At 38.3% G+C, this 72089-nt stretch overlaps 1 long non-coding RNA gene across 1 annotated transcript; it reads right to left on the bottom strand.

Moving 5' to 3' along the window:
- Nucleotides 1–29603: 29603 nt before the first annotated feature.
- LOC141584282 (uncharacterized) lies at nt 29604–53564 on the bottom strand. The gene is made up of 3 exons (XR_012517230.1): nt 53375–53564; nt 36256–36301; nt 29604–34697 (listed from the first exon to the last, which is right to left on the bottom strand). It is a non-coding gene; the product is annotated as an uncharacterized LOC141584282 (long non-coding RNA).
- Nucleotides 53565–72089: the final 18525 nt, after the last annotated feature.

The raw sequence follows: 72089 nt of genomic DNA, 5'->3' as shown, positions 1-72089 counted from the left end.
AGGGAGCCCCAATGAGTGGCACACTCACAAATGTGGATAGATTTTATTTGGGCCAGAATTGTTGGAGAGAAAATTGATAATCAGCCCAATGAAGTACTCTTAACTTTGTGGAGACAGTTGTCTCCAAAGCAGCAATTCCAGAAAATGCCCAAGGTAGAGGAGGACATTGCTGCATGACCCAGTCCCAACCAGCCACTCCAGCTCAAAGACTATGTGCTGCAGCCAGGCAGGAGTGTACAGCCTTTTCTCTTTGATTAAGGAACTGGACGAGGTTCCCAGCTTGGGGGAACACCAGACAATTGGAGTTCATATGTGGAATTAATGATCCACTGGTCCCCCACCAATGTATAGTGGGTACTGGACTGGCACTGATAGATACTAGCACAGATTGCAACCTTGTTTATGGGGAACTGGATAAGTTTCTGGGCAAATCTGCTCACACTGACAGTTATGGAGGCTGGTCAGTGAAAGTGAAACATGTATCTCTGCATCTTGGCATAGGCCGTTTGGCTCCCCATTTACATGCTGTGTATTTCTCTCCCTTACCAGAGTACACTCTGGGAGTAGATGTTTTACATGGCTTGGCAGCTGTCCTTTCTATCACAGATTTGATGAACTGCCTGATGATGGAGTTGGGACAGTACCGCTATGTGGTGGACTTGGCTATCGTATATTTTTTTCTAGACAGCCGGGAACAGTTTTACTTTATGGTAGGGCAACGATGGACTTTCACAGTGTTGCCACAGGGCTATACACCTAGCCCCATCATATGTCATGGTCATGTTGATAATAGTATTTTATACTGATTCTCTTGTAGATTTAAGAGCAGCAATACTCCTCTTGCCTGAGACTGGAATGGTGTGGCTGAGACCACCTTTCTAGCAGCCAAGTGAGCTATTCCACAGGCACAAGCCCTACAGGTCATTGATAAGGGGTGCCTGTTTGAGCTGGATATGCATGTGACTACAGATGGCTTTGGTTGGGGCCTGTGGAAGAGCATGGAGTGCTTAAGAATGGCAGTAGGCTTTTGGTCCCAACTATAGAAGGAGCTGAGCCCCAGCATTCCTGGATAGAAAAGCAGTTAGAAGCTGCATATGCCACCCTTCAGGCTCATGAGAGCATGACAGGATGGGCTACAGTCATCATGCAGACAACTTACCCAGTAGTGGGGTGGGTACTTTTATGGGTGACAAACCCCTGGACTGGGACAGCACAAACACCCACTTTAGCAAAGTTAGGTGCTTACTTAGAACAGCGAAGTACAATGAATATAAGCCCCTTAGCAGCAGAGTTGCAAGGAGTCTTGGGACATGTTATACTAATGCAAGATAAGGCCATGGGGCCTGAAGCATTCTTAGACCCCAAGCCTTGACCATGTAAGGAAGGGCACCCCCCATTACTGATGAGACATGGTGTAAAGATGGGTCTAGCCAGAGTGCTGCTACTTCCTGGACTGCTGTCATGGTGCAGCTAGTACTGATACCATATGGTTTGATACTAGGTATGGACAAAGTAACCAGTGGGCTGAACTCAGGGTAGCATGAGTGGTGATCAGCAAGGAGGTTATACCCATGATAATCTACACCGATAGCTGAGCATTTTATCAAAGCTTAACCTTGTAGTTAACTACCTAGAAGTTACAGAAGTGGCTAGTTGGTCACTGGCCCATGTAGGGCCAAGCCATGTGGCAAAACCAACAAGGGGATAAATGACCTTCTCTGACCAGGTATGGGGATGAACAGTAACCTGTTGCTGCCTGCTCCAATGACCCTAAAGGTAGGGAAATAAAAATCTGGCTTGATGTATAAAGCAACATTGGGGTAATGTCACCATGGGGTGATTGCCTGCCATAACCTAGAGTTGTTGCCCCCTGTATTACTGCTGTGGCCTCTGGGTTCAGGGTTCCACCCTATGGGTGCGTCTCCCCACTAGAAAAACTCCCTCAGCCTATGGGGTGGAATGGAAAGCCTATGTGTTGGGGCTGTGTGTCCAGGGCCTGTGTGCCCAGAGCCTATGTTTGAGGCCTATGAGTCAGACTTGTGTGTCCAAGGCCTGTGTCTCTCTCAGCCTAGGGGGTTGAGTGTAAGAAAAATGGATGTGCTACTGTCAAGAATAGGCTGAGGCAGACATCGATCCAGCATGACTCAGTGAGTTTAGAGTGCAGGCACACAACTCCACTCATTACGTAACTACACCACATGAAGTGCATTCGATGATCACCCACGTGAGCTCGTGCTTGGCTCAGAGCCACTATTGTCTGTAAAAGGTGTAAATACCCTGCTAACACTGTACATATGGCTCATGCCTAGGCTCGCTCCCACCCAGAGAGAGAGTAAAGCCATGTTAAAACTGTCTATGATTCCTCCAGTGTTTTTCCAGCTACCCACCACTCGCCCACCATGTCCCCTTGGACCTCAGTTATAACCTGACATTAGCATTTGGATAAGTAAGAAGTGAGAGGACGACCACTCTTATCAATGTGGGTGGGCATCAACCAATCTGCTGAGGGCACCAATAGAACAAAAACCAGGAGAAGGAGCGAATTTGCTCTGTGCTTGAGCTGAAATATCCATCTTCTCCTGCCCTCTGTATCAGCACTCCTGATTCTTACGTTTTGTGGTCTAGACTGCAACTATACCACATGCTTTCCTAGACCACAAGCTTTCCTCCAGCTTACAGAGAACAGACTGTGGGACTTCATAGCCTCCATAATTGCATGAGTTCATTCCTCCTGATAAATCTTTCTTTATATCTGTCTCCCTAGGTATTTAGGTACTGTTTCTCTCCAGAATCCTAATACAAACGGAAAACTCATATGTAACATATGTCTATACCAAATATTGTTCTGAAGTATCTTCACAACAACACATAATGTAGGTTATATTATTATCCCTATTTTAAAGAGAAGGAAAATTAATTCAAAGTAACTTGATCAAGGATATATAGGTAGTAAATGGTCCAGCCAGAAATCTGTGGAAATCAAAGTTAATTATGTATAAAAAGGGAATATGCTGTTATGGGCACCACAATAATCTCCACAGCTCAGTATCTTGCTTTTTTATATTCCATAAGGGAATGTGAGTTATAGAAGAGAATGATATACATATGGAAGTGGAATAGAAAAAAAAATTGAAACATGTCTCCTCATGATAAATAGATGATACACACAGATATTAAACTGAATAACTTCCTCTTTAACATGGTAGGCTGATTTTTTCATTATTAAATTAAACAATGTAGCTAAATGTGAATCTAAGAAGCTACAAAATGAGAAGCCCCACAGCATCACGGGGTGAGCAATCCTAGGGGCCAAGAGATCCAGGTTGTATTCTTATCATTTAGCCATGAAAATGCTATTGTCTTGACCAGCTTCTGTTTTGTACAATAGATATAAAAAATGCCCCCACTTACTTTATGTTTGTAGGTTCTTAGTAAGTGAAATAAAAGATGGATGTACATCTATTTGGAAAAGAATACAATTGTCTAGAAGAATAGTGTCTAAAACTAAGTGGCCGAGTATATGCATAAGGGTTTGCAAAGTTGCCTACATTTATACAAGAGAAAGGGAGGAAAGAGCTCATGGAAGAAATGGTTCAGGACCCCATTTTCCTACATAAAGAACAGAGACCATGGAGATCCAACTGGTTCATGTTAGTGATCTCCATTCATAGATGAACTGTCACCAGTAGAGCATATTACTGAGAGGAGAAAAAATGATCATGGTTACATCCATGAACAAAATGAAACCCCAGACAGGCTTCATCGGAAACACCGAGACATTGGAAGGAAAAGGAAATACCCAAATGCTGGCTGGCTTTTCAAGCTATTTACTAGTCATCTATGTACAAAGACACAGAAATTGTAGTACATGTATACTGAATTGCTATATGCTTCTAGAGTCAAAAGCAAAAAACAGGTATACTTAATCACATTTGAAAGATAAAAATTTTCCATTAGTTTTATTGCCTTTTACATATGTAGATGTCTCTTTTCTTTGGGAGTATAAGTTATTTACAAACCACAAAACACATTTTCTAATTCTTATTCCTATCTATCAAATATACAAAGGAAAACAAAAACCTTGGTAATGCAATGTTCTTATTAATTGCAGAAAAATTTCAAAGTATATTCAATTCAACTTTTTTTGTTGTTTTGTTTTAGACAGTCTCACTCTGTCACCAGGCTGGAGTGCAGTGGCATGATCTTGGCTCACTGCAACCTCTGCCTCCTGTGTTCAAGCAATTCTTGTGCCTCAGCCTCCCAAGTAGTTAGAATTATAGGCACGTGACACCACACCCAGCTAATTTATGTATTTTTAGTAGAGATGGGGTTTCACTATGTTGGCCAGGATGGTCTCGACCTCCTGACCTCGTGATCCACCTACCTTGGCATCCCAAAGTGCTGAGATTATAGTCGTTAGCTACCGTGCCTGGCCGAATTCAACAATTTTTTTAAGTTAAGTGAGTATGACTTGTGTTCAGTGTCCTGAATATTGTAAGAAATATACAAAAAAAAAAGTCTACAGAGAAGTAATCCAAGTAGGGTACCAAAGCAGGTAGGAAGGTAAACATCGCATAAGACAAAGCTTATATACAACAAGAAAGTTGCCATGTCAGATGGCCTCAGGGATGAAGAAGATATTTGATCTGAGTTTTTCAGAAGACTTTTACCAGGTATAGCCTGGAAGCAGACATCCAGGATTAAGGTGCACTATGAGGAAAAGTATAAGAATAGAACAGAACAGAGCTTTTACAGGAAAGAGTGGAGAGCATAAAATGGATGGAGGCAAAAATGGGAACCTACGCAGAGGGACGCAGCTTATAAAAGATATTGAAATGAAACCCAAGCTACCAATTTTAACAAGATGTTTCAGCCAAACCACTGAAGGATTTTGAAAGCAGCCATCCTATAAATGAAGCTATGCTTTAGGAAGATTCATTGTGCATCCCTGTGGGATCAGTTTGAACCAGGAAAGACTGGAGATCATGACCAATCAGAGACAACTGCACTCATGTAGGCAAGAGGTACAGCAAATTAGGACAGAAATGCAGGGATGAGACAGAAAGGAAGACATGACAAATAGTGTAAGAGAAGAACAGAAGAAATTTTATTCTGCAAGTATACAATATTTATAAAGTCCTAATACTGTGAATGATGTTAATTTGGTTTCGTTTTATAATTAACTGACAAATTATGGAAAATCTCTGTTACAAGAGAATAGAAGGGAAACATTGTTCACTTTCACAATATCAAAATATGGCATTGCTAGCAGAGACCAGGAGGCAGAAGGGGAAGAGGTGATGGAAAAGCTGTGAACATTAATGTCCTTATCTCTCAATATGGGGGTCAAGACATACTGTTCATGTTTGATCAAACAAAAAGTAGAGGTCCAACCAGGGTTATTGGGGTTCTAGAGTCAACCAGTGAAGGCATTAAAGCTAGTATCGTAACTAGGTTGGGGGAATCTAGAGAAGGGATGGTGTGAGAATATAAATCCTCATGCGAGGAGGTCAACAGACAACACCTAAAGTTGATAAGTTGAGAAAGAATAGCACAAAGACATTGTTTAGAGCTATAAATGTTATCACTGAAAAGGCCAAAAAGAAAAAAAAAGAAGGAAAGAGGGAAAGGAAGGAAGGAAAGAAACAAACAAACAAACAAAGAAGAAAGAAAGAGAAAGAAAGAAAAAAGGAAACAAAGAGAAAAGAAAGAAAGAGAGAAGAAGAAAGGAGGGGAAGGAAGGGAGGGAGGGAGGCAGGGAAGGAAGGAAAATAGTGAGTATGCCTGCAATGTGGCAAGGGGCTGTTGTATTTTGTCACAAATTCTATAACCATTTGATTTTGAATCATGTGCATACATTGCTTTGATTAAAAATATAAATTAAAGATTTTAAAAATGAACTTGTGAGATTTGACAACTATTTCAACAGAAAGGGAAGAGTCAGAAGATGACTAATTTACAGATCTATTTTACTGAGAGTTTGATGAGTGAAATATTAATGCTTACAAAGGAAATCAGAAGAAGGAAAGATTTAGAGCAAGGTGAGTTAGAGTTTGGTTTCACACATAAATTTAAAAGTTAAAATGAGCCTTAATGCACTCATGGCAGATGCTATACAGGATTGTAGTCAAGCCCTTGGGCTTCATGAAAGAATAGATTCATTGCTCACAGTGAGTTATTTCAATGTTTAAGTGCAAGTATAGTGGAGAAAACATCAACTTGCTTAGTTTGTTTTCCAGACCATCATAACCCAACCTGACATAGGAAAAGGACACTAAATGATCATATAATAGTTCAAACAAGGGGAAACATAGAACGCCCATCTCGTGCCCTTACTTCTGCTGAAGCTCAATGAGTTTAGCCTAAGCTAAGCTAATAGAAAAAAAGAGCAGAGATAGACAACAGGAAGCAGTGTACATTTTAACTAAAAATATGTAAATTACAGTATCACCTTTTAAGCAGCACCAATTATTTTGAGCCATTTTGAAATGATATCAAATACAAATGCAAAAATGATCAAACAATTAAACAGCATCATATCATAACCTTAGTCAATATTTGGATTATTGTAAAATTCTATAAAAAACTATATCTCTGCCGGGCGCAGTGGCTCAAGCCTGTAATACCAGCACTTTGGGAGGCCGAGGTGGGTGGATCACGAGGTCAAGAGATCGAGACCATCCTGGTCAACATGGTGAAACCCCATCTCTACTAAATATACAAAAAATTAGCTGGGCATGGTGGCGCGTGCCTGTAATCCCAGCTATTCAGGAGGCTGAGGCAGAAGAATTGCTTGAACTCAGGAGGCGGAGGTTGCGGTGAGCCGAGATCGCGCCATTGCACTCCAGCCTGGGTAACAAGAGCAAAAACTCCGTCTCAAAACAAAACAAAAACTATATCTCTGATGAGATATGCATTGTCTACGTAACTTTTATTAACCAATTCAAATGGCCAAGAACTAAAGGTGTACATATGCAGCCACAATCAAGCTGACAAAACGTTTTTCCGAACCAATAGAATTTGCTCTGTTGTCCTGGAACTAAAGAAGTGCTTTGCTTTTTGAAGAAAGTATGAGAGATAAATAACGTTATTAAAAGGAGAAAAATCCTTGAAACCAGGTTGATCTTCATAACAAAATCATCTCCTTTCTTAAAACACGTTAGTGGTGAAATAAAGACTCTAACTCCAGTTTCGTTTTGTTTTGTTTTGTTTTTTGATGTTGGATCAGTGACAGCTTTCGAATCCTACCTCTCGTTTTTCCTTTCTCTTGCCCCATATCTGTGCAAGTGGGTAAGAAAACCTGAGCACTCTGGCTGGGTGCAGTGGCTCATGTCCGTAATCCCAGCACTTTGGGAAGCCAAGTCAGGCGGATCACTTGAGGTCAGGAGTTCAAGACAAGCCTGATCAACATGGTAAAACACGGTCTCTACTAAAAACACAAGATTAGCTAGGCAGGGTGGTGCATGCCTGTAATCCCGGCTACTTGGAAGGCTGAGGCAGGAGAATCACTTGAACCTAGGAGGCAGAGGTTACAGTGAGCAGAGATTGTGCCACTGCACTCCAGCCTTGGCAACAAGGAAGGAAGGGAGGGAGGAAGGAAGGAAAAAGGAAGGAAGGAAGGAAGGAAGGAAGGAAGGAAGGAAGGAAGGAAGGAAGGAATGGGAGAAGGAAAAAGAGGGAAGAAGGGAGGGAAGGGGAAGAGAGGGGAAGGGAGGAAAAAGGAGGGGAAGAGAGCCTACCCTCAATAAGCATGATTTTTAGAAAGTCACTCTCCTTTTACTCAAGCCATTTTGGAGTGGCGTGGATGCCTGCCCTACTCTCCCCAGAAAGTCTTATTATGTGCGTAATAATTTTTTATACTCATCTGACGCATGCCTGCCATCATTAGTCTTGACATCCAAATCCTTTGGGAGTGAGAGTTGATCCTGCCCTCCATTGGGAAACACAAAACAATTGGTTCCATTGCTCATAAGATAAATGTAAAATAATAGTAATGGCGAACACATAGGGCTCTCTCTATGTGCCAGCCATTGCCCTAAGGACTTTACATTTAACCAAATTCATTTAAACTGCATGAAGTCCCATGAAGTAGGTACTACTATTATCAACCCCATTATGAAGTTAAAGATACAGAGATTCAAAAAGGTCAAGAAATGTTCCCAATATCACATAGCTTGAAAGAAGCAGGACAGGATTTAGACTCAGTCCTCCTAGCTTTAGAATTAACATTTTCACCCATTTTTCTGGTAATGCTGAAACTCCGATGCACAAACGGCCCATGAAGACCTGAATACTTGGCATTTGCCTACCTTTGCAGATGGATGCTGGTACTCACCCTGCTCCCTCTGCCTCTGGGCCTTTCCTTTGCTGTTTTCTCCCCTCTTTGTCAGGCAGTTCTTATTTTATCTTAAACTCTCAGGGAAGACTTGTCTGACCACATCCCTCCTCCGCCAACTCTCCATTTCCCAACCAGTTCGAATTACTTTATCACAAGCTTCACAGTATACTATGTGCCTCTCACTGATGTTCTTATTAGTATTGTAAGTTTGCCTTTATTTGGGTAATTATTTGACTGTTTCTTTCTCTAGGAAACCAAAAGCTTAGTGACAGAAGGGACCATGTTTATTTTTACTAATTGTTATATTTTATCAATGCCTGGCACTAAAATAGGTCCTCTATAAAGGTTGTATTTGCCGAATAAATAAATAATGCACAGACATTTCCATTTCACCCAGTTATGTACATTGCCCATAACTGGACTGACCCCTTTAGCAGAAATTTATAAGCAAATGGACTTTGTGGACTGATAGAGATTTTGTTTGTTTTTTTCTTTAACTCCGAAATTATAATTCTTATAGTTACTTCGGGGTTTTCTAGAGGGGAAGAAGACATGTGTTTCCTCTCCCTGGGTCCCTTTTACGTCTTTTTTTTTTTTTTTTTTTTTTTTTTTTTTTTCCTGTACCAATTCTTTTTTTTTTTTTTTTTATTGCATTTTAGGTTTTGGGGTACATGTGATGAACATGCAAGATTGTTGCATAGGTACACACATGGCAGTGTGCTTTCTGCCTTCCGTCCCCTCACCTGTATCTGTCATTTCTCCCCATGCTATCTCTTCCCACCTCCCCACCCCCCACCCCTCCCCCATTTCCCCCCAACAGACCCCAGTGTGTAGTGCTCCCCTCCCTGTGTCCATGTGTTCTCATTGTTCAACACCCGCCTATGAGCGAGAATATACGGTGTTTGATTTTCTGCTCTTGTGTCAGTTTGCTGAGAATGATGGTTTCCAGGTTCATCCATGTCCCTATAAAGGACGTGAACTCATCGTTTTTGATGGCTGCATAATATTCCATGGTGTATATGTACCACATTTTCCCTATCCAGTCTATCATCGTTGGGCATTTGGGTTGGTTCCAGGTCTTTGCTATTGTAAACAGTGCTGCAATGAACATTCGTGTGCACGTGTCCTTGTAGTAGAATGATTTATAATCCTTTGGATATATACCCAGTAATGGAATTGCTGGGTCAAATGGGATTTCTATTTTTAGGTCCTTGAGGAATCGCCACACTGTCTTCCACAATGGTTGAATTAATTTACATTCCCACCAACAGTGTAAAAGTGTTCCTATTTCTCCACATCCTCTCCAGCATCTGTTGTTTCCCGATTTTTTAATGATCGCCATTCTAACTGGTGTGAGATGGTATCTCAATGTGGTTTTGATTTGCATTTCTCTGATGACCAGTGATGATGAGCATTTTTTCATATGTTTGTTGGCCTCCTGTATGTCTTCTTTTGTAAAGTATCTGTTCATATCCTTTGCCCATTTTTGAATGGGCTTGTTTGTTTTTTTCTTGTAGATCTGCTTTAGTTCTTTGTAAATTCTGGATATCAGCCCCTTGTCAGATGGGTAGACTGCAAAAATTTTTTCCCATTCTGTTGGTTGCCGATTAACTCTACTGACTGTTTCTTTTGCCGTGCAGAAGCTGTGGAGTTTGATTAGGTCCCATTTGTCTATTTTGGCTTTTGTTGCCATTGCTTTTGGCGTTTTGGTCATGAAGTCCTTGCCTACACCTATGTCCTGAATGGTTTTGCCTAGATTTTCTTCTAAGGTTTTTATGGTATTAGGTCTGATGTTTAAGTCTTTAATCCATCTGGAGTTAATTTTGGTGTGAGGTGTCAGGAATGGGTCCTGTTTCTGCTTTCTGCACATGGCTAGCCAGTTTTCCCAACACCATTTATTAAACAGGGAGTCCTTTCCCCATTGCTTGTTTTTGTCAGGTTTGTCGAAGATCAGATGGTTGTGGGTATGTTGTATTTCCTGTGAGGCCTCTGTTCTGTTCCATTGGTCTATATCTCTGTTTTGGTACCAGTACCATGCTGTTTTGATTACTGTAGCCTTGTAGTATAGTTTGAAGTCCGGTAGTGTGATGCCTCCCGCTTTGTTCTTTTTGCTTAGAATTGACTTGGCTATGCGGGCTCTCTTTTGGTTCCATATGAAGTTTAAGGTGTTTGTTTCCAGTTCTGTGAAGAAGGTCATTGGTAGCTTGATGGGAATAGCGTTGAATCTGTAAATTACTTTGGGCAGTATGGCCATTTTCACGATGTTGATTCTTCCTAACCATGAACATGGAATGTTTCTCCATCTGTTTGTATCCTCTCTTATTTCGTTGAGCAATGGCTTGTAGTTCTCCTTGAAGAGGTCCTTTACGTTCCTTGTTAGTTGTATTCCTAGGTACTTTATTCTCTTTGTAGCAATTGTGAATGGCAGTTCGTTCTTGATTTGGCTCTCTTGAAGTCTATTACTGGTGTATAGGAATGCTTGTGATTTTTGCACGTTGATTTTGTATCCTGAGACTTTGCTGAAGTTGTTTATCAGTTTCAGGAGATTTTGGGCTGAGATGATGGGGTCTTCCAGATATACAATCATGTCATCTGCAAATAGAGACAATTTGATTTCCTCCTTTCCAATTTGGATACCCTTTATTTCTTTTTCTTGCCTGATTGCTCTGGCTAGAACTTCCAGTACTATATTGAATAGGAGTGGTGAGAGAGGGCATCCTTGTCTAGTGCCAGATTTCAAAGGGAATGCTTCCAGTTTTTGCCCATTCAGTATGATATTGGCTGTTGGTTTGTCGTAAATAGCTTTTATTGTTTTGAGATACGTTCCGTCAATACCTAGTTTATTGAGGGTTTTTAGCATAAAGGGTTGTTGAATTTTGTCAAAAGCCTTCTCTGCATCAATCGAGATAATCATGTGGTTTTTGTCTTTGGTTCTGTTTATGTGGTGAATTACGTTTATGGACTTGCGTATGTTGAACCAGCCTTGCATCCCCGGGATGAATCCTACTTGATCATGGTGGATGAGCTTTTTGATATGCTGTTGCAATCGGTTTGCCAGTATTTTATTGAAGATTTTTGCATCTATGTTCATCATGGATATTGGCCTGAAATTTTCTTTTCTTGTTGAGTCTCTGCCGGGTTTTGGTATCAGGATGATGTTTGTCTCGTAAAATGATTTGGGAAGGATTCCCTCTTTTTGGATTGTCTGGAATAGTTTCAGAAGGAATGGTATCAGCTCCTCCTTGTATGTCTGGTAGAATTCAGCTGTGAACCCATCTGGACCTGGGCTTTTTTTGGGTGGTAGGCTCTTTATTGCTGCCTCGACTTCAGACCATGTTATTGGTCTATTCAGGGTTTCGGCTTCTTCCAGGTTTAGGCTTGGGAGGTTGCAGGTGTCCAGGAATTTATCCATTTCTTCCAGGTTTACTAGTTTATGTGCATAGAGTTGTTTGTAATAATCTCTGATGATGGTTTGGATTTCTGTGGAATCTGTGGTGATATCCCCTTTATCGTTTTTTATTGCATCAATTTGGTTATTCTCCCTTTTCTTTTTTATTAATCTGGCTAGTGGTCTGTCTATTTTGTTGATCTTTTCAAAAAACCAGCTCCTGGATTTATTGATTTTTTGAAGAGTTTTTTGTGTCTCTATTTCCTTCAGTTCTGCTCTGATCTTAGTTATTTCCTGTCTTCTGCTAGGTTTTGAGTTTTTTTGATCTTGCTCCTCTAGCTCTTTCAATTTTGATGATAGGGTGTCAATTTTAGATCTCTCCTTTCTTCTCATGTGGGCACTCATTGCTATATATTTTCCTCTAGAGACTGCTTTAAATGTGTCCCAGAGATTCTGGTATGTTGTGTCTTCGTTCTCATTGGTTTCGAAGAACATCTTTATTTCTGCCTTCATTTCATTGTTTATCCAGTCAACATTCAAGAGCAAGTTGTTCAGTTTCCATGAAGCTGTGCGGTTCTGAGTTAGTTTCTGCATTCTGAGTTCTAACTCGATTGCACTGTGGTCTGAGAGACTGTTTGTTATGATTTCTGTTCTTTTGCATTTGCTGAGGAGTGATTTATTGCCAATTATGTGGTCAATTTTAGAGTAGGTGTGATGTGGTGCTGAGAAGAATGTATATTCTGTGGATTTGGGGTGGAGAGTTCTGTAAATGTCTATTAGGTTTGCTCGTTCCAGGTCTGTGTTCAGGTCCTGGATATCCTTGTTGATTTTCTGTCTGGTTGATCTGTCTAATATTGACAATGGGGTGTTAAAGTCTCCCACTATTATTGTGTGGGAGTCTAAGTCTCTTTGTAAGTCATTAAGAACTTGCCTTATGTATCTGGGTGCTCCTGTATTGGGTGCATATATATTTAGGATCGTTAGCTCTTCTTGTTGCAGTGATCCTTTTACCATTATGTAATGTCCTTCTTTGTCTCTTTTGATCTTTGTTGCTTTAAAGTCTATTTTATCAGAGATGAGAATTGCAACTCCTGCCTTTTTTTGCTCTCCATTTGCTTGGTAGATCTTCCTCCATCCCTTTATTTTGAGCCTTTGTGTATCCTTGCATGTAAGATGGGTTTCCTGGATACAGCACACTGATGGGTTTTGGCTTTTTATCCAATTTGCCAGTCTGTGTCTTTTGATTGGGGCATTTAGTCCATTGACATTTAGGGATAGTATTGTTATGTGTGAATTTGATGCTGTCATTTTGATGCTACCTGGCTGTTTTGTTGGTTAGTTGATGCAGATTCTTGATTGTGTTGCTGCTTTTTTACCATTTGGTGTGTTTTTGGAGTGGCTGGTAATGGTTGTTCCTTTATATGTGTAGAGCCTCTTTCAGGAGTTCTTGTAGAGCAGGTTTGGTGGTGATGAAATCTCTGAGTGCTTGCTTGTTCACAAAGGATTTTATTTTTCCTTCACTTATGAAGCTGAGTTTGGCTGGATAGGAGATTCTGGGTTGAAAGTTCTTTTCTTTAAGGATGTTGAATATTGGCCCCCAGTCTCTTCTGGCTTGTAGGGTTTCTGCTGAGAGATCTGCTGTGAGTCTAATGGGCTTCCCTTTGTGGGTAACCCGACCTTTCTCTCTGGCTGCCCTTAGCATTTTCTCTTTCATTTCAACCCTGGTGAATCTGACGATTATGTGCCTTGGGGTTGCTCTTCTTGAGGAATATCTCTGTGGTGTTCTCTGTATTTCCTGGATTTGAATATTGATCTGCCTTGCTAGGTTGGGGAAGTTTTCCTGGATAATATCCTGAAGAGTATTTTCCAGCTTGGATTCATTCTCTTCATCACATTCAGGTACACCTATCAGACGTAGATTAGGTCTTTTCACATAGTCCCACATTTCTTGAAGATTTTGTTCATTCCTTTTTGCGCTTTTTTCTCTGTTCTTGCCTTCTCTTTTTATTTCATTGAGTTGGTCTTCGACCTCTGATATCCTTTCTTCTGCTTGGTCAATTCGGCTGTTGAAGCTTGTGCATGCTTCACGAAGTTCTCGTGTTGCGTTTTTCAGCTCCATCAATTCACTTATTCTCCTCTCTATGCTGTCCATTCTCGTCAGCAGTTCGTCCAATCTTTTTTCAAGGTTCCTATTTTCTTTGCGATGGGTTAGAACATGTTCTTTTAGCTCATTGTAGTTTCTTACTACCCATCTTCTGAAGTCTGATTCTGTCATTTCATCACCCTCCTTCTCCATCCTGTCTGGTTCCCTTGCTGGTGAGGAGTTGTGATCACTTTTAGGAGGAGAGGTGTTCTGGTTTCGGGAGTTTTCATCCTTTTTACGCTGGTTTCTACCCATTTTTGTGGGTTTATCCACCTGTTGTCTGTCTCTGTCCCAGGGAGTTGGAGCTTTATGAGTTTCCGTTGCACTACTGCCTTTTTTGATTTTTTTTTTTTCAGGTCGGACCCGCCCAGCTAGCAGCAGGCCTAGCCTCTGCCTGCCCGCAGGGGCTTTGCTGAGCTGCTGTGGGCTCCGCCCAGCTGCCCTGAGCTCTTCCCTGTAGTCCTTTTTATATGGGCGTAGTTAGAACTGTCTGGGCAATGGTGGCCCCGCCTCTGTTATGGCGGACTCTCTCTGTTGTGGCAGGTTGCCTCGGCAACGGCGGGTTGCCTCGGCAACGGCAGCCTGCCTCCGTAGCGGTGGAGAGTCTCAGTAATGGCGGAAGCCCCTCCCCCACGGAGCCGGACCGTCCCGGTTCAGCTGTGCTTGGTTTGAAGGGCTCAACCCAGAGGGTTTCCAATTACTGTTTTTGTTTTGGTTGTTGTTGGGGGTGGAGGGGTGGGACCAACCGAGCCTGATCACCTGGCTCCCTGACTCAGAGTCTTTTCTTTTAAGTTGAACGACCCCGCGTTCCGGTCGCTTGTTGAAAAGGCGCCGGGATCTCCCGTGCTGCGACTCACGGAGTCGGCTCGAACCGCGGCGCCGGCTCCTGGCGGATTTTTTGCCTAGGAATCTCCTGGCATGACTCGCTATTTCAAATGAATGGGCTATTCTGCCGTCTCAGGGCTCTGCTCGCCAGCTAAGAGGGCTCCCAGACCAGTGGCTTTTGTACGGAGAACCGCAGCAACAGGGAGTGGTCACAGCAGCCGTGCGGGCGGAATCAGCCCCGCGGGGGCCAAAACAGCCGCACGGGCTGGGACTGCGACGCTGGCGACCCCTCTGCCTGGGTATCTCCTGGTCTGTGGGCAATAAGAGTTCGTCTGGAAATGCGGCGTCCACTCACCCTCTGCACTTTCACTGGGAGCTGAAGTCCTGAGCTGTTCTTAGGCGGCCATCTTGAAAGTCCCCCTCTTTTATGAAATGAATACGCACTCCAGTACTGCCTGACTGGGGAAGGCCCACTGGGTGCCACTCCAAGCAAATTGGGGAAGAGATTAGGACCAACCTCTGTACCATCCTCAGTGTACTCACTGCTCCCTCTGTGCCCAGGCAAAGATGGCCCATCAGACCTCATGTATGTGAATAAGTGTATGGTTCTGGTGTGCTGGGATCTCTTTTACTGTTGCCTCAAGCTGCACGAGATTTTCCTAATTTTTCTTCTGGAAAAATCCAGTAGTGGAGAAAGCTCAAATTAGGCACTAAATTTAATTGGGTGCTCACTATCTTTCAAGTGTTTTTCATAATTTTAAAATGGAATATTCACATGTCATCAACGCAGCTAATATTATCTCCATTTTACAGATGAGAAGCTGATGAATCTGAGACTGTGCTTACTAAATGGCAGTGGGTAGGCCAGCATTCAGATTCAGTTCTGAATGGCTCCAAATGTCATGTTCTCTCTGTCTCAGGGAAATGACATCATCCTGCCTTTTAATTCCAAAAGGAAAGAATCTTATTGTATCAGGATACAGGAAATTAGATGCTGAAAGGGAAACCTTAAAAATTTTTAAGGTAACTTTCTGGCCTCACTAAAAAAATTCATTTTTAGATGCTGTGAAGAGATATTTTTATCTATGAAAAGAAAAGCTTTTGCTGTCATATTTAACAAATTTTTGTTAATAATTGCTCAAAGGTAAGATGGATGTCCTTACTGCTAAAAATTCTTTTTGGAGATAAATAGAAAAATAAATAAATAACTAACTCTTAAAATAAGATGACGTTAAAAAGCCTATATTTAACTCCTTATTAACAAGAGGAAACAAACAATTGAGGGAAATGGAAATAAAAGACTATGGGATTCAGCAATAGATTCTAGGAAAGAAAAACTTCCAGAAAATATCAGAGAGAAACAAGTAGTTGAAATGGAAAATTATGAGTTGGATTCCTAAGTTGTGAAAGCAATCCCCAGATTCAGAGGTCTAAGTCACAGAAATTAGAGTGTGTTTCTATAGGCAGGAAGCAGCCAGGTGGATGCACAAAGATTCTGAGTGGAAACTCTAAGAATTAGTCTTTAGTGGACTGGTGAGAGCAGGTCTTTGATGGACTGGTAGCATGTGATAATATCATCAGAACAGGCAGGGAGCAGGAGTTAGCATCACTTCCTGTGTTCTTCCACTACTAAAAAAAAGTACAATTTACTCAAGAGTCACCTGGTAGATGCCTAAATGTTCCCTGAGCAGATCTCACTCAGTCACCTTGCCTTTTCAATAAAAGGAAACTGAAAGAGAGAAGAAAGGCATACTGAGTCCAGCACATCTCGTCATTGTAGCCTTGGAATGATAGATGAAGAGGTGTGTGCTATTTGTTAAAAAACATTCAGTCTGAGTGTAACTCGGGAGACATTTAAGTAGATAATTAATCAGTTCTAGGCCATCCATCCCTCACAAGGTTCAGGGGGCTGTACCCTTTGCAAGGCTTTTATTTCTACTTTAGTAATTTTTATATCTGTTCACCAAAAACAAAGGCAGTATTTATCTTTGCACTTGAGAAAGTTCTGGCACATAATGCATCACTATAAATATTCATTCAATGTAGGCCAAACCAGAAACAAAAGTTTGTGTCCACATAACAAAGTTCATATGAGAGTTGTAAAGAATGAAAAGCAATCCAGGTTTGATTTAGAATGACTAACAGTATCAATTGCATTCTCTAAAAACAAATCTCTAACATATGAAAAATTAGTTGTGTGGGCAACTGACTAAGGAATCAAACTAGCTGATGGGCAAATGAAAAGATTCGTTTTTGAAAAATGGTGTTGTTTTGAATTAAATTTGACACTGAAATTCTAAAGAAATTTGCTTACATTTTGGTTCCATGACTTGGCCTTATAGACACTTCCCCCTTGGGAAAGTCTGTAGAAAGTTGAGTGAATGTAACTTTTCACACACAAATATTATAGTTGCAAGGAAATTCTGGCAGTGAAATTTTGTGCAGTACCAGAATTTAGAGATTTATGCTAGACTTCACAGGAAACATCTTGTTCTTCACATCCACTGCTTCCAGAAGCAGGGATGTCTTAGAATATATAACCATATATTAGTAATGTTCTGCTACGAAGAACACTAGGTGTATGACCCATGGACAAGCAGTGAGATACAAACGGAAGGCTGCAGAGCCCAGATACCTAAATGTCGGCTTCCTTCACTCAGTGGTCTGTGCAGAAATTCCCACGTGGAATCAGCAAAGGAACATATTGGTGTACCTTCAAACAGCTGACATTTTAATGAATGCCTACTAGGGAACAACTGGTGATAATGAAACCTCCTTGTCAGAAACTCTTCAGCTGTTCTTTTCACCTAGCTCTGGCCTTCTCTACTCAATTTAATTGTCTTTCCCAGCTCCCTCCACCAATTTTTGTTTGTTATTTATGTGTTTCCTTGTTGGGGGGAGTGAGGTGAGAAGGGGATGTGGAAACAGCAGAAACACAAAGGAAAAGACCAACTGGAAAATCCACCTTTAAATTACCATAATATTAGATGATAAATGAGTTTATGTAAAAAGATGGCTACTCTAGAAACTGACATTTTTGCATTGTACAATTAGTTTGTGGAGTGTGTGTTCCTGTGGTCCTGGGTACCTTCGAAGTGCAAGGGTAGTATTTTTAGAAATGTCATTTTTACTTCTCTTTCTGTTGTGAATGCATGTGATTTTTGGAATCTGGTACAGATTTGCAGGAAAATTAACTGAACATACATAAGTGAGCCTATTTTGTGCCTAGAAAATCTGCAGAACTAGTCTCGCCATGCACTGAAAAATTCTGCTTGTATGCAGATTTAGAGGATCCCAAAGTAGGTCCTAATAGCTTCCCCTGGGTCTGACTTAACTGCAGTGCAACCACTTCCAAAGTCTTGTCAGCCCCCACATGATTCTTCGTTTCTCTGTACCTAGTCACCTAGTCTCACAGTCATGCACTACTCATTATGACTAACTCAATCTGCATATTTTCATTGGGAATACTTTTTACATGGTAGGAAAGAAATATTAAGGCCCCATTACCAAGGCTTAAACAAAGCCTGTACATCTGACATGTTTCACAAGACATTAAAAAATTTACCTCCAGAGCACAAACAGAATGTGGTTCATATCGTCTTAAAACATCACAGTCACCTGTGTGAGAAGAGTAAGCAATTTTAGCAGCACATCGAGAATGGAGAAGCAAAGATGTCCCTACTCAAAAATACTTTCACGATTAACACAAAGTGGCATCCTTCTTCATAGACCCTAAAAGGGGGCTGTGCAGTCAATGAGGTTTTATCCTTTTGGTGTCTGAGGTGAGATTTGGAAGCAGAACAGAACCAGAGTGTCAGAAGGACCTGAATCAGGAGAAACAGTCACTGCGTTCTGGGTTTTGTGATAAAAGACTATTAACAGACTCCAGGGCCAACAACACAAAACCTTTCCAGATATTCTTTCTTTGTTAAAGTCTTGTAATGAATTCTTCTAAAGGTACAAATTTGTAATTGTTATGTATTTGAAGTTATTTGGTAGGTTGCAGATTTCCATTGAACTTACTGCAGGAAAATTTCTAAAGTAAACTGTTAAAATTCTTTGTTCTTAAATAAAGTGTTCTTTATCTCTCAGGAAGCTGATAATATGATAGGTACAGCCTTAAGGACTAATTATACTAAATAGCAGGGCATAACTCAAAAGAGAGACTACATCTATTATGTAGAATTCCCTGAAGAAACATTAGAAATTTTACATGCATTGATTGCTAGTTAGCATTAGGGAGACATTTATGAGGTGACTTTACCAAAGCCACAACTGTTTGCATTAGCAAGCAGACAACATAAGCTAACTGATAAGAATGCAGTGATATAATGCAATTAATACAGTTTTGTCTGTTAATTAGTGTTTTCCAACTGTCAAAAGAAGATGCCTTTTAGGAGCCAAACTTATTTTACTGATTAAAAATTAGAATCCATCTTGCAAAGCTGTGATGGACCTTCTTTTGATCTAATTAAAGGAAGAGTGTGCATACTCAAAACTTGTGCCTCTGTGACATAAATTAACATATTCATAAATGAGATAGATAGATATTTTGCAATTAACATGGGACAACAAGAACAAAGCCTAATTAGTAAACATGTTTTCTTTATTAACTTGCAGGTCAAGCTCTGTTTTATTATAAACCAATAATGATAGAACAGAGTAATTTCTTTTTCAAAGAAAAAATTATTGGCTCTGAAATTGTGTGGCACTGTATCACAGAAATGTGACTCAATTCTTCATTTCCAGACACCTGTTAGCTCATAACCAGAAGTATACACAACTGCTGTTTTTTATGCTCAACTGGAGAATTTCAGCCCAGAGCAGGTTTATGGGTTTCCTGAAAGAGTCCAATTTTACACTTATAACCCTAAAGGTGTTTTTATACTGCCTGTAGACACCAAAGGAGCTCTTAATCCTCTGGTGGATATGCTTCCCTCAATGATGTGCCTTCACAGTTCTCATTACATGAATTTCTTGGTTATAATTTCAGTCAAAAAGCAGCAGCCTCAGGTTGCCTGCATACCAAGTATAAATGTTTACCTGCCAAACTAGGTTCTTGATTAGGAACATATTATGGTTGCTTTATCTATTTATTTATTTAGTCCAAACAGTTCCTAGAATCCAATATCAACAGTCTCTTTCCTCAACCCATTTGTCCCCACACTTCACCCTTTTCTGTCTTTCTAGGCTTAAAAGGAAGCCATGAAATCCCCAGGAAATCAATACACAGAGGAGAATATGCCTCCAACCCTGAGAATGTGTCAGGCCATGGCATCTAGAAGACCAGGGTATACCAGGTTGAAATAAATGTTCCAGGTACAGTCTCAGGGAAGAGTTTAATGTGAGAACGCCAAGATCACCTCAGGCAATCGCATAGTCTCTTACAGGTGCTATGGATCAAAGATAACCCAGATCACACAAGTTACATATCCAAATACTGTTTAGCACTGTTAATTGAACAAAATCTCTGTTTTTCTTGCTTCACACTGAAAACATCATTGCCCATTGGTACTTTCTGTGCCCCAGAATGCTTCTGTTCTGTTCTTTCTTTCTTTCCTAAAGGCTACTGTTTTCTAAATTCTTCACAGACTGATTCAAACTGCACATTTATTTCTGATTTCCTATCACATATATTATGTCTATCACACAAGTACTTTGTTGTTCCTGATTGCTTTTTGCTTGCTATGATGATCTTCTCTACAATACTATAGTAATAAGCAATTTGGCACCAGCAGGTTCAATTAGTTAGAAACTCTGTGATCTCAGAAAAATGCCTGGGCATTGGTGTGCCTCAGTTTCTTCATCAGTACAATGAGGATGACAGTGGTACTTACTTATACAAGGTAACACACTTGAGGAATTTAATGGGATGCCAGGTAGATATTAATTTCCCTATTGCTGCTAGCTATTTATATTATTATTTGAAATGTTCAAGGAGCCTACCCTATCATTTGACACCTATTCAGTAAATCCCTGTCTTGTCAACTAAATAATTTCTAGCTTAACAGAACCTTAGTATCTTGGGGTAGAAAGGACAACACATCCAATTAATCAGACAAGTGTTCACTGAGTATTTATTAATGCTCTGTGCTGCACTTTAGGGAAGCAGTGCCTCTTCTCAGTCCATTCCACTGGATCTGGGTCAGCAGAGTATCTATGGGGGTACCTAGGCCTCCAAATCTGGAGGGACATGCAAAGTTACTCCAAGAAGTAACTTGGTTAGCCTCACCCTTACAGAACATAAGCACATTGTCTAGTTCAGGCTTCCCCAAACTTTTTACACAGGGGGCCAGTTCACTGTCCCTCAGACCGTTGGAGGGCCGTCACGTACTGTGTTCCTCTCACTGACCACGAATGAAAGAGGTGCCACTTCCTGAAGTGCGGCTGGGGGCCGGATAAATGGCCTCAGTGGGCCACATGCGGCCCGCGGGCCGTAGTTTGGGGATGCCTGGGACTCTAGTTCCTTTAGAATAGCTTGAAGTACAGATATTCTTATACCACAATTTAATTTTCCTACTAAGAAAAAACTATCTCTTCTGATGAGGTCTGCTGCTGATCCGAATATTCTTCTGAAAATATTTTAGGACGAGGGTCAGAGTAATGTCATACTAAGATTCTAGCCTCTTCTCAGACATGAAATATTCATAGATTTCTATTTAGATTTGTTCCTTTCATGGCCTCAGCCCTTTTCTTTACATTCCAAATTCAACACAAAAGTTTATCTTTAGGTAGCTAACCTTTTTTTTTTAGTGATAAAGGTCAATTATTACCTTGCTTTACTGACACTTATCATTACTACCCAGGATTCAGTTAATAGACCCCAGTAATACTGCACTGGGAATAAAAGTGGCTGGAAAAAAATTATACAGGTAAAAATTTATATGCAAAATAAGTAAAAAAAAAAAAAAGCATCAACATTTCCCTCCTGTTACCTCTATTTATTTGAAAAAATGTCATGAGAAAAAGAGTCTTAGACTTAATCTCCTTCAATCAATGTCAGCCACATTACAACTTAATGGGAGTTTATACTGCATAATATTATTTTCTTTGTATGAACTATTTTCTGACACCTTACATTTAGTTAAATGATTTATCCATGTACATTTTACATGAGGATAAATATGAGAAATGGTTTCTGCTTATATTGAGTGGGATAAGAAAGCAACTCTAAAAATACAAAGACAATTGGCTCAGCCTCTCAGGCCCTGATGTCAATAGCAGATACATATGTGTACAAAGAAAATCTATCTGAATGGCAATAGTAACATCAGGGATAATACATATTTTTCTTACGTCCTTCTTCATGGGAATTCAGAATGCCCTCTTCTATACAGTGCCTTCTTACTTGTCACTAAACTCTAGCTTTGGTTGTTACACATGCCATCACCAAGATGTTCACTGTTTGCTCCTTTTGCAAGTGCTAACTCCAGGTAAGGTTACTATGGTGCTATGGAATTTACAATTGGGTGGTTGGGTGTAGTTGGTGAGTTACAGAATAATACTTCTTGCCCAGAAACAATTTTGCTTCTCATGTATAGCTTATACAACCTGATACTTTTGTAAATTTGGAACAGGTGACATGATCTATTTTTTTTAGATGTCTCTGAAAACCCACCTAGTTAAGTTTATATTTGTAAAAGTGATGATTCTCTAGGAAAAATGTACGACCTGAGAATTTTTCAGATTCTATAATCCAACATTTCTTACTTGGAGAGGATTTTTTTTTTTTAACCCAAGGCTGGATAAAATCCCAACTCTCCTATTGTGTTGTCATTTATTTATTTTTTTTTGTTTTCTTGCTTTTTTAATTAGAAAAATAAATTTGTATTCATTTGAAAGCAAATTAGCAGCTCTTGCTAAATTCAGCTTCCACATGCTGTAGAGAAAGGAGCACACAATCTAACCAGCATCAAAAAGATTTTCAGTCGACTTCAGTCTCATCTCCTAGCCCACACTTTTCCTTATGATCATTCATGGAACTTCAGGCGGTTCCATTTTTGGCACACAATCAACTGAATCAAGTCATAATGAAGTAAGGCCTAACGTCGAAACAATTTTGACTAAGAAAAAATATATTTGGAAAAAGACATGCAGTCTCTTTTGAACAAAAATGCTTATTTATTTACAATTTTTCTTTATTTAAATAATATGCCCTCAGTGTACCCTGCAAAGCACAACATAAATGCCAAACACACTGTGAAGTCTTTTGCTCTCCCTCCAGGCAGAATTAATTGCTCTTACATGAGGATTCTCACAACAGGGTTCTTGTACATCTAGTTGGCACTTTTTTCAGTCTGCCTTGAAATTGATTGTTCCCACGTCTGGCTCCCACCCTGAACCATAAGCTCCTTGGTGGCAGATTCTCTGCATCAATCAGTGCTTAGCCTCCACTCAGCTTCTGGAGAAAGGCTATCCTCTTTTAGAGACTTCTCATATGTTTACTTTGCTTCTCTGTCTTCTAACTAGACTTAGATCTTTGAAGGAAGACAGGGAGTATTTCTTCCTTTTTGGTTCCCTGGGCCTGATATAACCTGAAGGACACAGTAAATATTTGCTGAATGAATGAACAAACAACTAAATAGTTTCTACCAACTTTTTCCAAAATTTTAAGGGTTACCCCAAAGCAGTGAGTATACCATTTATCTACTGCCCAAGCTCAAGATGTAAGCAAGCAACCAAAGAGGAAAAGGCAAAAGGCTTTCATCAGATCAAGTCTGTTGTTCAATGAATTGCCCGTTACTTTTGGTTTGATAGCACTTGGAAAACTCTTAATAGGTTTCACTTGGCCCTGGGTTCCCAAACTCCCTTAGTGTAAGAGCCACACAAAGAGAACATCACAGAATCTTTTTAGCCCCTCACTTCCCAGGGACAGCTCTCTCAGGTCAGTGTTTGCTGACTTTCTGTCTCTGAAATTCCAGTCGGGCAGTCCTCAGCACAACTGAAGTTCCTTCATTATAAAAAGTAATAGACTTAGAACAGAACTACTACTTTTCCAGCAGGGGCCTCAGCCCTTTCATGTAAAACCCTGGCTCCCAAGCAGGTCTTTGATCCTTAGGTAGCATCTCCAAGTCAACGTGGTTGGTTCACTTTGTAATGCACGGCCTCCCACCTTCTCTGTAGGTGGAAGTCTCTCCCCTTTTCCTTCCACCCTGCTCTGCTCAGTGGCAGCAACACATGCTTAAGAATGAAATCATCTGTGTTGTTCAGCTGTAGAAATGCAAGAACCATTTTTTAAAGGATGCAAAAAAGACGACAGACTGTAACTGTGAGTCTGCAAAGCAATTCTCTCATTTCATGGTGTAGCAGCATTTCAGAGTAAACCAAGCTGGCTTACAGCCTCCCAGCTGAAGAAACCAGGTAGCAGAGAGTTAAAACACTTGCTCATTGGTTTTCCCAGATCCTGTTTTAATTTGCTCCCTCTTTTTGGACAGCTCTGTGAAGGCAGTCTGGTTCGCTGCCTCGCCATACTAATGAGACTCATCCATCTGCCTCTGTCATTGCCAGCCTCTCCTTTCTGCTGGAAGTCAGAGATGAACGCTCAGGACAGGTCCTTTCTAGGCTGCAGTACTTAATCATTTCTAAACACGCTAGATGGCCTCAGGCAGTGAAGGCAACAAGCATTTAACCCAGGCTTGGCAGCTCCAGCTTCCCCACGCTCTGCCTGTGAGCTCTGATAATGAAAAGTTGCTGTGCTTTTACTCTCCACTTAACCAGATGCTCTTTGCTTCTTGGGGCGAAAGGTTAAATAGATATAAGAACCCATGCTAGTTTTGAAGGCTTTTATTAGCACTTCTTATAGTAGTGGGAGAGGAGGATGCTGTTGTTCCTGATCCATTTGTCCCTTGGGATTCATATTTAGGCTTGTGTCCTTGTTGTTTTTTCTTTTTTCTTTTTTCTTCCAAAAAGAACTATGCCTTTACCCATCATGCTTTTTGTTGTTGTTTTGTGGCAACAACAAGAGTTAACACAGGCATGTTGGATCTCTGCCATTTAATTATTTAATGTTCAGATTTTTATGGAAGGAATGGCCCAAGAGGACAATATCAATATTGTTTAATAGTAGCAACACCTTTATTAACAATAGATAAAACATATTTTTTCCAGAGTGGCTAGGGCCTCTGATTTATTTTTCCACTCCATCTACTGCTCCATATGTCTGTAGAATCTGCCTTTTTCCCAGAGCTGATGTTAGTATAAAGCAATTGTCTGGGATGTGTAAGAATTAAGTATCCCATCATTCAGGCTAGACATGCAATTAGAAGAGTTGCACTAATTTCCACTGCTGAGACCCTGTCACTTTAATTTATCCTGACTTTCCTGCATTTAGGCTGTCTCTGGTTGGAGGCCAAGGATTTTATATAGTTTTGGTCAATGGTGCTTTGATGTAGGAACTAGGGTATGTATAAGGTTTGGAAAAACAAATTGAGGGTTTACCTAGAACTGCCTAGAAGAAGGAAAATCCTTGTATAGGGAAACATACATTCTTTATTATTCTACCATCCTAGCAAAACAGTGGAGAGGAGGAGTTTTAAATCCAGAAAAGATCACTGAATTATAACATCAATATCCAAACATTTTTCATGACTTTTTTCTCTGACATTATTTATAAAACATTGTTTTGTTTCTACTGATCAATATGTAAGAACATTTCTATTTATCTGATAGCTTAAGCTATCATCTTGAAAGAAGTGCTCAAATTTAATTATCGACTTTTCTCTTTTGGTCTATGGAGCTATGACCAGGCTGTCTAACTAATTTTATAGCCACAATCACAATCCCTTTACATAAGTTCCAGACAAGCATAACTCAAAAATATACGGAATGTTCCCATGAATAGGTAGGAAATATCTCTTCCTAAACATTTCCCCATAGAGATGTGATAAATCCTATGTGGGCCAATTATCGCCTGATACGTCTTTCTGGTCCCTTTTATGCTTTGAACCAGTCCCCAGATCATGTAAAAACTCCCAGAGCCAAAGCTAATTTTACCCTCAGCTGAGGGTAGCAGAATTCAATCTTCAAGCAGCTCTAAAATCAGCTGTCCAAAGTGGGTGAAACTTGTCATGATTTAAAATAAAGACATGAAAAAGTTCTATTATAAAGCAATTTTGCATTCAGAGAAATATTGGAAAATTTTTGCAGATGATTATTCCCTCCAACTCAGTTTTAAACAATGAAAATACATATGTGTCCTGGTTCTTCTGAATGGAGACTCAGACAAATTGAATACTTGGGCTCCAGGTTCCTTGCTGATCTCATGATTGGCCTCCGTGAGCTTTAATGTAACTTTCAGCTTCGAGAATCTAATATTTGCCTCAACCTCTGGGCTTTACTTCCTCTCTCCGAAAAAGCAAATAATGATAACTACTCCAGTAGATTTCATTTAAAATAAATACAGATTAATACTTCGTACTGTGTCTTTCATAGAAGAACTGTGACCAATTTAATAAGCCACAAATTCACATTAACTAATTAGTCTTCCAAACATTCATAGGCAGATAAGCCATAAGAAAATGTTTAAACTTCAAGAAGTAACTAAGTAAGACTAGGGACGCTGACCAGGAGCAGACTCATTGAATAGAAAATCTTTATATGGACATCACTTCTGACTCTTAAAATTTTGAGCTTTCTTCTGTCCTAGTGTTCAGGACAGAGAATATAACCAGAAAAATCTAGCAATGTACCTAAAGGATGTAAAGTAAAATTCATATTAATGTTTTCATGGCATCTACAAAGAAACATTTTATAATATTTTAGAGGATCTTGCTACTCAGTCTCATACTAAACATGATTATTCAGTATTTTAGATCAATATATGTTTTAGAATATATGTATATGTTACTGTGTGTGTCATAACATAGCAAATATACCAGTTATCGTCAAGCATGTATTCCTTCTTAAACACATATGCAGAAACACATTTATTGAAGTTTTATTGATTTAAACTCATTCATGAAACATCTATAGATTTGTGATCAGACTCTACAAGTGGACAGTGATAGATTAAGATCAGTTAAGTTGATAAAAAGCCTTAATTTATGACTCAATAATAACTATGGACAAGTGGTTCTTCACTTAAAAAATAAACCTTTGTTAAAAATAAAGAATTTATGATGTTTGGAAGAGAAACTTAAAATTTTGATCTGTTTCAAATATAAAACAGGCAATCAGAAATCCAGATGCTTTTATTTTTATTAGTACCTTATGTAAATTTCTTTAGAAGTAAAACAAAATAAATGTAGAACATAAATGATATGCACAAAAAATTGCTTCAAAGAAGGATGTGATTGAAAGTTTTTCTATAAGGCATTTGGTGCTTTTAAAAATCAATGGACTAATTAAAAATGGGAAAAATCTGATACCATAAGGAAATAAAAAGACTAGATGTGGAAAATATTAGCTTTGAATAGTCTTAGAACCAATAAAAAAAAATCTCAAAAATGAAAAAGAGAAGGAAGAAATATATTTCAATATATTCTCTTGGATCTCAACAAAAAATTTACTGAATTGTATTTGGAAAGAACACGTCAAGTCAAATTTCTATGCTTTACTGTTTTGAGAACTGTGTCTTCGCCTCAGACTTGGCTCTTGAAAACACTGGATAAACAGAATTTGTGTAGTTGAACATGGTAATATCATTCTCAATTCATTGGCCACAAGGCTGTGTTATAGAGACCACTGTTTTAAAACAAAAGTCTTCAAGGACTTGTGGTAATTAAAGAGAAAGGGGGTTGCAGTTTTATCTGATGCAGTATTAGCAATTGGAAGGGAGGGTGTTTAGATAACACATTGGCTCCTTTCTGTCTCTAGTCACCCACATGTACATATATAGGTCTGCTCTACTCACTGTTTGGAGATTCTCTAACATCAGAATTCACACTGGCTGTGTATCAGATGGGCCGGAGGAGCAGTGAGGGGTCATTTATTCAGTCAATCAGTTAACAAGGATTTATCAAGTGCCACAGGGTACACAGCTTGGTGCTAAGCAGGAGCCTATCTCCCTGCCTTGAGGCAGGGCTTGCACATCCACCATAACAAGCACATAAGGTTCAATTGGCACCGTCTCCTGATTTTACTTATTCAATAGCTTGTTGGTGTCTAATGGACTAAACAAACATCTAACACCATCTAATTCATCTCTGTATGTAGTATGTATATGTGTATCTATATGTGTGTATATATAGATAGATATGTAAAACTTGGCATCTCTCCCAGGAGATATGCCAAGATATATTCACAGCTTTATATACACATGTAATTCATGTATCTCTGTGCATATGGCAGTCAGGGGAATATATCTAATCAGTAGAACATGTTTTATTCCAGATGTTTTTTCATAATATTTTCTTACTATCACTAATAAAAAATCCCCATATTTGTTCTACTTGGACAGTTTGATTGGTCTTTAATCCCAAATCTCATTGAAAGAAGAAACACAAAGCATTTTATGTTCTGTAGAATGCGGCAAAAATGTTGGCATATCAGCCACTCGTGAGGCATGTAGACAGAAAGTCCATCTTAACACAAAGGAAACTATAAACCAATCCAAGATGCTTTATTTTTGATTACTTGCACTCCTATCTTCTAGATTTACCTTCCAATATTCACCTCTGCCTTGCTACATCTTCTCTTTTCTCCCACATAAAGGCTGAAAATCCTCTTGTCTTGTCCAGCTTCATTGCTCACAGACTAAATTCTGGTCTTTCTCTTAATTCTTTTTCACTGTGTCCTTCCACTGGATCTTAGAATCATTGACATCATCTATGATTGTACACGTGTGTCTCTTTTACACGTGATCCCCAAATTCTGCTTTCTTGTGCAAATGTCTTTAAAAGTCACAATTTCTACTGCAACCTCACTTCCAAATAAAGATTTCCCGTAATTGGATTTCTATCCCTCTATCCTTAAATCTCTATTCTTAATTACTTCCCTACTTTTATACTTTCGCCCAAGCAAGTTTTTAAATAACTATGAAAATTAACTGTCTTTTTGACAAGCTCCTGGTTTAAATTTTTTCTCTGACCCCTTGGTTCTACTTTAAGGCCATATGACTTGTGTCGTCATATTCTCCTATCTCCAGACTTTAACCTTCTAAAAACATATCAATTCTCTACATAAAGGTGTATGTAGTATGTATATGTGTATCTATGTGTGAGTATATAGGTACACAAAGGTGCAGAAAATGGATATGTTTTTTTCAAGGTTGAAGTCTGGAGAGCAGGAGAAGCAGTCTAAACATACCATTCTCTCCACCATGTACAGAGACCATTTTTCCTCCCATTTTTTTTTTCTCATGGTTTACTTTTTAATTTTTTAATTTAATTTTTTGGTTTTTTGGGTGTTTTTTTTCTTTTTTATTATAAATTCTGGAGTACATGTGCAGAACATGCAGGTTTGTTACATAGGTATACATGTGCCTTGGTGGTTTGCTACATTCATCACCCCGTCATCTATATTAGATGTTTCTCCTAAAGCTATTCCTCCCATTCTTACTCCCAGTGCAGACAACTTTGCTAGGCCAGGGAAAAGGAATAAGTGCTCTCATTTCCCTTAAGTCTTCATCCAACAATTACCATTCTCCAGCGGCCTTTACTTTGTTTTAAATTTTTTTTTTTTTTTTTTTTTTTTTTTTTTTTGGAGACGGAGTTTCACTCTTGTTACCCAGGCTGGAGTGCAATGGCATGATCTCAGCTCACCGCAACCTCCGCCTCCTGGGTTCAGGCAATTCTCCTGCCTCAGCCTCCTGAGTAGCTGGGATTATAGGCACGTGCCACCATGCCCAGCTAATTTTTTGTATTTTTAGTAGAGACGGGGTTTCACCATGTTGACCAGGATGGTCTCGATCTCTTGACCTCGTGATCCACCCGCCTCAGCCTCCCAAAGTGCTGGGATTACAGGCTTGAGCCACCGCGCCCGGCCTGTTTTAAATATTTTTTTAATCATAAAGCAGAAATAAAAGTTGAATGCTAATATCATGAAGTTAACATAGTGGAGAAGGAAGAGTATGTCATGTTTGTATGCTTCTATAAACATCTTAAAGACAGAAACTGTGCTGTATGATGATGTTGTCTTATTACCTAGTTTGAAATAAGACAGCTCAACAAATATTAAGTTATCGTGTTGATAACCGAGTGCTGTGTGAAAGAAAGTTGCTATTTGAAGACTACCACAAAATAATAATCTCTACAAAGAAAGCAATATTTTTTTCTGATTCATTTTAAATAAAATTTGCTATTCTAATGTAATTCATACTGACTAAGCAAGAACAGAGCTGAAAACTATTGCTAATGGGAACCAGCTGGGAAACATTTAATTAAATAAACTGTGAGACAAAGGAACTCCTCCAAGCTTTAGAGGTAGGGGACACTGGTTTGATTTCTGCCTCTAATACTTACTACTTTTGTAATCCTGGTTGTACACGTTACTTCATCTTTGTCCCTCGAATCTCCAATTCCTCATATTAAAAAGGGACATAATAACCGAAAACTAAATGTTAATGTATTTAAAGCATCCCACTAAGGGCTTAACCCAGAAGAGGCACCAAATAGATGGGGAAGGGGGGTTCATAAAGAAACACAATAACAATTGCAAACTTAAAATAAATGACTTTTTTTTTTCTTTCCTTGGGAGTTTGAGGGAGAGAAATTGGACCTAATTGCTTCCAAAAAGAAAAAGACGAAGTAGGAAAACATTTGTCTAAAACTGGAACAACACTGCTGCTACTTCCATGCTGCTCTTCCCATTCTTCCTCCTTAGGAAAAAGATCACTGGCCTCATAGAGAAATTCGAAGCAAAAGAACTGAAGGAGCAGCATAAACCTCTTTAGCTAATTGACGGTGTTAGGCTGAAATTAAGAACTTCTTTTAATTAGTTTCAGCTACCTAAGTGGGATGATGGCATGTGGCAGAGACCAAGACAAGTCAGTGCTAAAGCTGAGAGAAGAGAGATTAGACTTTTAACCCCTAGTACACCTCAAATACAGGAATATCAAAGTCAAGGGAATATCTTAGCTCCAAGTTGGGATTGCTTAGTTTAAAATTAAAAAAATTATCAAGGACAGCACAGGAGAGGAGAATGAGGATTTACCAATAATAAAAAAGATAATTATTATGGTGAAAGACTCCAAACTTATCTAAGGGTTTATTTTAAAAGTTGTCTTTTAAAGTTTTATTATTCAATGTTTTTCCCTGCTTGATACTATTAAAATCTTACTATTTTGAAAAACGTATATTTAGATGACAAGTTTAAATGCAGTGCTCTTCGTCAGAAAGTTAGTGAAGATACTGTATAAACACTCAATGTTTAGAAAAAACTGCATTACTGTATCTGATTCACTGTCTTCCCTTCTGAAGAGGAAACTCAGAAAGTTTGCAGAATTAAATTGATAAAGGTAAAGCCAATGTAACAATCCTGACTGGTATCTGGAAGCCAAAAAGGAATGTTTGTTAAAATGTTTGATAGTGGGCCAGGTACAGTGGCTCATGCCTGTAATCTGCGCACTTTGGGAGGCCCCAGCAGGGAGATCACCTGAGTTCAGGAGTTCAAGACCAACCTGGCCAAGATGGTTAAACCCCATCTCTACTGAAAATACAAAAAAAAAAAAAAAAAAAATCCAGGTGTAATGGCACCTGCCTGTAGTCCCGGATACTTGAGAGGCTGATGCAAAAGAATTGCTTGAACCCAGGAGGCGGAGGTTGTAGTGTCACCTGTGGCACTCCAAACTGGGTGACAATGAGACTCCATCTCAAAAAAATATTGATACATGAAGTTCATCCACTGAAACATAAATAACTAACATCTGGAAGCTTCCCTTCTTAGTCTTATGTTACTATTACAATCAGCCTTGTTTACTATAGAATAAGGTTTTTTTTTCAAGATTATGTAATATTTAGTTTTCATTAATATTCTGTTACTATATTTTGATATCTGTAAACCTGGATATGCATAGATTTGGGATGGGTTTTGTGCTTGCCTTATAACACCAAATTGCACCTTTGTGGTCTAGTGGTTTGTTTGTTTTACTTTTTATTATAGAACATTTCAAACAAACACAAAAACAGAGAGAATAGTAAAATGAACTTCCACATACCCATTACTCAGCCTCTGAAATTTTGGTTAATCTTCTTTCATCTATATTCCCACCTATCCCCAGATTTTCATCCTACAGATTATTTCGAAACAAATTACAGAGATCATATCCTTTTCTCTGTTAATACTTCAGTATCAGTATCACAAAAGATAAGGAATCATTTAAACATAACTACAATACTTATAACACATCTGCAAAATTAAAATTTAACAGTTTCTTCTTCTTATTTTTCATTACCCCTGCCATGGTTGGTATCTATTGTTGGATATAACTATGTCTGTACCCCTGTTTTTGTAAATCCAATAATCCTTTCCTCTGCAATTTGCCTAGCTTGTCAATGTTTAGGGCGAAAGTTCAAAAAAGAACCACCTCATCTATTCATCTGAACCTATGGCAGGAGAACCAATAACTGTTAAAGACAGTCTGCCCTCCCACCTCATCTGGCCAGACTGCAAGAGCATGTGTCTGGCTGGATGTCCTTAAATGTACTCCCAGTTTGGTGTTTGGGCTCCCCAAATAAACTCAGATTTTAAAAAATTAAGTCTAGAACATTAAATACAGGCTTTGTAGGGGGGAAAGTGTTCAGTAAATGTCATGGACTGAGTGATAATTCAGTGAGGCAGTTTAATATACCACTAAAATATCTGAGCTCTCCCATTTACTACCTGCATGATCTTGGATGCATTGTGCTAGTAATGTTTAGAAACTGTGTTTTGGGGTGCAGAGGATCTTCATTTGTAGCATTTGCTTATTTCCATGGTGTAAATGCTCCCACTATAGCCAATGCAAATTACCACCATGAAGTCACTAAAATAGAAGCTGAGAAGAGATAATCACAACTGGTGTTCTTAAGCTAATACTAGCCAGCTCTAGTTACCAATGGACCTTGGACAAGTCATACAAATCCTCTAACCCCCAAATGTATAAATTATAAGGTAGAATAAATAATAATACTTGCCTCATTCTATAATTGAAAGAATTAAATAAAATACTACCTGCAAAGCTGTTGTCACAGTGTCTGGAATGTATGACGCTTATTATACATTCAAACTGTGTTAGCTTTTTCTGTTATTAAGCAGGATAAAGGTAAAATGTCACCAAAGGTTGGCTTTTTAAAATTTACTTTTTTGAAAGAACTTTTGACCATCCTTATCTGTGATATTTCTAAAGACTAAGGCAAAAAAGTAAGAGTACCATGGAATTACCCAGAGAAAGAGTATGACTATATTCAACATATTGGCATTAAAAATGAATTCAACCGCAACAGCTCATGGTTAAAGGGGATTTAAATCTCAGGCAAAGCCACATTTCACTCTGATCTCCATGTCATCAGCAATATTGCCTTTGATGCACTACAGTTCCCTTCTCTCCTCCTTTGCTCTCAGCCATAGCCTGAATGTAGCAGCACAGGTGGTACAACTGAGGAGGCACAAAATTTGCTTCATTTTGAAAGATAAAATCCTGCAGACGATCATTAGGACCAAAAAGTAGGATTCGATTATTTAAAATGTATACAGAGTGAACATTTTAGGGATACAGAATTGACTTTGTTGTTAACCTTTGAGGCAGTAGAATTTGCATTTGTCAATTTTCTTTTAAAGCACTTTCTCTAAAGGTGACAATGTTAAATCCCTACTGTTTACAAGAGTGGTTTATTCACTCCAGTGGTTTATTTGCACCCGGCTCCTAATATTGGTCTTCAAGACCTCCCATTCCTCTGCTCTAACCCAGAGTCTTTCTCTGCTTCATGCCTCATATAGAATCCCCCCTCTCAGAAGCTCAGAGAATAATTTCAGATATTACTCAAGCAGGGGGAGGAGCCCCATTCAAAACCCACATGTCCAACATGGCAGGAAGGAGAAGGAAATCATACATTTAATTTTGCTATGCACCCTGCTTTTATTAGCTGTACTGCAAAGTAGAGTCTAAAACCAAGACAATTTTACGTACTGAGCTCAATGTCAGTAGCTTACTCGATACGTATAGGCTAGAAGGAGTGATGCCAGCACCTTATCTATGAGACGAAATATTTAGAAGAAGAGGATATTTCATTAATTAAAAAGAACATTTATCAAATGATGGTTAATTCTGACACATGGTCCACTATTGAAAGGTGGGAGATGGAAAGTCTTAGAAATGAAACTCTCATATATTTCCTCTAGAAACTCTTCAGGCAATAAAATAATGCCCCATGAAAAGGGATTTCCTCTGGTCCTCTCCACGAAGAAAATAATCTTCTCTGAAAATAGTTTCTTCAAATCATGGATAGTGTTATTTATGAAAATCTAGCCTACATAACAATGGTCTCAAGTTGCTCCATTAAAACAAGTTCACCTGTTAGAGAAAAGTGCAGGACAGCTGTGTGAGAGGGGCAGGCGCCTCTCTCAAAAGCACAGCTTCTGTGACACTTTCTAGTCACCTCCTTCTTTACCTTCTCCCTAGGACTCCTCCCAGACCTCAGAGGGAAGAGTACAACTTTTCTAGGATACCTCTAATTGTGGTTTGAAGAAACAATTTGTGCCGCTTGCTTTCTTATTTCAGTTCTTTTTCTGTTGTCAAGAAAGAAAATACATCCATCTCTTTTATCAACCACATAAAGCCAGCCTAGATTCTCTGAAGCCACACAACCATCCTAGCTCCTGTGTCATTCAGCATTTTGAAAGTCAGATCTGAAACTCTGGCATCAAAATATCAATATTTGAACATTCCATTTCCACACTAGGCATAAATCTTCCATAGACATGCTCAGCAGTGATCTAAGTCTTACACTACCATTTTGGCAAGGAGAGAATATAATCAGGACACCTTAATCCTACCTTAATTTTGCTTTATGTAGAGATAGATCTTCATCTGAAAGTACCTTTGTGGGTTGGAGGGTGTACGCCTTGATCATTGCTGAAACGTGCGTTTCCTTACAGAGAGACAAAGGAGTTGGTTTTTACTCCCAAGCCCTTTGCTACTTAAATAAAGTTATTGGCTGCCTAATGAATGTTAGCTGCAGTGCTCCCTGTGGTCAGCGGGGCTGTTGTTTAATGAATTGCTTAATGTGCTTGATTACTGTTACAATGTTGAATGAGGAAAAGGCAAGAGAGATTTGAAAGATTCACTGGAGGATATGATGAAAATGAATTGGATCAATAGGAACTTTTTGCTCATCTCTGAGCAGCACATTACGGGCTGCATTGCTAGAGTTTGGGGATAATGCAATTTTGTGGCTTGTTGTCTTTTTATAATTCACAAACATAAATCTCCTTCAATGGTGAGTTTTAGGGCCGGCCTTCCTGGAGTTATAAATGATCCCCAGACTCTCGCCCTGGTTACTTACACGGACAGATAAATTAATTAGGAAAACTTTTATGCCAATTACTTTATGCCCTTGGCTTTCATATGTTTCTGAAGAGCAGCAGCTAATTAAAGATATGATTCATAATTACTGGTCGATCGAGTAGCTGAGTAATGGAATCAGGAACTGTTCCAAAGAAAATTATCCATCACATCATTACTAATTGTTACATAATACATAAGGATGTAGAATTCAAATAAAAAATTACTCACTTTGAAAGGTTCATTCAATTTTTTTAAATTTAACAATTATAAACATGAAATGAGTTCTTGCAATGCTCAAGCATGTAAGTAGGATTTTTTTTCCTTTTCTTAAATTAAAACTTCCACTGTATGAATTCAAAACACAAGGCTCAAATTACCTCGTTTTAGTAATCAGTGAATTTTGTTTCTTTCCTATGAAAAGTTCAGTCTAGAGAAGGTAACAGTCAAAATGTATTGTCTTTCCTTCTAGCTCCACCCTTCTAACGCCACTTAATAGTAAGATTTGCTGAAACCCAGCATTCAGCAAATAGGAGGGGCTGTTAAAGACCACCCATTGGCATGTGTTGGATTAAGAAAATTCCCAGGCTCAGAAAGGCTAAGAATGTTAATACTTGGAGAATACTGAAATCTCCCCGAAAGGAGACAGTTGTCAAAGGTTGTGTATATCCCAGATCTATCCTAGCTTAGGGAAATTGTGGTCTTTGTTTGAAGGGAACACAGGACCAGAAAGGTGGAGGTAATCTCACACAGACCAGAAGCTTTGTGAGGAAGGAATGAGGGGAGGAGCCCAGCAATGGGCTATGGCTTGCATCTGGTGGAATTAAGCCCTCCCATCTGTGAGCATCCTAGAAACAAGTAGCTCCTGTGTAAACTCACCTTCCATATACCCTGAGTGGCTGCCTAGAAAATCTCCTTCCTCTCCTCTCTCCCCAAAAGATTTCCCTGTCTGCCTTCCTCTTCCTTTCTAATCCCTGACTCCAGTTCCAGTGACAACCTAGGGTGGCATATGTAATGACAGAACCAAAGGTGGACCAGAGAAGACTGGCAGGTCACCTCTCTCATCTGCAGCACTAAGTCCCATCTCCTCTTCCAAAGCCTCTGCCTCTGATTTTAATCTAAGGCACAAAGAAGGGTAATCTTACCTTCATCTGTTCAAGAAACATGTATTGCCAGGTATTGTGCAGGGTCCTGGAGACAAAAACAAAAGGTATAATCACCATCATCATGTCTCTCCTGGTCACCCAGAGCTGCCAATGTGAGGAGTACACTGATGGGGAGACCTCTGGGATTCAGGCAGAGAACAGGAGGAGACAATAGACTTCAGATATAAGTTCCTGGTGAAATAGAATTAAATAGATCAGAGGAGCCTTTGTAACATTATCGAAGGCTCCATGGAGAAGGATGGCTTTCATTTTAATTTGAATGTTAGAAAAACATAGACCAAAGCATGGAGGCAGGTCATTTCATCTCTAAGGCTGCACTGCACTATGCGATGTAGATGGCTTAGCCTGCAGACAGCCTGGGGAAGAAGCAGCAGATAAATCCAGCTGAAGAAAGCGAGCAGGTCACACAAAAGCAGAAGGCAAAGGACCCAACTGGAAAGTATGAAATGCCATAAACTAGGAGAGCCAAATAGCCTAGACTAGAAGTTTCAGAGTCCTGAGTCAGTCAAAAGCTAGTCGTGAGACAGAGTGGGAGGATGTCAGCTGATCCACATGACAAGCACTGAAGGTGACCTTGGGCTCGGCTCCCACAGAGGAAAGAAGATGCAGATAGGAATGTGAGTAAACACTCACTGTGGGAAGGCGAGTGGTATTCTCTTTCTACAGAGAGGCAAGTGCAAACAACATGCATTCAGTCACTGATTAGAAGAATACTTCATGTTTTCCTTCAGGCAGGTTCCACTTTACTACAAGTAGGTGAGAGTTTTTCAGTAGCTACAGGCACAGACCACAGGGCCTTTTAACTAAAATCTCAGGCAAGGAGAGGGAGCGGTACTACTTAGAGAGCAATTATCCTGCATCACAGCAGCTAACGGTTCACTCTCTTGAAGAGAAGCAGTGCTCTGTTTTGAGACAGGAAATTTGACCGAGCAGCTTCAGTTGTCTTTGTGTCAGTTTCAAGTATCAAGTGTAAAAGAAAAAGAAGAAAAAAAAAGATTTCAGACACACCACCTGCTGAGCTTTCCCAATTTAACAAACATGCGAGGTCTGGAGAGAGCAAATGAGTGCTTTTAAAAAAAAAAAAAAAATCCGATCAACCCTTTATTCATTTGGTGGCAGTTTCCAAAGGCTACTCTGTTCCTAATGTTACCCCAGAGGACCTGAGAGGCACCTTTGTGACCCATTAAGGCAAATTTAATCAAATACATCCAGGCCTGAGTACAGTACACCAGAAATGGGGCCATAAAGTTGTCTTCTTTTCTTATACAACTCCTTAGCAGGCTGTTTGCAAAACAGAACTCCATGGACATTAGAAATAATTTCTGTAAGCTTTAACAAAGACCCAAAACACAAGGGTATGGACTTCTAAACCAAACCGTTTTAAATAATGAGAAAGTAAGTCAACTAAAAATCACTGCCCACCTCATCTTAAAGCCAGAGTTCTATGAGCTGGAAGAAGGAACACCAGCCTCCTGACTCGGCATCCTTCCCTCCACCCCGCTACCTGGTTAAAGCTCACACTATGAAGATGGATGGGTATCTAGCAGATTTACAGATTTAATTAGTATTCCCTCTACTCTATGTAAATGAGAAAAGTTGTTCCCAGATTGTGCTTTCTGAAGGAACAGATCCCCAGCTCACCAGTGATATGCACTCAAATAGTGTGCATGTGTGTGGCTGAAAGCTTAGTGGGAAGGGGCAATCTGTTGCCAGGACTCATGCCCAGTGCTCTTTCAGTTTCCATCGACCGAGACCTCAGCTCTCCCACCAAGCTCAGATCAGAACCCTGAATATGGAGGAGATGCTCCACAGAAACAGGTCACGGTGTCTGTGTTTACGTTATAGGGATAGGAAAGCCAGGGACACCCCCAAAAGCATGGACCAGATCTGTCTCCTCACCTCTCACAGTGATACTGCTGATCTTCTTTCAAGCTATTGAACTTTGGCTTTATGCTGGCCAAAGGTGCTGAAGCATGTGTTTGACACTCACCTCTCTGTTTCGCATTCTCAAATCTCTATATAAAGAGGGCAGTTACAGTAACAGGAAACATTTTTTTATTACTCTTTTAGAAACAATTTCTTCAAGGAAAATTATGTTAAGCTTAGATTTGCAAAAATCCTGTGTTATGCATTTTAAAACATTAGTATTCTCTTTTGATGGGTATTGAAAACTCAGTGCAGTATTTCTAAGGCGATAACGGTCACTCTCTCAGGAGTAATGATGTTACATGACTCTGTGCCAAAGAGGTAAATCACAAGGAAAGTCAGGTTGACAGCGTTAGAACTAGTGTCATCATTTGAGTCCAGTCACCAGGACCTGATCACACAACCTACAGGCAGAAATCTAGTGTTTTTTTCCTTGCCAACACCCATCTTGCCTTGTGATTTAAAGATAGTTATTTCACTTTTTCTATTGTGGTATGCTCACATGCAAAAGAGTTACCAGTATTTATTGGAACTAGTGTTTAGCACTCTCATCTTTAAATAGTTTTCTGACTCAGAAAGTCTTGTGTAGACTGTTATTTTGAGCCAGATTCTCCCAATGTGGAACTCCTTAGGATTGCACTGGGCTCTCGGGAGAAGTGAACTAACTCTTTCAGGCCCGTAGTACAGCATCTAATAACTACTTTGTACCATAGAAAAAATGAGTTATAAAAATTGAGCAGGCATGACTATTAGGCAGAAAAGTCATTTTTTTTTTCTTCTGCCATGGAAGCTGCAAGACCTCTGATTTTGTCTGCAAGCCAACGTAGTACAAAATGACACGCACCGTAAATGTAAAGGTATGCAGAAGTCACACAGAATTGAAGAGCTTCTGATAGTCGAACTGGTGCCTGCTTGAATCAGAATTCTCTAAATTAACTCTGGATTATCTGAATTCTTTTCATTTTACCTGCAGAGGCGAAGGTGCATATGACATTGAAGGGCATTTTTTTTTTCTTTTAATGTCACTTCAGCAGGAAAACATTCATCTTTCAATGGTTCCCTTTTAAAATGTTAACCCCTATGGAATCTCAAACATGGCTAAAAAGAAAAGCTCACCTTCAGAGAACTTTGGAATGTCTCCTTTTTATAGGCTTTGAAAGTGTTCTGTCCAGGAATCCACAGATGCTTTAAATACCATCTCTATATTGACAATTTCCAAATTTATGACTCCAGCCTAGACTTTTCCCCTGAACTCCAGACTCACATATCCTATACCACATTCAATGTCTTCTGTTAGATTTCTAGTGAACATTTCAAGTTTAAGATGTCTGAAACTACATTTCTGACTGTATCCCTCCCAACATGTTTTGCCCACCATGTTTTCCATCTCAGTAAATAAAACATCTGTCCTTCTAGTTAGACAAAAACTCTGGAGCAATCCTTGCCCCATCTCTGTAGCTCGTACCTTATATCCAGTGCATCAGAAGACCATTTCAGATTAACTTTCACCATGTATCAAGAATCGCGGCGCTGATTCGCCTCCACGGCCGGCGTATGTTCTAGCTGCCATTATTGCTCACCTCACTAGTAACAACCACCTCCTAACTAGCCTCTTTAATTGTAGTCTTGTCTCCCAGAAGTCTGTTCTCAATGTAACAGCCAGAACAACCATATTAAACAATGTCATTAGGTGATATTCATCTCTCAACTCTTCCAAATGGCTTTCCATTTCTCTCAGAGAAAAATTCCAATTCTCACAGTGCCTATAAGGCACAACAACTTGCTGTCTGATCTCTCTTTCTGGTCATATTTCCCACCACTCCTCCCTCCCTCTCTCCTTCCCTGTTTCCCTACCTTTGTCCTTCCCACCCCTTGGCCACACTGGCCTACTTCTGCTTCCTCAAACACCAACACACAGCCCTATCCCAGGGCCTTGGCAATGGCTGTACCATCTGCTTGGATGGTCTTTCTCATTGATGTCTACCTGGCTCACTTCCCTACCTCTTTCAAGTCTTTTATCAAATATCTCCTTAAAGGGGTCTACTCTGACTAACCTACTTAAATTGCAGTTCACACCCATCATCTGTGCTCAGCTTTATTTATTTTCCCTGAAACTTTACACGTAAACACAAAAATTGCGTTTTTGTTGTTTATTATTTACTATATCTTCCCTGCCACTGGAATGTGAGTTTCTGTGGCAATAAAATCTCCAGATTTTAGTCTGTACTTTCACTGATGTGACCCCAGAACCTGGAAAAATACTTAGTATGTGGTGGTTTCTTGGTATTTTATTGATGAGCAAAAGAATGTCTTTTTCTTTTGACATAATTTGCTTAGTAATAAAAATGTTGAGTCTGTTAATGCCAAAGTACTATCAGAAGTAGTGGCCAGGACTGTACCAAAGATACCTGATTTCTCTGTGAATATTAATTTTCACAGAAATGTAATGAAATTAATTTAAATTAATATTAAGATGTTAACAATATTTATATATTATTATTATTTATAATGTTATTACTAACATAAAACAAAATTTTCTTTCTTCTATCTTTCATTAAGCATTATAAGCCTTCCAACTGATATTTTTTAATGAAGGAATAGAGAGGTGAAACAAGATAGATTACAATTTTAAAGTATACTTAAAGCTAGAATTTTCTTTAAAAATATTATTTGTTTTGTTTTACTATCTGAATAAATACTAATATGAAAAGAGTGTTGTGGCATTAAATAAAAACTTGTTCTTAAGGATCTGTTATTAATAGCAACTATTAGTTTGGCATTCAAAGCTTATGTGAATATGAGTATCATAACATTTAATCCTTATGGTGAATGCTAGGGTATTGAGCAATGGTAAACAGTAATATACATTTTCCCTCTGCATTGCTCTAAGCCAACTAAGAGATAAACTCCAAATGTGAACAGATAGAGATTGAAATATATGCTTTATTGCTGGTTAAAAAAATGTAGGGGCAAATACGGCTTAACATGTGGCAAAAATGAAGTGTCCCTTTACTCAAACCTTATGCCTACCTGCAGTCTAGACCTTGGGACGACTCACTGAAGAAAGAGCCTGGGGCTACTGAGCCGATATTCTAACATGGAAAACACTGCAGAGCCCTGACAGTGAGGAACATGAGGGATGGATCTGCAGATCAGCCTCTGGAAGGCAGATCTGGACCTAAAATACTGTGTTCATTGCATGGGGGCAGGAGGACAGCAAAATACGTTCACGCTGGAGCAGGCAGGTTTGAGAGAGACAAGAAGGAAAGACCAAGTTACACATTCTTGGGTCCTTTGCCCATGCTTACAGATCAAATAAAGGACTCCTCCTCCTTTGGGTGGTAGTTTGTGAGGAAAAAAATTAGGAAGCCCTCTTCTTAGTAACCTGGGATCACTGGAAAAATGTTCTGATGACAGTGAAAGACAACAGAAAAAAAGACAACCACGTATACACAATTTTGTGTCTCTTTCAAACCAGAGAACACTAAATTGGGTATAGGATCTGCTTAAGATCTTTAAGTCCAAATACATAATAGATTTTCTACCACTCCCACTTATAGAGTCATATACATGCAGTACTCCTTCAGATTTGAAATGGCATATGTTTTCATCACCATCTCTACCAGCAAACCAATCCTCCTAAACCACGTTTTAGCTTTTCCTGCCTGCTTCAAGAAACCTTACATTCTGAGAGTTTCAGATGAAATATCACAACATTTGTTGTCATTGTAAAAGATCATTTAATATTCCGTGGGCACATGCCATATGTTTTGAAGGAAGATGATAAGTACTGTTTTGTCACTTTTTCTTGGCAAAATGCAAAATGGAGTGAAAACAAAGACACTTTCCATACATAAAGCTTTAAGAAAATATTGGAAAAAAATATTGCAAACCGAGTTACAATGTGCCACTTCTGAATTTTATTGGTTACAAAAGGAGTTCACAGTTATTCTCCTACCATTTTACAATAGATAGTTGTTCCCATAGAGCCTTGGCCAACACAGTGCTATGTCATAGAAATCTGCATGGTCTGTTCACTGAATGAATAAGGATCTGTTTTCCCAATGTATGATGAATTCAGCATGCAGCGATTTTCTTAAATATAAGCAAGTACCCCCCTAGACTTACACTAGGGAGTAAATTGTGACAACATGACACATAGGTAAGTGCTTTGCGATGGGATTAGGGTTCACACCATCAAATTAAATGCTTTAAAATAGCACAGTTTATATCCGGGGGAATAATAAAGAGAAACACCAAGTAATATATAATCACGGTATCATAGTAGATAGGAAATCAATGGAAAAATACTAGGTAACATTCTACAGTAGACTGTTTACATTGCGGCACTAAATACATGAAACTATAAAGTATATAGGGACATTAAAATTGAAATATTCTAGTCACTTATTAGAAAAAAACTTTTTACGGCTAGAATTAAAGAAACAATTAAAACATTTTGAAAATATGATATGCTGTACATCATAAGTATTCTAAGTAACAGTATAACTAGATAGATCTTCAATATTAGGGCAATAAGTGCAAGTCATGCAAAGGAGAATCATGGTACAACTCTTAAAGGCTTAAGACCAACTTTCACTCAGGTATTAATTTCTAAAATACTCAGTTGGCTACAAATTGCATTCTTAAATAAATAATGTTAAGCGTTCAATTCTGAGTGGATGTAACTTTCATCTTCAGAGTACAACAACTTTAAGTATCAGCAACACCCAAAAGGAATATTTTAGATCTCTGTGATTGATGGTGAGTCATAGTTTTTTTCAAAGTGGCTAAACGCATGACTTTAGATAAACAAGATATTTTGCCTTAATTTGTTTGTTGTTGTTGTTGTTTTTTAAGACAGTCTCACTCTGTCACCCAGGCTGGAGTGCAGTGGCATGATCTCGGCTCACTGCAAGCTCCACCTCCAGGGTTCAAGCAATTCTCCTGCCTCAGCAACCCTGAGTAACTGGGATTACAGGCATGTTCTACCATATCCAGCTAATTTTTGTATTTTTAGGAGAGACGGGGTTTTCTCCGTGTTGGCCAGGCTGTTCTCGAACTTCTGATCTCAAAGTGATCCACCCACCTTGGCCTCCCAGAATGCTGGGATTACAGGCATGAGCCACTGTGCCTGTCCTGCCTTGGCTTTTGTCGCTATAAATGGGCTTAGATTTGACAAAACTTCTATCTCAGTATGAAATTGTCCTTAACTCATTAAAGACAATCCCTTAAATGGGAATATTATCATAGAGACATGTATAGATGCCCAGACTAGAATGCTGGTTAGGCATGTGGTCCCTACTTTCCTGCCTAGCAAATGTCCTGAAATGCCACACCTTCTTCTCTGGGTAAAGCCTACATGGCAAGCCTTGAAGGGCATCATGTTTTTTATGCCACGTGGGCTAGGATCCTCAACCCTGTAGCTCCTTGATGTGTATTCCATCTCTCTTGGGAGTAAAATTACCAAACTGTGATGGCAAGGAGAAAAATTAAAAAATTTAAAAAGTATTTAAACAATACAAAAATTATCACTTGCTTTATTTTTTCCAAATATCAAACTAATAAAACTAAAACCAGAAAATACTAAAAGATATCCAGACATTGGAATTTTAGTTTTATTTCCAGTGATTTAGGAATTTTAGTAAAGGGCCTGGAATAGGCGGCCTAGCTAAATGAAATTTTTTGTGTTGCCATGTGTGTTCAACTGGCTGTCCCGGCCAGAGCTGACTTCTTACACATTGCTTCGCCAGACATAACAGAGACAGGCACAATCACTGTGATTAGCATTATGTGAGGAATAAACAGTCTGTGGCTGAAGCAGTAGGCTCTAAATAGCTTTCTAACCTAGGTATGACCAAGACATGTAATATATCCAGTAATTTGCGCAATTACGTATGTAGTAATTTTCGCTGATACTCACCATGCCCTTTGCAGTTTCAGAACATGTGTGTCTAAATAATATTGACTGTAATTTTTGAGAAGTATTGGTTGGAGCATATTGTATCTGGTGTAATGTGTCTCAGCAAATATTTTATAATAATTTGGGTAGTTGTGGCTACTGCTTCTACCCTCATCAAATGTAGGGAATCAGAAAATAATATATATTGGATACCTATAAGATAGAGCATTAATGTGTTCTGCTATAGATATTAAAATGAAAATCATATTACCAATGCTATATTTTATAAAATATATGGAGAGTTCTACAAATAAACATTTGAGTCTCAATTCAAATCATTCATTTGAAAAATGTATCAAATCCAAACACATTTTTATGTACTCAAATTTGCATATGGTTTTCAGTACTTTGGGTAATGTTTTATAATCCACGTAGGTAAAGAGCTCCTTATCAACCATCAGCTGATCGGAGAAATGTTTATAATAGAAGCACCTAAAAAGACACTCTACGAAATCCACCTGTCTGCTAGTTCCATAGAAGGATTTCCATTCAGTTAGCATTAAATGCATGCTTCCCAATTACACCCACATTCTTATTCTTAGCATTTGCAAAGAATGAATACTGATCAAAGTAGCTATACTGCTGACAATATATCCAGTGTGGAGTTTTGATTTCAAGAAAAGTTATTGACTTACTATTTCAATTAATAAAATGGACTTTATTGGAAAAGTGGACTTAGAATGAACATATTGGATAGAAAACATATCAGGCAATATAAACTAAGTAATTCTTTTGCAAATTTATAGAAGGAATTGGTTCACATATTAAATTAATCTTTAGTACTTTGGTATAGAGATAGAGAACAAGTCAAAATTAAAATAACAAATCTATTAGTGGGCATTCTTTTCTGAAGTATGCCTTATTTCAAATATGTTAGGGAAAAAATAGACCAAAAATAAATCTTCAACTCACTAAGAGGTTTTTGGGGAGGTAGTGGACTGGCAAACTTGGAGACTCCACTCAGGATTATGTAGTTTCCCTCACCTGGCATCTTTCCAGTGATGTCCAAGTATCTATTGCTTAAATTGAAATTATAATTTTATGAATATTTAGCCTATTCCAAACTTTGAGCATATTCCAAACTTTGAAACACCACCACTGCCACCTCTACTATTATCTAGCAAGGCTCAAACTTGCAGGTTAGCATCATAGACAAGCTAACGCCATTAGTCTAGGGTCTTGGTAATTCATTTGGGATCCTAAATATACAACATGATTATTTTAGTAAGTATTGTATTGCTTCTTATAAGCAGGTTAAATATGTTTATTTCTTACCTTTTAATCTGTTATTAATCCAGATAACTAGTAATAACTAGTTACCTAAATTGCTGTTGCTACCTAGTAATCCAGTTTCCCATCCAGAAGCAATTCCTACACTGGCAGAATTGGTTCAACCCAGATGAAAGTGCCTTGAGATCATCAGGAAGTAGATGCCACATAAGTTGAAAATATTCATGTTATCTTTTAAAATGCAATTCTTATTAGCTAGGTAAAAAGCCCCTCCAAAGGAAAATGGCTGAGAAAGCAGGCTGTTGCTGCTACAGCATAAAGCCAAGAGTCAAGAAAGTTGGCACAAGCTCCAGAGCTGCCTCCCATGAAGTGGATTATCCTAAGTCAAAGTATGTAACTCCTGTCAGTGTTGATTTCTCCTTCTTTAAAAAAATGGCAGAGTTGGATTAGGACAGGGGTCAGCAGGCTTTTTTGTAAAGGAGTAGACTAAATATTTGAGGGTTTGCAGATCACATATGTGATTTCAGTTGCATAGTCTTCTTTGCTTTAGTTTGAAAATTATTCTTAGCTCACAGGCCAAACAAAAATTGGTGGTTGGCTAGTTCTGGGTTACAGTCCATTCTCTGTGGATCCCTGGATTAGAAGATGAGGAACATTTCTCATTGCAACAAAACTTCATGATGTTATGATTAACCATGAATTTAAATCACTCACTTGTAGAATATGCCCAAGCATTGATACCAGTGAATTTTGGTAATGAAAAAAAGAGAGAATGTCAACACCATCTCAAAATTGTTTCAAACTCTCAAATCACTGTAAAACTTTCAATTAACCAAATATTTTTCAATCCTTACATTTCAGATAATTGTATATCTACATAGAGAAAGTGTTATTTATTCCACATGGATGATTTCTTATCCTGAGGGATACATATTATTTGCACAGAAAAAATATGACAGATGAAAGTTATACATATATCAAATATAGCTTACAAGATCAACTCACTGGTGTATCAAAAACAGTACATTATTTCACCATTAGTAGCATCCCAAAGTCAAAGGCATAAATGCCTGGTATAGTTTCTGATCTTCTGTAGCAATGTGGGTGGATACATCTTTGATCACAAATAGCTCTACTGATCCTTTGAAGGAAAGATATATAAAAATGTTTTATTTTTTCTATTTTTTTAAGAAATGAAAACAAAACTATTATTTTTTTAACAGCAACTGTATGTCAATCCCTTTAAATATATTAATAGTGATAATAACAAACATTCATAAGGGCTTTCTAGGAGCCAGGTATTGTTAAATCTACTTTATGTGTATAAACTCACGGAAATCTAAGAACTACCATAAGAATTAATTAATGTTATAAACCCTGTGAGGTGTGTACTAACATCACTGATATTTTGACAAGTGAAGAAATCAAGAACTAGGGAATGTGATGGACATAGAACTGGAAACAGAGTCAGCTACCTCAAATCTCTTTCTGTTGTCTTTCTTTTAATATTTTTTTAATGAGGTGGAAATGATACACATACCTGCAGGTATCATCTCTCAGGCACAGACTAGCATTAAAATTGGAATCCATCTAAGCCCAAATCCAAGGTGTTGGTGATCCCCATAATGCCAAGGATAAAATCATGGTCTCAGCTCCAGTATTACTTAGACACAGGCTCTTCTGTCACAGGGTTTCACACAGTTTCCAGGCTAGTATAATATTCCCAGTTAAGACTGACACACAACCTATTATGAATCATATGCCTCTGGACCTACCTGTCAAAAACCTAGTATGGAATTTTAACCAATAGGAAGGATAATAATACTTTCAGAACTTGAAGTCATATGTGAGATTAGAGCTGTTTCAAAACGCACACACTACTTTAAAATGTCTTGGTGGATTGGAAAAGCTAATGTGACAGCTCTAATTGTTCCTAATTTGAACACAAGAAGTAGCTTAGGTCCTTGCAGTATCTTATTTCTAGAGCTCAGATACTGAGGACTGAAAGCAATACCTCACTCCTAATATTTGACTTAAACACTTTAGGGACCAAGCTTAATTTCAGGAATCTAACTTAAGGCTTAATTTCCCTTGAGCATAGAAAATAAAACTGATAACAGAGCCCACAGATAGGTGGAAAGAAGATAGGCTTTGGACCCAGTCAGACTGGGGGTTGAATCCCAACTCCATCAAATACTATCTGTGTGCTTAGACATAGCAGTTAAGTGCTCTGACTTTCAGCTTCTTCTCTTTAAAAAAGACACAAATTACACCTTCCTTGTAGGCTCTGTCTAGGACTGAAGGTAATATAGGCAGAGTGCTGTTACATAATAGATGTTCAATAAGGTACAGCTCTTATTGTTAGATATATATGACTTTGGCATGTCATGAAAAGACTTAATGTTTGTTTACAGCAACCAATCCTCCCTATATTATTTACCTGAATTGTTACAACCACATAATTATTTACAAATACTTATTCAGTTTCCCAAATATATGTCATAGCAGACTGTACCTTTAGATCAGAAATATTTATTATCTTAAAGAAGAAATCCAGGAGTTATTCTTTCTTGTCTAAAATTATTCCCTCCACCTATTTTGTCATCCAAGACCCCTGTCCAGACAAACAAAAACAAAAGAGGAAATGTAGAAGTGATGATTTCAACCTAATGAAGAAAATGTTTGTCTGGAGACAACTATTTCAGAATATGACTAAAACTAGCAGGAAAATCATCTACAAGAAAAGTATAATGATAGAAAGTAATTGCTTCTGTAAATTGAGCTATGGTGTGGAAAAAACTGTAATTAACTAGGTGTTACCAGTACAAACTCCATACCACAGACCTCTCATGAATTTTGGTACAAGGAAAGTTGGTTGCTCTTAAAAGTCTGTTTTGCCACCTGACTTTATTGTTTACCTTGCCGTATTAACTGCTGGAAACTCAAACCTAAATTGTGTGTTCAATCTAAGTATAGTTTTTACTAAGACATTTTGATACAGCTTTCCCTTTTCCTTTTTATTTCAATTTTTTCTCTGAAATATTTTTAAACAACAAAAAATTTGCAAGTACAATACAAAAAAAAAAGAAAAAAAGAAACACATTTTCTGCTGAGCCATTAGAAAGTAAGTTTACCAACAAGATTCCCCATCACCCCTGACTATTTTAGTGTGTAATTCCTGCAAAGACATTCTCCTACATAACCTCAATAAAAACATCAAAATCAGGAAATTACATTGATACATTATCATCATAAAATCCACAGATTTCACTCAAGTTTCACCAGTTGTTCCCATAATGTCATTAGTGACAAACGGATGTCCCAAATTATGCATTACATTAGTTGTTGTGTCTCTTTAGTCTCCTTCAGTCTCAGTTCCTCATTTCTTCCTTGACTTGCATGACCTTGACTGTTTGTAATAATAAAGGCCAGTTTCTATAATGTCTCCCTGTCTGGGTTTATCTAATTTTTTTTTTTTTTTTTTGGTTAGGTTGAGGGTTTTTTTTTTTTTTTATTTTTGGAAGAAAGGTTACAGAAGGTATGCTGTATTCTTCTTTTGATTCTTATCAGATGATACATAATTTTGAGTCATTCTGTTATTTAGGATGTCACCTTTGATAATTTGATGGCAGTAGAGTTAACTAGGTTTCTCCACTCTAAACTTCCTCCTTTTCTCTTTGTAATCAGTAAGTATTTAGGGGGAGATACTCTGAGACCAGGTGGATTCCATTCCTTACAAACGTTTACCCACTGATGTTTGTCAACTTTTAATGTCTGACAAATGGTGATTTTCTCATCAATGATTCCTCTCTGTATTAGCATCCTACTTCAATCACATGTTATACATTTATTAGTTAAGAAAAGCTTTTTTACCATTTATTCATTTATATAAATATTTGTTATTCTGAGGCTCAAATTATCCCAGACTGTGGCAGGGAGAGCCCCTTCAAGCTGGCATCTGTGCTGAACGCTTCCTTGGTTTCTGGTGCAAGATGGTCCAGGGTTATGTTTTACTTGCTGAGACCCAGCCATAAAAACCTACTGTTTTTCAAAGGTGATCTGAATCCTTTTAGTGGAGAATTGTATTTAAGAAACCAGAGGATCTGGGCACTTCATGTTTTCCTTGTTATTGAAGTGTCATTGCTCCCAGACCCATGTATATATATATGGGTCCACATCACGAAGTTTATTCTAGTTTTCCCCTTTCCATATATTTGACACTATTCTCCAGTAATGAGGAACCTAATTTCTGTTATCATTGTTATACTAATACATTATCCTTATTCTATTTATTACCTTAATTTCTGCTGTGCCTAAATGTCTCACACCCAGTTTCCCCCACCTCACTCTGGGACATTGCCATCATCCATCTGGCAGTGGGGGCATCTGTCAGTGCACACAGATTCTGACAACTTTGGCCAATCTGCTTCTGCTATTGCCCTCCCAGCTCCTAACACCCTCATGAATGCCCACCTTGGTCAACCCCATATAATAGCTTTTGGACTGAATTATTCAGGCAGGAAGAAAGGCAGGAAAGCAGGCAGGCAATAAGAAAAATTCTCTTTGCCCTTTTACTTGGATTTTATTGTGGATTTTTATATTTACCTTAATAGTTTCATTACATATGGTTCTCTCATAAACTGCCTCGTATGCAATTTGAAGGGTATAAACAATATAAAACGATGCAAACAAAAGTTTCAGTTGGAAGAATTCCAGAACGGTTCTGAACAGTATGAAAGTAGTGTTCATCAAGTCTGCACTTTAAGACCTCTCAGAACATGAAAGTCTATTTTCAGTAACATGCTTCACTCCACAAAAGCCAAGACAGATAAAAGGAATGGCCCCAGGAACACGAGTGGCGCTTTTGATTCCACATGCCTTCTTCCTCATGCGGATGGTGTATACTACTTGTGTGATCTTGAGCATTTTACTTAATGTTTCTATGAGCCGATTTCATCATCCATAAAAGGAAAAAGCTTGCTCCCTTGCCAACCTCACAGGAATGTCATTTTGATTTTTATAAAGCATGGACTATTTTTGAATTTCTCAACAATAGTCAGTATATTCTGAGCCTAAGACCAAGGGAAAATACACTATCACAAATTCATGGAGCAGAGCCCCCTGTGGATTTAGGATTAAAGAAAGGAACAATTTCTCAGTCTCCATAACATGTTGGTGTAGCCCTATACGACCCACTCCTGGGATCTAAAAGGAAGGCTGTCAGGCCTTGAGTGGGCATGAAGCCAGCAGTCGATGACCTCCAGTAAGAGACAGAGCACCACAGTCAGAGAAGCAGCTGTGTCACATGAGTGAACACGGCCCTGGACGTGCCTAACCAGAGTCCTGTCTGCCAGATGTAGATGTCAAGGTAGGAATCAGCAGTCCTGCCTCTGCCTCCCTGGTCTGCAATTTACTACATAATCTGGGGTAATTAATTCATTCTAGCCTTTTCATAGCAGTTATGGGATCAAATGAGTAAAAAGTTCTCATTCATGTTAGGCTCTTAAGAAATATCAGTAGTTCTGAAAATGTTTTTAAACCCATGAGGATGTTTATTGCAGCATTATTTATGATGCCAAAAACAAAACAAAAAACATGAAACTGGAAACAAAGTAAATTTCCATCAATAGGATAATAGCTGAATAAACTCTAGTACACCCATGTTACTGAATACCAAATTTAAAAAAAACACAGCAAATTAAATAAGTAGGAATAAATAAATAAGTAGGAATTGGAATTTAGTTATTTGCTATTAAGCCAGACATTAAAGAGATTTACAAAAAGAAACATAAAACAATGTCACTCTTTATATTGAGTTTTATTTTTGAACATGTATTTTTCACTAAATATATTAATTATGTTAATATGTATGGTTTATTATTGTTATTTGTAATGAATTAATATGTAAACGTTTTGATAATTTATCAAATTAGGATAAGGAAACTACAAATTTAATTAGAAAAATTAGACTACTTAATACAAATATTGGCTAATAACCTGAACACAGACTTCACAGAAAGAAACTCCAAATGACTACTAATTCCACAAAAAGATTTCTTAATCTAACTTCTGGAGTAACATAAAAATCAACTGTTTCACCACCAGCTTTAAGGATTTTTATAAGGATTTCTAGTTACTAGAAAATCACCTTACAATAAAACTAAACCTAATTCAAGTTACAGACAAAAAGAAAGCCTTTTTTTTTTTCCATTTACAAAAGAAAGTTATTCTGGTCACAGTGCCATTGAGTGATAGAGCTAAAATTTAAACACATCATTGATGTTAAATAGTCATTATCAGATGAGGTGTCCTGATGGTCATGAGAATTCATTACTTATACCCACCCATGGAAAATGGTTTATAATACTTGATCAGCCCTTCTTCAAGATTGCTGTGAAGATCAAAGAAAGACTTATGTGTAAAAGTGATTTGATAGCCATGTAAATGTGAGAAATCATCATTTGTTTCAGAATTGTTTTTACCAAAGAATCTGAGGCATTGGTTGAGTATCTTGGGCTCACAATGGGCGACAAAATAAGTGTACTGTGGATAAACTGGGGCAAAGGGAGAGAGGAACACAGAGTTCTTGACTAACATGTAGTATGTGAGGCCCTGCAGGGCGGGAAAGAAATGATTGTCTGATCAGAGGCAGCACAATGATATTCATAACTATTCAAAAGTATATATAGCACATCCTCAGAGAAACATAATAGTGCAATATTAAATTCACAGCACAAAGTTATAGGGAAGAAGAAATTTCAGGCAGAAAATAAATGATAACTGCATTGGGGCATCTTTGACCATAACTTTGGAAGACAGAGGGTTAAAATGCCTTCAGTGTCACTTGTGCCCATATATCCTGACTATCTAATTCATGGTTTTGAGAACCACAACTTGCAAACCTCCAAGTACCTGGGGACATTCTCTGCCATTAATTTGGGAGCAGCACTCCCTCTGCAATAAGTAGACAGTGTAGGGGAAGAATTAATGGCAGGGTATGGCCTTTACTCAGTAGAACACAGACAATAGTGGCTTGTGGTGTAAAGAGGAGACAATTAATTGCAGCAGTGGTGTCTGTGCCAATTCCCAAGTTCTAAACACAGAAATGCTTGAGAGAGTCATCAGACACAACAAAGGGAAAAGCACCTAAAACTCCTTCCTAACTAAAGCATATCCAATTAGCTATGGACCAAAATGCCTTTGTAGCTGAAAAAATGCATATCCAGACACCTCAGACAGTACAGGGTAACACTTTCCCCCCATATAAAACCAAGGATTTAACATAATACTAAATGTTTTTGGTTTTCCCTTCTAGAAATTCTTATACAGGAGAGCACCTGTGCATTTAATAATTAGAAGATATTTTACCACATTGCAAACAAAATTTTACTATTCTCAAAGATACATTTCAGCAGAATCTACTTAAAGATTTTTCCATTTGTTTACACAATAAGAATTTCTATTGTGTGTGCCTGCTTTTATTTAAAAAAAAAAATCAGCTACTCTAATCTCCTATAATTACTCCTTATCGTGTACTGTATCATTGACTTTCCCTGGAAGCTACACCTAAGGTATGACTAAGTAAGAGATACTAGCTTGTGAGATTTGAATCAGGAAATACTAGGACAAATTGAGATGGACTTTCTCTTTGTGTCCCTGCCTCACTTCTATTCAAACAAGAAATAGGATGCCTCCAATTTCACTGATTACCAGTTTCGGTATCAACTTATCAAGACAATGATAGGCCCTTTACAAATGTTCCCCTCATGTTATTTTCCCAACAGAAGTTGAAGCTGACCTATAGTTCTTGGAGCTATTGTAAAAGAGCACATTGTATTTGTCTACTAACTCTTTTAGCCTTGCTAGCCGGCTGCTTAATTTAATGTAATTGAGCCTTTATCCAAAGAACTCTGATGCAATGTTTAAAACTGGGCTTTCCTCTGTTCCCTCAGAATTTAGATTCATTTACATTTGACTTACCAAGTGCCTCATGTCAGTAATGCTGATCTCAGTGTCAAGATTAGACTTTCTCAAGAAACTCAAGGCAAGCACCGTGGAAAGCAGAGCAGTTGTGTCTGGTTGTCTCTGTGTGTGATTCTAGGCAATGGGCCCTTCCTGCTTTTTGGGAGAGAAGGTTACATCCTTGCAAATGTGTACTCATTGTCACAGCTGATAATTGAAAGGTGAGGTTTCCAAAATGTCATTACTATTTTTATTGCTTGACATGTTGGCTCTGTCTCGGATTCTTCAGATAAGCTGCATTCTGTCATCTAAAATTCCACAACAGGCTACCTTGCAATGTCATATTACAGAGAGGGGCGGGGCAAATACACTAAAGGGAGATGTGACACAGACAAGAAAAATACGGTTCTCAAAATGGTGGGAGAAGACATGCAGTGGGTGGAAAAAAGCACTCAATTTGCAATCAGGTGATTTGGTTTTAAATCCAGGCTCGTTACTTTTTTAGCTCCTGTCTCTAGCTTCAATTTCATCCTTAAAATGTGAGTGATTAAATCTAGCTATCAGGGTTTGTAGACTTTATTGAGAGAAAATCTGTATAAATGTTTTGTAAACAGTTAAGCAATACACAAATATAATGTTCCATTAGCTATGGGTTTGTCTGTGCTATTAAAAATTAAAAATTAAGGCCATGAAGTCATAAAATGTCAAGACTAGAATATTCCTTGTTGATTGTCTTATTTTAATCTAATCACCTCATTTTGTAAAAGGGGCAAAGTTTTTATTATTATTATTACTATTTTAATTTAACAACCATTTATTGATCTTCTCTATGAGCCGGAATCAGTGCTGAAGGTAGGGAAACAAAGTTTATTAACAGGAATCCCTAGAGGAGTTAAGATCCAGGACAAGGAAGCATTTGCCCAAGGTTTTACAGCTAGAGGCTTAGGAGCTGGGAATAAGATCAATAGAATCCTCATCTCCTAAGCTCCTGCTCAGGACACTTTGCTTTCATCGCCCCTGTATTAAGGCTTCTTCACCTGCTGAAAATCACAGGAATATATTTAAGATATTGTAAAACGTTAAAATTACCAACCACTGCTCCTCCAGACAAATGCCACTTTGTATCTCAGATTAACCCAGCCTAGTTCAGGGCGCTATGAACAAAGCAAATGCCTGGTTGCTCATTAGAGTAGATAACATATCTCTGTCCCTGTTTAGCACTTATTTTTGGGGGGATGCTGTTCCAGATCCTCAAAATGCCAAAAGCCCTGGACCAGCCTCATTAGTTTGCTGCCATCTCCTCATATAAACATGCTCCCTTGCACCAAACTTTTTAGTCACATTGAAGTTTTGGAATACTTTTATATTCTTCTTCACTTCTGCATATACTTCCCAGTTCCTGGAATTCCTTTTCCCCTCTTCTCTATGTGGCAAATTATTCATTTCTAAAGAACTGAATTCATGATGCTTTCCCAGACTTCCCCAGGCAGGCTCCACACCTCCACATTCCAGAGCACTTTGTTACAAGCAATAGTATAGCCTTCAGCATGATGCATCGTAATTATGCTTTGCCATGTCTGCCTGGCCCATTCATTTATTGATTCAACAAACATTTATTGATTTCCCATTCTGTGCCAATCACTCAATTTGCACCATGGATTCAGGAATCAGAAAGTAGATACCTTGTCTTCCAGGAGCTTACAACTTGATTACTGATATGGGAGAAAAGATACTATAGTGTGGACATGCTGATAACCTGAGTGCATACTCCATTAAACTAGAAAACCAAAGCAAGCTGCAGGCTTGAGTTAAATAAATGTTAAAGTTGGTATAGATATTCCCATAGATGTATTGAATCCTCAGGAATGGACAATTATCATACCTATAGGGCAGAAGTTCCAAAATATTTACCTCTGGCCCAGACCTCTGTCTTGAACTCCAGATAAATGGTTTCAGCTCCTTCCAAACATCTTCATTTGAAAGTTCCATAAAAATACTAAAGTTCTCATGATCACATTAGCAAGTTAATAGATTGCATCTATTATCTAATTATTTTAATTTCAGAAATAAATAGAAACATTCTTTAATTTCCCTATGAAGTGAAACTACAAATAGAGTACTTAGAAATACAGGTAAAATAAAAAATAAAATTAAAAATGACAATGGATTTTTATCAAATATGAAGTAAAACAAAACCCTTTCTTGGCTCTTGAATCATAAAGAAGAGCCTTACAGTGAGTGAATTCTACATCAAGGGACAGTCCGTTTTCCTATAAAGAGTCACATTTGGTCTCTGTCATACATCTTTTGTTTTTCTTTTTTGTTTTATGGTCTCTATCACATATACTTCTTTGTTACAACCTTTTAAAATTGTAAAAATCATTCTAGGGTCAAAAACAGGCTGCTTCTGCCAAATTCGGCCTGTCTGCCATAGTCTGCTAACTCCATTTTATGTAATTATAAATAACAAGACCTGCATGAAGAAACCAACAAAAACATTATTACGAATGAAGTTCCCAAAAGGTATGACTTTGGATGTATTTACAACTTTTAATTCCCTAATCTACCACCAGCAATATATTTTATCAATCCCCTGATAGATTTAGCCAAAGCAGAGCTGACAAAATTAAATTAGTCTAAAAAACTAATCATTTTCATTGTCTAACTTACAGACTTATCCAGTGAGTTTAAAGCATCCATCCAGCCTACATGTTGGGGGACCCAAAAATTACCTTGGAGTGCCCAAGAATTAGTAAACTAACTCCAAAACCTACCTCTACTTGTAGCCTTTCTCTGTAACCAGCAGACCTGGCATCAAGCAAGCCCTTTCCTATCCAGCTCTCACCTTTGGCTTTCTACAAGTAACCTGTGTTCCTTCTAATTCTAGATTTTCCTACACTCAACTGTAAGTGTTTTGAATTTGCTAATTGTAGCAAACTTTAAGTTCCAAGAAGCAGCCACGGTGTTTCTGTCAGGCTTGAGGGAGAACCCTTGAGGATCCTAGCCATGTGACCTTCAGAGTGTCTAGTCCACACTGAGGTGTTTCTCACAACAGCCAGAAGCCATCCAAAGAGAAAATGTAGCTCAGAGGTGAGGAGGGAAAATAAGCATTCGTAGATACAACAAGAGAATCTAACCATTAATTCGGAGAACTTGGGGAAGAAATTTTAAGTCCATAGTGAGGGGATGAAACTAGAGTTTAAGAACTGAGAAGTCCAAGAATAGATTGGGGGAAAAGATATGAAGCTGGAAAACTGAAGAAGTACCAGACCTAGGCTATTAGCAACTCCACTGTGCCAGGACTTGCTTCCTTCTAGGGTGTGGATTAAGGCACATTTTAATGCAAGAGGTCACAGGGTTCATCCAAGAAGTCTCTGTAATGGAAATCTGGAAATACAAGGCAGAAAAATGATTCTTCAGGGAAGAGCCTGGGCTCTCTCTTTCAGCTACTATCTAGAACCCATACTTTTAACTCACTTACTTTTAATAATAATGGCAATAATAAATTTATAAGTTATTTTGATTATCTACCACTTTAATGCAATTAATTGTAAGATTATTTTAAAGATAAAACAATTCTTGTCCAACACTCTTATCAACACAGGAATCCTCACCCTACCAACCTCTGACAATATGGTACTCACTCCATATGTTTTATGACTATGGATGGGGACCTCACGACTCCTCAAGGTAAGGGAGGATATAAGCAAATGAACAAAAAAGGGATTCTAACAAAAGAAAATTTTTTTCCTAAATAAGTTCTTAGAATCCCTCCTTCATAAATTACTTCAGTCTCCTTTCATATCAAATAAGGGAATTCAGCTGGAGCAGTGCTTCCTGGGAATTATTTTAGCTCAAAAATGCAATCACTTTTTAAATTTTGTGACATTAGAATAAGCTAATTCCTCTCTCACATGAAAGCTATGTTAGTCATCTTGAACAGGCTTAGACACTACAGGATCTTCAGTAAGTAAATATCCAGAGTGCTGTTCTCTGGATGTAAGCCTAGTGACATGATTATATTCTCACTTTTGCTTTTGATGACTACTTTTCAACTGAATTCCTTAGCTTGGTAGATCTCAAAATTTGGTATGCCTCAGAATCACTTAGTGGACTTGTTAAAGTATACCGTGTCTGTCCCCGATCCCTTCTACCAAGTTTCTGATTTAATTGTTCTGGGTAGAGCACAAGGTTTGTCATTTGCCATATGATGTTGATGTTTCTAGTCAAGGAGCCACACTTTTAAGGACTATTGCCTTAGTTTTCTTTATAGAAATTTAAGTCAGATGTTGATTATGTATTTCCCCAACTAATTTTTAATGTAAATGAAAGTTTTAAATTTTAGGCCTGTCATCATCATCATCATCATCATTATTATTATTTTATGTTTTAACCTATTGTTCTATTCATTCATATCTTTAGGAAGAGCATTGGACCTGGAATGGAAAGAACTAAATCCAAGTTCTGGGTTTGACTTTACTAGCTCTGTAATCATAGGCAAATTTCATACTCATCAAGCCTCCTTTTCTTTACCTGAAAACTGGGGCTGAGAATTCCCAATGATCCCAAAGAGTCACTAATGAGTTCTAGAATCAGATAGAATTGGTTCTGAATTCGAGTTCTGCCACATATTAGCTCTATAACATTGATACATTTCTTAACCTCCCAGCACAATCAATATGGCACTTGGAAATGACTGTTTCGTCATCTATAAAATAGGGTAATAATTGCAGCCGTATAAGTTGATTCCAACAACTAAAAGAGGTATTCTATTTATATATCTGCCAAATAGTACAGTCTCAATAAACTGTCATTATTAAAACTGATAATAAGGTAACAGATTTGAGGACATTTTGTAAGCCATCAGTTCTACAGAAATATGGTATTTTGACAACAGGATTTAGTTGAAGACAAAGTCTTGTGGCATTTCACTAAAGCTATATTTCCAGTTAATGATGCTCAATTTACCCATTCTTCTTCTCCCTTTATTATTATTTTTTTGACAGTCTCATTCTGTTGCCCAGGCTGGAGTGCAGTGAGTGGCATGATCTTGACTCACTGTAGCCTTACCTCCTGAGTCATGAGATCCTCCAACCTCAGCCTCTCAAGTAGCTAGGACTACAGGCATGTGCCACAATGCCTGGCTAATTTTGTTTATTTTTTGTAGACTTAAGATCTCACTATGTTGCCCAGGCTGGTCTCGAACTCCTGGACTCAAGTGATCCACCCACCTTGGCTTCCCAAAATGTTAGGATTATAGATATGAGCCCTCACTCTCAGCAAATTAACACATTCTTTAACTCACATTTTCACAGTCCTATTATCCAGAACATACTCTTTTATCTTTTCTGTAAGCATGTCATTTAAAAATGTTGTCAAATGTCCACAAGGAATCAGAATTCTGCATATGTATAGAATTCTTGATTTATGAGACAAAAACCCCTGAAATCAAACTTGACAATCAAAAACCTAATAAAAACTTGTGGAGACTCTTCTCTTAGTGAAACAGTCCTTTTTATATCATGTACCTGCTACCTCTTTTTCCAGGTACTCAAAAATCTTTCACTCAAATTTTTTCATAGAATTATGCCAAGATTGCCATAAAGCCTCAGTGATCTGCAGTTTCTATAATCTAACCTCTTGTAAATTTAAAATCAGAAATTAGTGTACTTATTTGGAATGTTCTGGCATCTCCCTTTTCTGAGGATTTTCCCCATAGAGTCCCATTTGAAAGTTCTTTATGAGTTCTATGATTTCATTCCTCTTAGCCTGGAGAGTAAGTAACTCATTTGAGCAGCTGGGTGATCTCTCGTCTTCATGTTCAGCATGGCTGCACTTCATCCTAAATCACACTGACTCCACCCTCTTCAATTTAAAGCTTATGTTTTCTGACAGAGAATAAAAAGGCAAAATAAGTTAAAGCAGCTTTACTTCTACTGTCATTAAATTAGGCTGGTACCACCACTCCCAGACAGTGGGCTAATTATTTTCTTATTCTTCTTACTAAGTACATTAGAGTATAGGATAAACTTTCTCTAAGAGGGTTTTCTCTAATGAGGCTGCATTTTGTGTGTTCATCTTTGGACACGTTGACATCTCTACCTAACATCTCACTTGTTTTCCTCATGAATGATAAGATGCTCTTTTCTTATATTAATAAAGGCCATGTGTGATCAAGGCCATCAGAACCACTGTTTTTTATCCCCACTCCCTATCCTCATCCTCCTGAGAGTCTTATTTATCAGGGTCTCAAGCATGAGGCCACAACTCTCTTCTCTGTAAGGTATTGAAATATGTTTTTCAAATATTGAGGGCACAGGTTTGGTCATTCTTGCTGTGATTTGTGGACTCCAAGACGAAATGGTCATTTTGTCCTACAGTACTTTCGACTAAATGAACCTTCCTTATTAGCAAGAATTACAACCAGAGTAGCAGTTTCCCTTGTTGCTTCCTTCAGTTGTGAGGAATGAAACAGTTAACAGAACAAGGCAAGAATGTATCAGATGATCTGCATCTGGACACAGATAAACCAAGTATGCATTCAGGTGTATTGTAGGTTTTTGGAAAATATATGTTGAATTAATGAGTGAAGGAAAGAAAAAAGGAAGAAGAGTATATAAGTTGCATATTCTTCCTTAGTTGTATCCCTGTGTGCAACTGGAACACCATGAGGGCTGAGTCTGGAGAAATTCAACAATACCATAACTTACCAGAAATAAGTTTCTTATACAATGAGCTAGATGAAACTGTATTTTCTTCATTAGCACTTAAAACACACACACACACACACACACACACACACACACAAGTGAGTCAGAGTCAGATGTTGAATCCTGCCTCAGAGTTGCTTTCTGAATGTTTACTGGAAAGTCACTTGATAAACAAGATGCAAATCTACTCCCTTTTTCCACTCCCTCAACGCCCACTCCTTCCAACAAATCCACTTCCCTGACTTCATGAAAAACTCTCAACCTTTTTAAGATCCAGAAGAAAATCCCATTTCTCCTCTACCCAGTCTTTAGCTCAATTACAATCAATTTGGCATGTGCAAATGACTACAGAAGGTTATGGGGATGTAGATTGGAGGTAATAGACGGCAAGATGTTTTTTGCTAGAGTGCTGAATTTGAGGATTCACTACTGGAATAGTTCTTGAAAAAGTTAAGGGCAGTGAAGAGATATGAATAGCTAAATGCAAAGGATACTAGAATGCAAGAAGTGAAGAAACACACAGTCTAGCATCCCAGCTTGTTCACATATCACCAAGGTGCCAAGATAATGTCAGAACTGGCATGGAAGAGAGTGAACCAGGCTTCAAAATCATCAGTGAAGACCAGGAGATTTGCAGATGTCATCAGCTAGAAGGTATGGGGTGACTGCTCCGTGGGAGGACATGAAGCCTCAAAGAATTGGGTTGATTTTGCCCAAGAGTAGAGGTGTAATAACCTGAAAGCAATCCTGGAGACTGAGAAGAACAAAGACCTTCTCTTCCAACTAAACATTAAGTTGAGCCTCTGCTAGAGAGGAAGCCTGGTCCTCTGGATAGAGCCGGCTTGTGTAAATGAGCAGATGACCAAAGGGCAGTGACAAGTATATTAGGGCTTTGAGGCAAGGTGGAATTACCTATCCCCAAAGTTTCCAGCAGAATTAGTTGAGCAAAGTGATGCTTGGGAGGAGTCAGGCCTTTCTGAAAAGAATCAGTTGTGGCCTGGATTAAATGGGACTTCAAGAGGAACCTAGTACAGATGGATACAGTTGTGTTACTTCAAGGGGAACCTAGTCCAGATGGATACAGTTGTGTTAATTAGTAAATAAGAGCTCATCGTATTCTAGAAACAGCAGCAGTTTCTGTTAGAAGAGAAGCCTGTCTCAAAGGAGTCTAGAGGACAACATAGAATCTAGAGAGACCATGTAACCCTAGTTTATGCCACCAGTAAATTGCAGAGCAAAGGCTGAGGACCTTGCATTTTGACTCTAAATCTAGTGCTATATCTTCTATAGCATACACTCTCTTATAATGCCCTTCTTCTAGTCACTCCTGATTTTTTCTCACATAGAGAAACCATTGGCTTTGCCCATCTGTCTCCCTTACTCTCCTCCCACTTCTATTCTCCATTCGAGGGTGAGATTAGACCCCTGATCATTGCTATTTCAGATATCTCGTTACTTCCTATTTTAGGAAAATGGGGTCAAAATAATTATCAAAGTGCATATCCACTTATAAGTTGGTCCTTTTATCTTAGAGATTGTATATACCATGGTAATTTCAGAAAAACCTGAAGTTGAAAGTATATAACTTACACTGTTTTTTTCCCTGATTTTTTCCATTGTGTTTGTTGTCATTGCTATTTTGTTTGTTCTTAATAAACTAGAAGGAAAAACAAAGATTCCTAAATATGCATAGGTGGAGAGAAGTCCTTAAGGAGGGCTCACCTGGCTATCAGGAAGGTAAGGTCTTCCGGCCAGGCGTGGTGACTCACACCTATAATCCCAGCACTTTGGGAGGCTGAGAAGGGCAGATCATGAGGTCAGGAGATCAAAACTATCCTGGCCAACATGATGAAACCCCATTTCTACTAAAAATACAAAATTTAGCTGGACGTGGTGGTGCACACCTGTAGTCCCAGCTACTCAGGAGGCTGAGGCAGGAGAATTGCTTGAACCCAGGAGGCAGAGACTGCAGTAAGCCTAGATTGCGCCACTGCACTAGAGCCTGGGTGATAGTACAAGACTCCATCTCCCAAAAAAAAAAAAAAAAAAAAAAAAGGTAAGGTCTCCCAAGGCTTCCTCTCCAACCCACTTTTGCCCTCTGGTGTGGTTGCTCAGCAGGCTCGTGCCTCTCCCTGTATAGGCAAAAGGAGGAAATGTATCTGAGAATGAAGAGAGGAGTCCCTTTTGAGGGCCACCTTTCAATATGAAAACCACATGCAAAGATAAATTTGATCAAAATGAAGAATGAAAATGAGGAATAGGATAGCATATGTCCTGTCCCACCTAACAGGAAACTATGGGAGGAAAATAGAGGTTTCCTAGCCTTCTCTCGCCAAATAAAATAAATTTAAAATCCATAATTATTAAATAGGATTGATTTGATTTGAAATTATGAATTGTAACTAGTTTTCCTAATTGTATATGTTTTTAAAATACTAGCACCTTTTAAAAGGTATTCAGAAACTTTTTTGCCTTTAAATAAAAAAAAAATAATAAGAGAGCACAAATTATATTAGGAGATGACATCTGTACACAAAAATAAAATAACTACATACAGAAGGCATGATTTACCTCTTCTCAGAAGCTAAAAGCCATGGCTACTCGACTCTCATGTAAAAATTCTATATTAAAATAGTAAGGAAAATAGCGGTATATGGATTTTACTGCCACGGATGTTCAAAAGCAATTTTCAATTTTTTATAACTTCATTTTTAATACATATATTTTCCCCAAATTACCCAGGAGAGCTTTCCTTACTGTGTGCTAGACACACTCAAAGTTGAAATGCAAAGTTTACACATTTTGAGTCCAGGTTTGGGGGAGAGGAGGAGAGTAGAGCTTTTGAAATTGCTTTTGTAGCAGAAAAGTGTGCATTTTTAAAATTTTACTTGACCATGTTCTTTCTTCACCAGCCTGGCCAGTCTCCCGCTAAAATTTAGTTCAGCCCAATTAGAAAAGCTGCAACATGATTCTAAGCAAAGGAAAAATGACCTTTTAACAGAAGCCAAGGGATTGACACTCATTCTATACCATGAGCTTGAAGAATTCAGCCAATCTTTTGGTATTCCTGATTATCTCTGAAAGTTAACTTTTTATTAATTGGAAAGAAAAGAACTTCTTTCTTTCTTCCTTCCTTTCTTCTTTTTACAGTATTCTCTTACTTCTCCTCTCCCTTGCTTCCCACTTTCTGGCTCTCCCCTGCATCTCGGCAAGAGGAGAGTTTTCTTCCAGAAAGCACATTTTCACACACAATAGAAAAGTAGACCAAGAGAGAATACCCCATAACCCAGCAGGTCAGAATCTACACACACACACACACACACACGCCTACACATACAAAAGACACTGAAATACTTACCATGATCAAAACAGAAAAAAAAAAAAAGTCCTTGTGTTTTCTGACATTTACTTCTTAGATGATTGATCTGAGCAAGCACATCTCTGCTAAAAGCCATTCTCTTCACTTTGCTGAGTAACCACCCAATACTCAACTAAACAGCCAGGCCTAGAGCTGTGCCAGGGGATTTAGCAAGTTTGCCAAAGAATTGCCCAGCACACTGGCTGCTAAAGATAGTAGCCCCTCAGTCCCGCCACAAATTGACATACGTCCCAGAAGTCATTAGATTGACTGGCTAAGCAATGAGTGTTGCCTGATACACTATAATTTAGATTTAGATTTAAAAATTAACAATGCAGATTGAAAAATAGAATGCATAAAGTACAATTAAAAAATTTATTTATGAGTACTACTTTTAAGAATGTGAATATTACCTATATCTTTTTGTAACTTCTGCTTCAAAAGTACTCCATAGAGCTATAAAGTAGGAAATGGCTTTTGCCATGTTTGTGGTCTCTAGAAACTAGAATAACGAGAGTTGGGGTATTTAGGGTATAAGAGGAGGAAAGCAAATCTCAGATTATATCAGTAACATTTGTTTTAGACTCTGGGTCTTTCATATGGTATTTCCTGCTTACCTTTTGAGATTTAGATGACCGTTAGGAGCATTAAACATTAAAATGAGCTTTTAAAATGCATGTGAGACGGAGACAAGCAACCTTTATGTTTTATGTAGGATATGTATAACACATTCAGATTATCTATTATTATATCCACACATGCAATTTAGTTATAAAAATATGCAATGCAGGCAGTTTTGGAAGGATCAGTTATGTGCAGCCTTATTCTCCTTCCCTTGGGGGTGAGAGGTAAGAGAGATAAAAGAACAAGCTTCCCCGGACCTCACAGGAAGGGGCCTCCCTCTGTGTTCTTGAAGAAGGGTCTCTCCAACCTAAACTCAGGCTTTGCTTGAACCCAGCTTTTCAGAAGCTGCTTCTATTTTCCCTGGTATGTAACAGCTTCTAGGGACAGTGCTAGACAGGACAAAGTCAAGGAATTTTCAGGCACAGACAATCCATCACAGATAGTGGCAAGAAGAAAGGTAAAGAGATGAGGAAAAGTCTTTTTCTCTGTGTGTGTTCATCAGCAAATGAAGACCAAAAACTGGTATGGTGATCTGAGACAGGGGAATGGAACAAAAGGATTTATGGCATGTGACACTAACTCACTGAATGTCTTTACACATTTGCAATTATATTTAAAAGAACCCTGTGAGGTAGGTGGAATTTTCTACATTTTATAGAGAGGAAAACTGAGGCAAAGGCAGATGTTACACAGGTAGGGTGAAATTTGGAATATGAGCCTGTCTGTTTCCAAAGTCCCAAACCACTCCCCTCTACCCTGCTTTAAATCCCCCTTAAAACAGAAGGGTGGATGGAAGAGTAAAGCTTTCTGCACTGGTCTTGTTACAGTCTTTGAGGATAACACTTAGAATCTGCAGTTTAGAAGGAAACCCCTGAGCATGTTTAAGGAGAGCAGTGACCTGACCAAATTCAAAGCCGAGAAGAGCACCCAGATGTGATGTCTGAAAGGACAAAGCGAACACCAACAGAACTGGGGGTCTAGTGAGGAGGAATAAAATGCCGACCAGTTAAAGCAGACCTAAAATCCACTGTTCTTGTGCGAAACAGACCATAAGATCCTGAGGGTTATTGTTAGGTTGAGCAAATCAACTACTCAAAGTGGCATTTCAAAGACCATTTCAAAGATTTAGCAAAATGAACGACAGGAAGACATTTTCTGTTGTTTGAGGAATGTGATTATACACAGCATGGTTTAAAAAAAAAAAAAAAAAAAAAAAAAAAAAAAGCCAGTCTGTCTAATCTGTGTTTAAATTAAGTGGAAATTTATTTGTATCTCTGCATCATAAAAAAATGATAGTCACACCTATGGTCAATTGTTACAGCCTGCCAAGATCTTCCTTTATTTTGAATTTGGTAATTTATATGTGTAATATGTAATGTTACCCAAGATAAACAAAAAAGTTATAAATGTGCCAGCCAACACATGGCTTAAATCGGGGATTAAAAATCCTTTCTTGGACTATGGAGGTAACCTAACTGGGTGACAGGGGCTGGTGTATGCTAAGGAGTAGTGGAGACTGCTGCAAACAGGATAGAGGAGAAGAGGGAAGAACTAGGAGGATTATGCGAACAGCTTCTGGTGGAAACAACAGCCTAGCATTGCTAGGCCTTCCAAATTTGGAAGGAAAAGCTAGACATTTACATTTTTATGTGAAGAACTCTGATTTTAAACACAGTGCAAGCCAAGTGAAATATGTCTGACCTAATGAAAAAGAAGACGATGACCTTGTCTTAAAAACAGAATGTGTCTGAGAAACAAGGTATGTAAGGGTATTTTGGAGCAAAGGGTGACATGCTGAGGTTAGAGCTATGGAAAGACAACCTAGGAAGTGACAATGGATTTGTCACAGGTGTCAGTGAGGCATGTTGAGTTTGAATTTTAAAGACTGCAGAAAATGTGCATTTGTTCCTCCTGGAATTGTATGGATAGGTCTGTTTTTTTATTGACTAGTTGGGGTGGCATGCTTTGATAACTTCAGATTTTGAAGTGAGATCAAATGAGAGAAAATACTCTGCGCCAGGAAATGAAAAGATCCATTTTGGTCTATGGGTCTTTTGAGAAATAGCTATGCAAACACTGTGTCTATCTGTCATAAAAGGGTTGTGTAATTAACATATGCAAAACACCACCACTGTCCTGCTGGAAGCTAACTTCCCTCCCTGGAAATCTATCCTCTATTTATTTACAACAAAATAAAGTGGACCCTTCTGGAAAGAAACACAGCTCCGTGGCGGCCTGAACACTGTCGCAGCGATGCTTTAAATCTTTTATATCTCCCATACCTCCGGGGGCTGGTGCTGGATGGTATTGAGCCAGGGCCCATAAATAATTTATGCTAAGTAGCAATTTAGTTGTTTGGCTTGAGGTAAAGAAATCCAAGAAATTCATAAATAAAGTTCCCATTTTTGCTTGTGTTCCAAAGTTAATTTATGTTACTCTGCAATTAACTAACATAAAGGTGAAAAAATATGACAGGCCTAAGGTAGAAACTCATGCTCATAAATCTGCTCTATCTTAACTAGTGGTGGTTTAGTGATAGTCACCTAGTTCCCTCTTTTTTGTGCTATTGAACAAAAAGTTTTCTTTGATCTGATTCCCAGCTGCCTTATCAATCCATAAAAGTATTACAATTGTTTTGAATGGATCCCTGGGTATGAGGAGGAAGAAAGAACGATGGGATCTTGGACAGCTACAAACTTCTGCTATATCTAAAATATTTTATTGCCTTATAAAATATCTGAATCGAATATGACAAATGCAGAAATAGCTGTCTGCTCAAAAGAGAGAATTAGAGAACCTGAGGACTGGCAGCAAGATGGCCAACATTGCTTCCATAGGCAGGGGTAGCTGTGTTGGATGGCAGGAGGAGCATTCTAGAAAATGTGAACAGCAAGGAGCAATTGTGCACCACGGCCCTCATTCAGACAGAGAATCTAGGAAGGCCCTGGATTCCCACAGTAAAACATCAGCTGGAATCCTGAGCATATGCCTCGGCTTTCAGCCAACAATGAAGAATACCTTCTTTTCAGGTTCTCACTAGCAACCTCAGCCTGCAATTTTCTGCTATTTACTTGCTCTCCAAGGTCTGAGACCCCTGATATTTGAGATGGTTTCTCTGTGACATATGAACCCTAAAGATCCTCCAAGTTTTATTCATGTAGCAAGACTGGAGAAAGCTACATACCTAAGTCTCATTTATTATTTATTTTAAAACTACATTTATTAAATGCCTACTATGTGCCAGGAGATAATGCAGTGCCAGAGATGAACAAACTGTGTCTGTACTTAATCAGTGTACAGACTAAGGGAAGAGAGGAGAGAGAGAGAGAGAAGTAAACCAACAGTTTTGATAATGTGTTACATGTTATAATAAAGTATGCACAAGGGGTTAAGGAAACAGCAATGGGCAGCACACTCACCTTCAGGGGAGAATTGGAACAAGGGAAGATTTTAGAGAAAGACAAGGTTGAGTGAGCCTTGAAGGATGAAGACTTAGGCAAGTGGATAGGCTAAAGGAAGAAAAGTGAGTTCCAAAGGCTGGGGGGAGGGGGGAGCGTGACTCATTTAGGCACTGAAAGAGTTTAATGTGATACTACATGGTGTATGGCCCCTGAAGGTGCAGGAAGGGAGGCTGGAGAGGGAGGCGTGAGAACAAACAGGGAGCACATGCAGCTTAGGTTTCATGTCAAGGGCAATGGGAGCCGAGGAAGCGTTTAAGCAAAAGAATAGCATAATCAGATTTGTAGGAATGAAAGCTCTTTCTACCAGTAAAATGATGAATGGATTGGATATAAACGTATTACTCTCAAAGCTCAGAGCCAGAACATTTTTTTTTTTTTTTTGAGACGGAGTTTCGCTCTTGTTACCCAGGCTGGAGTGCAATGGCGCGATCTCGGCTCACCGCAACCTCCGCCTCCTGGGCTCAGGCAATTCTCCTGCCTCAGCCTCCTGAGTAGCTGGGATTACAGGCACGCGCCACCATGCTCAGCTAATTTTTTGCACTTTTAGTAGAGACGGGGTTTCACCATGTTGACCAGGATGGTCTCGATCTCTTGACCTCGTGATCCACCCGCCTCGGCCTCCCAAAGTGCTGGGATTACAGGCGTGAGCCACCGTGCCCGGCGCAGAGCCAGAACATTTTACCTCCTAGTGACAAAGTGTTTTTCCTTCCTTTGAACAACGGAAGTTGTGCAAGTGGTGAAGATGTTTTTCTCTTGGGACTGGTGACTAACAGTTTGGAAACAAGTTATTTAATTAATTGCCACAGCTCTTTTTCAGTCAGATTATCATCGAGTTTGGCCTTCTTTCTTTCTTTTTACTTCTTGGATCTCATTTTTTTGACAGGTTCATTTTTCTTCTTCTTCTAATAGTGCTTTAATTTTAAGGCTCCTCAAATTGAATAGAAGATAAGTAAATCATTTTTAGGTTGATACTTATAGGCACCCTCTTTTATATGTAATGGTTTGATCTACTCTTCTAAAATATTTCTCAACAATACAGCAGGAATAAACATGGAACACATGAGTAGGAAAGACAATGGGAAAGGAGACAATACAGGACTAGATGTCAAGGAAGTTGGAAAGATGAAAAGCACATGAAAAGTGGAAGGTAACCTGGCCAGGTGGAGGAAGCAAAAGGAACCTGGAGCCGAAGAGGGAAATGTCTGTGAAAAGCAAGGAGGTTTTTCTTCATTTAACCCAGAATGTCTGAGGATTTTGAGGTACCAGATACTGAGGAAGAAAAATAATGAGGGCATGGATTCAGGTTTGCATAACAGACATAGAGACCTCAAAGTCCCTGAGCAGCTAGACTCCTCACTTATTCTGTGGGAGACTGGAATTTTATTATGTAGAGAAACTTTCCCTGAGATGGTCTGGACTCAGAAATACCAGGCACAATGAAAAGCAGAAGCAAAACACCATATAAGAAAATGAAAAGAGTATACAAAAGTATGAATCTTAAAAGTTAAAGTCTCCAGCCCACTTCTTTTCCACTTTTCTATTAGCTGTCAAATATAAAACCATCTCCCCAAGGATTAAAACAACTTTCTTTTGAGAAGCAAAGAGCCTGAGAAAAAGGCCTACAGAAGTCACGTTTGGGGCTTCCACATTTAACAAAAACCTATTTTCCCAATATTAAATAAACATTATCACTCAACATTAAAGAAAATAAGCTGACTCACACATGTAGTCTCTTATCAGCTCTTTAGACTTAGTTTTAAATATCCTTGGCTTTCAAGGATCACTAAACATTTGAGAAATTCTCCAAAATGAAATAAAGGGGCCAGAACACATAAACAGAAAAGAAGAATTTAGAAGAGTCAGAGACAGGATAGGAAGAAGAAAGGATACCTTAAAACCTATAACTAATATATGTAAACAAAAAATAATGTGCATTTATGAAATACAAAAAGGATGTTATTTTTATGGAAAAAATCAGAGAATATGAAAGTGATTTTGAAAATTAAATATGTGGATGAACAGACTAGAAATTTAATTGAATGGACAGAAGATAAAGTTGAGAACATTTTGCAGAGAATAAACAAACACACAAATGAAAAGCTGTGTAATGGAAAAGTGAAGATAAAGAATTTTGACAATCAGTTCACTAAGTTCAATACTGGAAACTAGGAGTTCCAGAAAGAGAAGTTTCAGAAAGAGATGAAATGGAAGAAAAGTAGGAGGAAGTTTTTCTAACACAGGGACAGGACATCAAGTTTAAAAGGGCCTGCTCATGCTCAGTTCTCTGAATCAGAAAGGAGTCCCCCACCCAGGCACATGATTACATATTTTCAAAACAATGAGAATAAAGAGAAGATCCTAAAATCTTCTGGAGAGACAGGACCTGTACCTGAGATGGTACACTACAAAGGCTCAGTCATCTGACTCATATCTGACTTTCAATATCACCATTAAAGGCCAAGAGATTGGCATATTCCCCTCAGAATTTGGAATGAAATTATTTTCATTCCAGAATTGTATGCCCAGGCAAACTACTAAGCAAGTGTGAGAGCAGAATAAAAGCAATTTTAAGTATGTAGGTCTAAAACTTTTTTTCAGGAAGTGACTGAAGTAAGTATTCCACAAAAATAAAGAATATCTTTATGAAAGGGAGATATAGGAGCCAAGAAAGAGGGATGTAATACAAGAGACTTGTGAAGGGGTTATTCGGAGAGTAAACACTCTAGCTTGGAGGAAGAAATTGAATGACTAATGAATAGAGACATATAATTCAAAGACAATATGCTTGACCTTTGGAACAATTATTGGTAGGCATTTGATTCATCTATTAAAGCACTGGGGAAAATGGGGATAAGTATGTATAAAATTAAACAAACTTTTAAATTGAAGCAATTATTAACTCCAGGAATAACAAAGGGTCATGTGAAGGAAAGAAATACCAGAGCACTCTAATGACCCAAATGTAAACATGCATATAGTCATTGTAATGTAAACACTATTTCTATTTAGCAAAAGATTTCAATACAACTACATTCACATTCGAGGGAGGTAGAAAGATAAAACTGTGGTAGGAGTGAGGGAATAAAAGATATACAGAAGGTAAAGGCTCCACTACAAAACTGGGAAATAAATAAATGATGTCTAAAATCAAGAAAGTGGTATAAACACATGTAGATAAGTATCAGAAGAAGCATCTGAAAGGGTTACAAGTTGTTTGCTTTCTGGCATGAAGCCATGTGAAAAAAATCAGGGCAAGACACTGTGTTTTTTTGTTTGTTTGTTTGTTTGTTTTTAACACAGAAAGCTATAAAGATGGAATAAACCAATTATATATTTTGTACACATAATATTAATTACTGTTAATATGTCACCTTATTTTCTTCCAGATTTTTTTTTAGGGTAGGTATCTTTAGGTGTCGGTAGTAAACTTCACAATTTCCCTTAGTTTTCTTTTTTTAAAGAATGGTAATGCTCATCAAAAAGTATTTAATGCAGAAATGTACAAAGTACAAAGAAGTAAATAAAAATCCACTTCCAAATTCCACTATCCAAAAATTACTGCCATTACACTAGGTAAAAACAGTTTCAGATCTTATTATAAACAGATGGAAATAATAAGTAAGTAGGTAGATAGAGATTGATCACATTGCTTTTCACTAAAATGAGATTGTATTAGCTATTATTTTTAATCACATTTATTAAATTTAATTTTACTTTAATAGTAAAATGAAAAACTGAAGCAAAACAAAAGAAATTGTTGATTTTCAAAGAAGTGGTTCCTCACCATGAGACACAGAACTCTCTAAGCTTGAAAGGGTTGGAGGAGGGATATGAAAAACAGTAAGAGTTGGACATTAGTGTTTTATTACAGATTTCAGTATCAGATAATATCAGTAGCCTCCTGCTTAGAAATCTGATAATATCTTCTTTGCCCACACTTTTTATTTATCTTTATACTACTAATTTTACATTGTTCTGATTAATAACATTCACATTTTGTTCTATAGTAATAATTCCCTCAGTTGTTTAGTCTTAATTCTATATTTAAATGGATTCAAACACCGTCAGTCCTTCTTATTACAGCTTCTCAATTCCCAAGTTCTTTATTTTGATTTATCTCTTAATTGGCTAGAATTTATTGTCAAACATTTTTTCAGGGACTTAAGAGTGCCATATTCCATGAGTTTTTTTATGTTTGAGAATGTCTGCTTGTTGCCTTTTTCTCTATTGACATCTTAGCTTGCTTTCTTTCCTGTAAAACTTTGTAGAAATAGCACCAATTGTATCTGGCATTGAATGTTCCTGTGAAGAAATCTGAAAACTGGCTGCTTTCTAAGCCATAGTGGGTGAGTGGCTTCGCTTACTTATATGTATAAAGAATTTGTTTTTTAATCCTGGAAGTTCAATACTTTAATTATGATATGTGTCTATGTCGAGTATTCCACATCAAAATTCCTGGGATATTGTGCATGCTTTTAATCTCAACGTTCATTGTTTTCTTTACCAAATAGAAATTCTTATGTATTATATGTATTCATTCGAACCTTTATTAAGTATCTGTGTGCCAGGAGCTAGACTGT

The sequence above is a fragment of the Saimiri boliviensis genome, chromosome 4 (assembly GCF_048565385.1).
Source record: "Saimiri boliviensis isolate mSaiBol1 chromosome 4, mSaiBol1.pri, whole genome shotgun sequence".
NCBI classification, from domain to species: domain Eukaryota; kingdom Metazoa; phylum Chordata; class Mammalia; order Primates; family Cebidae; genus Saimiri; species Saimiri boliviensis.
Note: the sequence above shows the minus strand (reverse complement) of the source record. Positions and strands in the feature narration are given on the sequence as shown.